The sequence below is a fragment of the Chanos chanos genome, chromosome 12 (assembly GCF_902362185.1).
Source record: "Chanos chanos chromosome 12, fChaCha1.1, whole genome shotgun sequence".
NCBI classification, from domain to species: domain Eukaryota; kingdom Metazoa; phylum Chordata; class Actinopteri; order Gonorynchiformes; family Chanidae; genus Chanos; species Chanos chanos.
Window position 1 is genome coordinate 22,049,451 of NC_044506.1, and position 60,000 is coordinate 22,109,450.

The 60,000-nt window shown below is 40.5% G+C and overlaps 5 protein-coding genes across 6 annotated transcripts in view; 4 read left to right on the forward strand and 1 right to left on the reverse strand.

Annotated features, from left to right (window-relative positions):
• Positions 1-93: 93 nt before the first annotated feature.
• On the reverse strand, positions 94-2,815 carry cbr1l (carbonyl reductase 1-like). Its single transcript, XM_030789124.1, has 4 exons — positions 2,403-2,815; positions 1,560-1,740; positions 969-1,092; positions 94-851 (listed from the first exon to the last, which is right to left on the reverse strand). The coding sequence occupies exons 1-4, from the start codon at positions 2,686-2,688 to the stop codon at positions 612-614; spliced, it is 831 nt and encodes a 276-aa protein (XP_030644984.1). The 5' UTR covers positions 2,689-2,815; the 3' UTR covers positions 94-611.
• A 7,932-nt stretch (positions 2,816-10,747) lies between these two features.
• On the forward strand, positions 10,748-12,848 carry LOC115824878 (uncharacterized). Its single transcript, XM_030788603.1, has 4 exons — positions 10,748-10,831; positions 11,037-11,176; positions 11,325-12,480; positions 12,682-12,848. The coding sequence occupies exons 1-4, from the start codon at positions 10,775-10,777 to the stop codon at positions 12,784-12,786; spliced, it is 1,458 nt and encodes a 485-aa protein (XP_030644463.1). The 5' UTR covers positions 10,748-10,774; the 3' UTR covers positions 12,787-12,848.
• An 11,979-nt stretch (positions 12,849-24,827) lies between these two features.
• LOC115824879 (uncharacterized) lies at positions 24,828-26,862 on the forward strand. The gene is made up of 4 exons (XM_030788604.1): positions 24,828-24,920; positions 25,126-25,265; positions 25,427-26,582; positions 26,758-26,862. The coding sequence occupies exons 1-4, from the start codon at positions 24,864-24,866 to the stop codon at positions 26,860-26,862; spliced, it is 1,458 nt and encodes a 485-aa protein (XP_030644464.1). The 5' UTR covers positions 24,828-24,863.
• Positions 26,863-46,726: 19,864 nt separating this feature from the next.
• Positions 46,727-48,794, forward strand: LOC115824880 (uncharacterized). The gene is made up of 4 exons (XM_030788605.1): positions 46,727-46,819; positions 47,028-47,167; positions 47,329-48,484; positions 48,690-48,794. Exons 1-4 carry the CDS (start codon positions 46,763-46,765, stop codon positions 48,792-48,794), a joined length of 1,458 nt encoding a protein of 485 aa, XP_030644465.1. The 5' UTR covers positions 46,727-46,762.
• A 7,144-nt stretch (positions 48,795-55,938) lies between these two features.
• The window catches only part of lipea (lipase, hormone-sensitive a), a 7,807-nt gene continuing 3,745 nt past the window's right edge, over positions 55,939-60,000 (forward strand). The window contains exons 1-6 of one of the 2 annotated variants that reach the window (XM_030788773.1): positions 55,939-56,114; positions 57,893-57,970; positions 58,098-58,341; positions 58,441-58,725; positions 59,326-59,416; positions 59,499-59,644. In XM_030788773.1, the coding sequence (XP_030644633.1) occupies positions 58,102-58,341; positions 58,441-58,725; positions 59,326-59,416; positions 59,499-59,644 (762 nt within the window). In that variant the 5' untranslated portion in view covers positions 55,939-56,114; positions 57,893-57,970; positions 58,098-58,101. The remainder of the gene's footprint in view (positions 56,115-57,892; positions 57,971-58,097; positions 58,342-58,440; positions 58,726-59,325; positions 59,417-59,498; positions 59,645-60,000) is intronic. The other variant, XM_030788774.1, reaches the window with a different exon arrangement.

The following is a 60,000-nucleotide window of genomic DNA, read 5'->3' on the forward strand; positions in this document are numbered from 1 at the left end:
GTTTTTAAATGTGTCTGCCAATCAGGAATACACATTGATCTAAAAAAGCAAACATATACAGTAAATGCAAGAAAACACTGATAAAACAAACAATTTCAGCTGCGAGTAATTTATTGGTCAGTATTTATGAAAGTACATATGTATATGAAAAAAGGAAACTTTCAGCACAGGTTATGTAAAATAAGGGCTATTATGTAAACAACATGAAAAGTGAAGCATTACAATGTATTTTTAAAAAAAAGAACAGTGATGGAATGAATTTGGAGTTTTACGGTGAATATGTTTGCCCCCTAAAACCAGTGGTTTCTCCCTGGTTTTAAATTACATGGCAAATACGTGGTACCCTAGCATAAATGTTCATTTCAGCCACTACAGCTAAAAGGTAAAATCAGACATAGTGAACTTGTCAGCCCACCGATAAGCAGCCCTGACGTAACACAGAGGAGATGATGCTACTCTCATACCTCATTTAGAACATTTAGTTTAATGTTCTGACAGAATCTCAGTGAATCTGCGGCTGTAACACGTGCAAAAATGGTCCTGGTTTTCAACATGGTGAGGGACCATTTACCGTACAAATCCTGTAAAGAAATACAAATGAAATAAAACATCTACCACACCTGAACAGTTTTGTCTGAGACAAACTGTCCATGTGGCTGCGTGCTGCCCTCGGGTAAGAGAGCCAAATATATGGGCGTCTCTGCTCCTTCCTCTGGACTTTTGGGAGCTTTTGGGCCGGCCATGTCTGTTCGGACCCAGCCCGGACAGCAGGCGTTCACCAGAATGCCATCGCCGGGTCTCGTCTCAGACAGCACGCGAGCCTGGATCCTGGACAGCGCCGTCACCCCGATCTGCAGACCACCATTCAGGAAGTTCAGCATCAGTACAAATGCATACTGTTGACATTCAGCTACACACAGGACAAAACACAGCACGACGGTCTATGATGTCACAGAACTGTGCCCTACCTTGGAGGTTCCGTACGCTGTGTTGGGCCAGCCCAGAGCCCGATGGTCTCCACGCTTTGCAGCGTCGACAAAATCCTTCATCAAAGAACACAGCTCCTCTTCTGACAAACTGGGATTACGAAACCTAACAGTGTGGAACACACAAGAAGTGTTAACTTTAGTCATATTTGGAAATTACAGGACCGTTTCCAAAAGCTGTATAGACGATGAATGCTGTCAAGTCTGATCCTGTGGCTGTTGGTCTGGACTGATGCCAAAGCAGATACTGCTGTATTACAGGAGAACAGGCCCAAGCCCATAGGGGAAGTGAGTTATCACACACAGTTTTTAACATCTGTAGAGTTTTTTTTTTTGTTGTTTGTTTGTTTGTTTTTCACAATAAGGTTTTGCACAGGTCTTAAAGGAAGTTAAAATGACCATTTGACAGCGAAGCGATGAGGTTACCCATCATTGCTTCTGCTAAACAAACTAAACATCAACATAAATGTCTAAACTAAACATCTGAAAACTCAGGCCCATCTGGTCATGGTGTGAATTCAAACAGCAGTAATTCGGGCCAGTCTAGTACAGAGGTGATGTTGCTAGTTGTACTTGGCCTGTAACTCCGGGCTGCACTGGTCCAGAGACCGCTTGCTGACAAAGCTGGAGACATTGACCACCCGGGCGTGTGGACGGAGCAGGGGGAACAGCGCATGGCTCACGTGCAGGGTCCCCAAAAAGTTGGTGCGCATGGTCACCTCTGCCTGCTCACTAAATGGTTCGGTTGCAGCAACTTTGCAACAGAAAAGTTATGTTACTTTGACCGTCATGAGAGCCTCATATAAAAAAAAAAAAAACAGGACATGCAGGCATTTTTAGTTAAAAAAGAACAAAAAAAAATCACGGACACAGTTAATCCCTCACTGACACATTTGTACATGTTTAAGTTTCCTCTTAAACACAGAGTTAAACCTGATTTCTGCAATGATACTTCAAAGTTTTCTTTAACAACCTTTGCACATAGCATTTTAAATTCTTTAAGAGTATTACACACTTCATAAAAACTGCACTAAAACAACACCTTTCGAAAGTAATGCCCATTGATTCTTTTATTAATACAGCTGTCATTGATTGGTAAGTTTGTGGGTGGGGGGGTCTTATCTGCAAATATTTGAAAAGTTTACAGGGTACAAATAGCCATTCCTATTCGGTACAAGCAAAAATGTGGGAGCTACTTGTCACTGTCAGTGTGCTGTGCACAGCTGCGTTTCTTTACTAACTGCGTATGAACAAGTTAATATAAGCTCATTCAGACGGGAAGCCTGCCAAACACCACAATTAACTGAGTTATAATGATGGTTTACTTTTGCTTGGTCCAAATTCCACTCAGAGCAATGCTGACGTATAAACAGTTCTTGATAATAACATGGTTTATGACAGTCAACGACAGCCTACCTTTAAAAGCAATTCCTGCATTGTTGATAAGAAGGTCAAGTCCACCGTAATTGCTCTCCAAAAACTTTTTAAGCTCATGGGCACTGCTTTCCTCCGTAATGTCAAGGCGATGGAAAAGCACGTTAGACCCTTTAGATTTCAACGGTTCCACTGCCTCTCTTCCTAGCTTCTCATTTCGTGCAGTAAGAATAATATCCCCAGCATAGCCAGCTTCACACAGACCCTTCACAATAGCGAAACCTATGCCTTTGTTAGCGCCTGTAACCACAGCTACTTTTTTAGCCATTGCCTCAAAATATCCAAAGATTTGCTTTTACAAGAACGTAACAAAAGTTCTTCGAACACAACCACTCTCGATGATCCCCGGAGTGTCAGCGATGTACACCGTCATTCAGAATTTTTGCAAAGTCATCATGATCAACGTATACCGTGTGCAGAGTTCAATTGAAGGCAGTGTTGTCAACTCTTTTCTCGGGGAAGGTCGCGATTCACCGCTGGAAAAGTCGCGAGATTATAGAATGGCATCCCCAGGTCACATGATCATGAATTCGTTTTTTTTTGTAAGGATGCATTTAATAGCCACAATAATAATAATAATAATAATAATAGTAATAATTTATAATAATAATAATAATAATAATAATAATAATAATATAGGAGTTGCGGTTATTCTTTTCATTATTTGAATTTTAACCGGTTTTGAAGGGAAGGGCGTGTCAAAATGTTGCAACTCTTGAAAGTACTACTTTTGCTGACTCAGTTTTTTCAAGTGTTTCTCTCACACAATGATTAACCAATGGCGCGGCAGATACTGGCAAGGGTCTAGGTGTGAAAACACGTAAGACAATAAGTTCTGAGCAGATGATATACACTTTCACCAATTCATCTGAAGTTAGTTGTGAGATCAGATGGACTTTAAATTCAAATGTTACTCTGTCACATATTAAGCTCCAACCTGAATTAACATACCTTTCTGAAGTTAAAAAAAAAAATCACTGTCTTCTTTTCGAAAATACAGACTCTCTCCCACACAATGCACTCTCACACACATTCCCCCTGAGAAAAATTATTGGCTGCATGTCATTAAAGAAGACTCTTTGCTATGCTTAAAGCGCTTCTCCACCGAGGTTCGGCAACTAAAAGAGTTCCAGGGCAGTTGAGAACGGGAGCTACACAGTTCCTGATCACGTTTTTGGTCGCTTTCCCACTGCACTGCATGAGCCGCAAGGATTATGCAAATTAGAAGTAGGCCTAATAGGAAAGTGCGAGTGTTGCCTGAGTCACTTCAGGTCTTTATTTTATTTTATTTTCTGTTTAATTTTTTTCACTGCACTTCTATGTGGTATAATGTATACCCAATTCATTAAGTGCAGCGAGATTTTCTAACGTATCTCCGTTTTACTTCGACGTCTCGATCTCTGAATCTGGTCCTCCAAATAGATGCGACATAAGGCTGCACGTCCTATTTTTCCATCTCTTTGGGTATGTTCTGCTTTCACATTTAGTTACAACTCGTTTCTAAAAAATGCATTTAGTACATTAAAGAAAAAGCGGTTGATCTCTTTCGTCATTCTGTGGTGCTTGCGATCCCAACCTTTTGGGGTGGTTCTAAAATGTTCATATACTAACTCATTTAGCAGTAAATACGATGTTTCCCATGTCTGAAGGACAGCCATTTCTTAACTGACACTGCCCGAATGAGAGTGATTTACTCATTACATGGTGCATTTATTGAGAAGAGAGAGCATATTTTAGGTATGTAGATGGGAAACGTTTTATCGCAGATTAAATCTCGTAATTTAACAGGAATTGTGTTACCACACTAATTTATGCAGTTCACACTGCGTGTTGCTGGTTTAATATATGACGTCGGCTAGTTTTCTGCCGGAGTTTTCTGCTTCTCCCTGTCAATTTGCTCGCAAGCTGCTTTGTGTGCCCCTTTGGCGCACATTGTTTATACGAATGGAGTTAGCATTTCGTCAACTGAACAACATGCAATAAGTGCAGGAACGCATGATACTAGATAATTCTCTCCCACACTAGCTGAGTAATTCTCAGCCTGGGCCAGATATGGCTAAGATGTTACATTCATATGCTGTTGTATTAAGATTACAGGGAGAGAGACCGGGAGATGGAGAGATCAGGCTAATGTGGAGGTGAGTGCGAAAGAAGGCCGTCCTTTGAGGTGCATGCCGTCATAGGAGTTAGGTGCATGTATAGTTCTTTCAAACGCTGTGATAATAAACGACAACCATAGCCTACAGTTCCCAAGTAGCATGTCGCCAGCCCTTAATCTAGTGTTTACTCCTGATAGAACAATGGTGATGCAACAGTAAAAACTATTTGTCATCATATGTATGTTAACATATGTTGTACTCTCAACTTTAATATGTGTGAACAGGTGACAGAGACCTGTGTGAACAGGTGACAGAGAGGGAAAGACAGGTGCGTGTCAGTACTTCGGAGATGTCAGCTGATGTGGTTATGAACAAGAAAATGGGACACACTCATTGTAAAGTCAGCACAATGACATCACAGTTGTCTTGTCCTCTTGTGTCTCTCAGCGGCTGCGATCATATGAACATCTCTCTGAAGACTGAAGGAACTGGAGATGATCCACCCCAAACATCGTGCGACTCGGATGCGCCTGACTGTCGCACGTGGTGTGTCTGGACGGATAGGAACTCCTGACGGTACATAAAGGATGGAAACATATGATGAAGCACATGCAAAGATGCAAAGACATTGTTACTGTCTGACTCAAGACCTGGACTGCACTGTTCTGAGGAGCAGATCAATGGAACTGTGAGAAGTGGTGGAAAAAGACACTGCTAAAGAAAATTTACAAACGCAGGGAGAGTGAGTCACATCAGAGGCCTATTCAAATAGTCAGCTGGAAACAGAAGTAACAGTCTTTAATGGAAAAATGGGAATAAACGCCATCTTAGTCCATAAAACAACAGAGACATTTGGACTGATGTTTAAAAAGTTGGCTCCTATGATGAAACTCCAAGAATTGAACAGCAGTGGAACATGTTTACCACTCAGACCACTCACGATGACCTTGTCCAGCTCCTGGTGCCCCTGAGACGTCCAGCTGGCCAAAGCAGCGTGAAGAACGCCCTGTTTGGTGAAAGGGAGGTGCGTGAGCTAGCCGAACTCAGGCAAGCACGGAAGATTTCAAATAACAAGGCACAAAAAGGGAGAAACTGTCTCATGGCAACCGATTCCTGCCTAGTGTCCTCTGCAGAGTATGACACAGATTTCTCCGCGGTAAATGACAGAAAAAAGCTCAAATGACTTTCCATAGGCTCCAGGTAAAGAGCTTGTCTTCTCTTCTTTTTGTTGACATCAGTGGATCACCCATAGAGCCTTTTGAGCCTGTTCAGTCTGTAATGGCAACCCTAAGAGACTCAACCCAAACCTTTATGTGCTGAGTTTCTTGAGGTAAGACATTTGATTTGCTTAAGCCGTTACTGAACCATCAGTATTCACTGCGTGGGCAGTTTTACGATAAGGCATAAGTAGGCAACTGCTTGGGGCCTCATCCGCCAAAGACCGTCGTTGTGAATTTATGTTTCCTTTTTTTTTTTAAATTTATAAAACATTTTTCCTCTCTTGTCTCTTACCTACAACCAATTCACGACTGTGCTGATATTCAATATAACAGCACTCCCTCTCGTGTGAATCACAGTGTGAAAACCGGTGTGATATTGTTTTTATACAATATTTTATCATACCCAACTGCAGGCTAGCTAGGGTTTTTTTTTAATCATACACGGAAATGTATCCACATTTGCGCTGTCAGTAAATGTGAATTAAGTTCTCACTGGTGTAATCAACGATTGCAACAGAACATCTGTAAAGTGATACATAATAGTAAAACGTCCCAGGGCTGTTATACTCAGTATTAGCACTCATGGAATGCCTCTTGTCCAATCAAATTACTTGGTCAGAACTAAGTGTTGTGCAATATTTATTATGACTCACATTTCACATTTAATGGACTATTCCACCTTGACCCTCCGCCTTTGGATGCTATGTTTGCGTGCTGTGAAGCGTTTTCAAAGTGGATTTGAGAAGAGGAAGAAGGAAGATGCCAGGTTTAAGGAAAGTCTGCCTAAACTGACAATTCTTTAATACAACAGCCAGAGACTCCACGGCATAGGAGGAACAAGTAGCTGACGTTACAACAGGTGTAACGTTGGTTGAAGAAGCTGGGGGACCTGATGTCGGCATTCTCAAATACTAAAGCCTGGAAGGTGAAAATTAACATCACACATTAAGCATACGATTATACACTAAACTTTCCCTCATATAAACAAGATAGTTTTAAATTTCAAATGTGTCTAATTATTCACCGAAGTATTTTCCAGTGGATGTGACCCCTCTCCTCCTTAAGTTATTTACCTTCCCCTCTCTCTTTGTCTCTGTCTCCCTCTTCCAATTTCTCTGTCCAGACTGTTCCAACACAGAGTGATGTCGGCATCCAGACCTCCATGGTTCTCCCGCCACCCCACTGACCTGCTGCCTGTGATCTGTGACCTGGGTGAGTACTTACAGTAACATCCCTTCACCCTGCCTTTAAATCCTCACCCCTCCTCCATTTTCCGTCTCTGAAGACCAATGTCACTGAACACTAATGAGTTACATAGTTTTAGCACATGAGATAAGGCAACAGTTAAGAGCAATGTGAGTGTAGGTTTGTTTATTGTAAGCAGAGGGAAAATTTTTAATGTATTAGGATGCCTTTTATCTTTCCCTTCTCTACAGATCTTCACTGGGTTGTCAGAGTAAGCCTAACACAGATCACCAATCAAGCAACAAAGCTGGTAAGAGCCTAAATCAGAAGGTCTCTCTCACACACACACGCACACACACACACACAGTTGTGTGCTTCAGACTTTCACCCCTAGGGAATAGTGGATGTTCAAATGCTTTATCAAAAAGCATATACTATACTTTTTTCTTGAAAGAATTAAAGATTAATTATAATCTTTTTCTTGACATATTGACTTCTTCTAACTGACTGAAGGTCATTTGAAGTTCTTCAGAATTGTGATTTTGGTCTGTCCTTTGGTTCTGTGGCTTTGTTAACTGAAAAGAGCTGCCTCCAAATAGTTTTTGTTATGATTGCATTAAGCAAAACGGAGAAGAGCCTCACACAGGTCTTTGCCTGGGGCCTCCAAATCACTAAAACTGCCCCTGATTCAGTGTTTGTCTGGCATAGGCCGTATGCTGCAGCTATTCATGAGAGTAACGCTGCCTGCGTCTTCAGCATGTAAACAGTCTTGGGTTGTAGTGTGGTTATAGTGAGGTAGTAGTTTTACTATTAGTATTTACTATGATCCCTTTACGGTCATCCCGGAGAAACAAAGTAGACCCCATTCCACAACCCTACCCCCCACCGTTAGAGCATAATTTATGTGAAGTATTTTCATGAGATCTGAATAAAAATGCAGCGCGACTACCATGGTAACGCCAACGCTGCACAGGCAGCTAGCATTCCGAAAGGAAATCATCTGAAAGATAGCAAACAGTATTAATCGTATCGTTTGAACATTTGACGGGTTTTTTTTTATCTATCTACCTGTCCCTGAAGAAAATTGTGACACTCGACGCATATTTCAAAACGTTAGATACATTGGGGAGATGGATGTTTCGCCAGCTAGCCAGTATCTACGGTGGTGAACGAGTCTATTCAGTCCGAAGCCTATCCAATTCACGTTTAACAGTGGTGACATGACATTCTAATCACAAAAATAACTATCCTTAGATACATTTTTTAAGATGATCTTGCAGAATGTGTCGGGTGAAAAAAAGCAGAACAAGGCTAACACCAGATTTTCAAACGCGAGATGCTGACATTGTCAGTTCACGGGTATGATGACAGCGTTAAACGAACGGGGAGAGAATCCTAACCACATTTTTCTTAGCGGACTTTGCCTTTCTTAACGGATACCGCTTTTCGCTGGTCGTTCAACACCTATCGTCTGCCGTTACCCTCCGTATAGCACCACTGCCGTAACAAATCTTCTGATACGCACCGAAACATACATACATTGTTAACTAAAGTGCCACGTACAAAACGTATATAACGGTAAATTAGTGTATACTGAAGGACTAATTATTGCATATTATTTACAGAACAAAAATCAAATATAGACTTCTATACTAATATTTCATGGCATTCTGGTTGTCCTCATTTTTACGGTTGAAAAGTGAAGCGTTCGGGTGGATTTGCAGCGCCGATGCTGACTTTGACACTGAACCAAGTTACTTAGTGTCATCGCAGAAAAACGTTTCCGTCAGCCGTGCAAAGAAGGGTTCTTTTCCTCTCCTATTTGGAACACTTGATGCTTTAAAACCAATAAATTTCAAGTAAAATTAATAAGATCATTAGAAATGAGAAATTAGAATGAGGAGAAATGGAAAGGTTGATAACAGGCATTCGTCGAATTTGTTAAACTCACCCGCCAATCATCATGACCACGCCCATTGTTTACCCTATGACGTCGGTCAGAGCCGCCTATAAAGACGGGCGCGCTGTGGCGAGTTCATTCAGTCTTTCGCTAGTCGAGGCAGAAGTTTATGAGAAGTTCATACGCAACTAATCTGTTGGAGATAAATCATGTCCGAGGAAATGCCAAAGGAGGAGCAGGTAAATACTACTGATCATTTAGGCCTGATTTTTAGTGATGTTTATCCATTTGCGTTCTATTAAGAGCAGTCTATGACCTGTATTATTGTAAATCCCTGGTTGTGACTGCGACTGATCCGTATTCTCTAATTTCTCAGATTTTGTCATTAGAGTTAACGATAGCAGTAGATTAGGTTATGTTAACCCAATTGTTGTTTCTGTGTTTAAATTTCTTCTAAACTGGCTGTTAAAATAGGGCGTACAATAGCTTGATTCTTTTGGGTATCATAACAGCTGATTTACTCACGTTTGTAAACCAGATTTGGTGAGGAAGATTTGAACATTGGTATACGTTATCCGTGTATAATAGCAGTATCGCATGAAATGTGGAACGAGTGTATCACGTAACCTGTCTTTAAGGGTAACACGGCAAACTCAATAACACGTACTCGGAGCGCATAGAAATGTGAGCTCTTCTGAATTATTGGCTGCGTATTTGTGGAATAGTTATTGATAATATAGTCAAGCACGATGGCCAGTCAGAATCTCTCATTTGCCTAATAGCAGAAACCAATCAGAATAAACCATTTGCTTACTGGGACTCTGCGCCGCGGGCTATTAAACGAATATGTGGCTTACAAGTGACACGTGTGCGGTAAAATAAATCTGTTTATCAGAAATGGAAGGTCTGTCACAGCATAGAATCATTTATGTGTTCATCTTGTATTCCTACTCTGATGTTCAGGTGAAAAACAGCGAAGTGTCTCTGAAGACTGCGGCTGTACAGCAGACTCTAACCGCTAAGCATGGGGGGCAGCGCCGTAGCAAGACTGCTGAGGATGCGTTTGCTGTTCCAGACATGAAGAATGTTGAGTTCTCTGACACCATCCTCAGTTTCCTGAAGAAGCTGACCAAGGGGTATGACCTGTTTTGAAGGAGCTCTTTTCCAAATCAAGGAAAGATCTCAAGTCATTCTGCTCTTACGAACTTTCTTAATTGCTGAAGAGGTCTCAATAGCCACCCTGTGTTTGAATCTGTATAGGAATTAACTTATGTACAATTAGAACTCATTTCGCTGTATGTGATAGTCTTTAATCTTATATGATCTAATGTCGTGTACATGTCTGTCAATATTTATGGTACTTTGTTAGTATTATTGTGTTCTATCTAAAGCCACATTTTAAGTACACAATTTTAATACCTCCAGGTATTAAACTGATTACATTATTTATTATTATTATTACTATTATATTATTGTTATTATAATTGGTACTGGTATCGTGATCATGACCAATATAATAATCAGTATAATGACCAGTATAGCTCGGACACCCCGGAGGAGCTTGCAGTAGAGCCGCTGCTCCTCCGCATTGAAAGGAGCCAGTTGCGGTGGTTCGGGCACCTAGTCAGGATGCCTCCTGGGCGCCTCCCTGTGGAGGTGTTCTGGGCACGATCAACTGGGAGGAGACCCCGGGGAAGACCCAGGACACGTTGGGAGAATTATATATCTCGGCTGGCCTGGGAACGCCTTGGGATCCCCCGGGAGGAGCTGGTGGATGTAGCCGGGGAAAGGGATGTCTGGGCTGCCCTCCTCAGCCTGCTGCCACCACAACCCGATCCCGGATAAGTGGCAGAAAATGAATGAATGAATGAATGACCAATATTATTATAACCAATATAATAATCAGTATAATATTCTGTAGTGATTGCGTGTATTACATATAATCATTAAATGATTTGTGTCTTTTGCAGAACACAGACTCTGATTGAGGAAGGACGATGTGATGTGGTAGGTCTTCACTTTTGGCCTTTTAGCCATATTCCATAAAATTCCAAAATTATTGTCATCGTATTTCATGATAAAACCATTTGTTTTCACGAGAATATTCAGTTAAAATGCCTTTTAAAAAAAATCAGCTTCAATGGCACGTCCCATTTCTGGTTCAGTATTTGACACCACATTCACTTCACATGTGTTCCCTTTTTCAATGCAGGTGACCAAGGAGAAAATCGACAAGGTCGTCCTGGACAATGTCAGGTTGATCAGTGAGGTCTCCCTGATGATAATCCTTCCTGCGCTCTCTCGTATTGCAGAAACAGAGCCAGAGTCGTATCTGCATCCATCCCCAGATTCGTAAGTCACTGAATGATCATCTGTACGTCTGTAAACTCGTCTTAAATAACGAAGGTTGCGTAATGTAATCCAGATGAAGATGTTCGTGTGATGAAACTGATCAAATGTACCGACAGACTCTCTCAATATATGGATGTTTTGTTTGTAGGTCTGCGTCTGAGTACCTGGTGGACTTGATTCAACCAAGACCCTGGAGGCCACTGGACTACTTCTTTGAAACGACAGATGAATTACTGCTAGAAAAAGTGGTGGGTGCCTTTGACCAGATACCCAGGGAGCTCTTCTCTGGCCATGACTGCTTGTACACTGACTCCCCTGAGCTCCCTTCAGCTTTGATCCAAGAAGTCCTGTATCAGGTCAACACAGCAATGCGAGCGGCCTGGGAGAAGAAGACGTCGAGAGACCATCCACTGAAGAATTTTTACATCATGGATGAGTTCTGTAATAAGGCAGGGGATCTGCTGGAGTTCACCATCTGTGACATAGTGAACTTTTTTCGTGTTGTACGGCCGTGGCGAGACGAGAGTTTCTACGATCTGGAGTTGATGACACAGCAGGTCACGACTGCCTTATCTCAAACTGTGAACAAGAGTTCGTACTTGGAGGAAAGAAATCTAGCCTTACTAGACAGGCTGTCTGCGGCAAGAGATCGGCTTCGGTACCTGAGCGACAAACACGAATTTGTCAAGAGTCTACCGTCAACAGAGTCCTCACTGAGTGCTGAGAGCACAGCATCAACGCCAGAGTCCTCAGTAAGCACAGAAGAGGACAATGAACATTTTTCAGATGGAGAAACACAGTCCTGTGTCTCCTCTGAGTTTAGAACCGTCGTGGACAGCCGTGGTTCGCCTCTGGAGGAAGCTCCAGATTCCAGATCTGACACTGCTGTTGAAGGAGCCAGGTTCACAACACTGCTGCTGGTCAGACTCCTGTCAAAGTACACCCAGCAGGACATGGCTCACAACACTCAGTCCTCCAACGAAGCAGTCTGCAAGATCATTGGAAACATCATGGCAATTTCTTCAACATCAGGAAGCGCCCAGGTTTTGCAGACTCAAGATATATTTGGGAAGGTTTACAAGGAGATCGTTGACGAGTTGGGCACAGAGACGATCCTAGAGGTGACCGCTGAGTCGCAAGATTTAGCATTTGACAGAGTGCTGGTCAGAGCTCTGTCAAAAGTGCTCACGGAGGCCGACATCAAGATGGAGGGGAGTCAGCGTCCTCCTCAGAGTGAGGAGGAGAAAAAGACAAAGGGAGGAAGATTCAAGCTCCGCATCCCTAAGCTGACGTTTAGAAAAAAGGTAAGGAGTTCTTCTTTTTGACTGAGTGATTTTTTTTCCTCCTCATTTGTCTATGTATTTATAGTTACATGAGTAAATCATAATTTTCATTTAGAAATAAGATGGTTATAGAATCTGCTCGACGTCACATTTCTTTATACAGTTACTTGGTAGGTAATTACGTGGTTAAAAAAGAAAAAACTTGTTCTTTCGCTTAAACAGAAATCAACAGACCCTGCAGCTTCATCCAGTGCCCCGGAAAAAAAGACCCAGAAACCTACCCTCATGAAGAGGATTCTCGGCGTCTTCAAGAGAAGCTACTTCTAATTCTGTTCAAGACTTTGCTCCTCCCAAACCATGAACAAGTCTTGATGATGAAACATAATAAATGGATGGTCCTTCAAGATCCGTTGCTGAGCATCTTTGTGTTTCTCATAATAATAGTTTTAAAAAAATCATTTTTTAATTTTCATTTTTGGTCTTTGTTTTTAACAAAGGATGCCAGGCATTGGTATCGTAAACATTTTTTAAGGCTATTTACAAATATACAAATAGGGCAGAAAAAGCCCAAGACTCCAAAGGGCTAAATTAAAATACTTAAAAGAATGAAAAATACAGAGTGACAAATATACAAATCCAAGAGGCTCTAATTTTCATATGCCTTTTCTGTCAATTACCTGTAACTGCAGAGGTGGGTCAAAGAGTCTTTTAATGTGTATACAATGTATTAATCTACTTTAATATTCAAATATAATCTCACCTAAACTGGACAATCTGTCAGGTTTACTCATTTCTTGCATTTCTTTAAGGATGAAAATATCCACACAGAATGACTGTTCTGCACCAACACTACTGTGTAACACAATGTTTATTGTTGATTTATAGTGAAACATTAGTTTACAAATTTCTGACAGCACCATTGTTTTGTAGGTTTTAACTCATGTAACACATGTTCAAATGGAATTTGTTTGCTATGTACCGAACTCTTACTCAAGATTTCTCCAACTACAGTAGTTTAAAATTAGCATAAGTTTGAAAGGTTTATTCATTGTTCAAGTATTGAATCAGTATTAAGCTCAAGTTCTGTAATTGAGTTTAAAGAGCTTAAAGATGCAAACTGGGGAAATTAATGAAACCATATTTGGAAAAAAAAAGGGTTGCACAGTTCGCTCGACAGAGCTCACATACTTAGCTCTACAATAGCTAACCAATAGCTAGCTAACTTAGCTCTACAAAGCTAACCAATGGCTAGCCAACATTGGGTGGACAGCCACTGCATCACAAGAGGAGGTGCACTTGATGTCAGCTTGCTGTCTAGCTTATTAACAATTTAGGATTCAGTAAAAGTGAATTAATCTGTAACTTTTGTCAGCAAACTTGTGAGGCAAAAGTGTAGAGTGAGGTGCGTACATATAGTTAGTAGCTAGCTAACTGCTCTAGGCTGTGTAGACCAGATGGTTGTTGGCTGGCAGATAGGGACTTGTGCGATCTTTGATAGAGTATACTCATTATTTCCTCTTGACTACCATCTAACTGAATATTTCATGTTAGGCGTATGTAGCTCATGTTACTGTTGGCATTAGTTAACTTAGCATTGTTAGCTAGAAACTTCAGCGTTGGCCACCGTGTCTCCACAAATACAGGCACTTAAATTAACAATTAATAAAGCAGTTTGGCAAGTTGGCTTGTGTCTGCCTTCCACATAAGGAAATAAAATTCAGTTGACCGTTTTGTCACCCTCAAACCTGTCTCTGTCAATCTAATGTCGATTCAACGTAAAAAAAAAAAAAAAAAATAAGGCATTGGTGCCCAATAATTACAGAATGAACCACAAATAAACGTTGGAAGTATGGTCACTACCAGAGTCCAAAGACTTTTCAGTACAAGTTTAATAGTGTTTATAAGCTCATCAAAAGGTGAACTGTCCACAGGTTAATTTTTCAGATGGTTTTGTCGAAACATTTCGTGAGAAGAAAGGACGAGGCAAACGGCATGTTTTCAAATGCAACATCTGAGTAACTCTAATGTTGGATTCTATGGTAACGCGCCGTCAAGATGGCTGACGTTCTCTGAGCTCGTCCTTTAACTTGTTTTCTTAATTTATTTACACTATTTTATGCAAGAACACTATCATTTTAAACCTTATGATCACATACGACAGGGAGACTTTGATCAGCATCAGATCTACAATGGATACGCATTTTATAGTCAAAACTTATTCAACAGACAACGGACTTCCATTTGTTAAGATTTAAATAACGACGTGCTGCACCTTGTAAACGGAGCCGGGGAAGCGGGGCAAAAGAGCTGGAGCACTGGTCACTCAGAGACAGCAGAAACAACGAGAAAACTGTCGCCCTCTTCGAAGTATCCTTCTAACGAATAATGTTCATCTTAATGAACATCATAATGTTAGGACTAATATGACTATGTACATAGCTAGAAGTGACATTTTTCTCATTAATGTATTTTCACGCCCACGTCGCTCAGTCTAGAGTCAAACAGACCGTAGCAATTTAGTTCCAATTCAACTGACTCCCTGCTCCGATATGATTACTGTAAGCCCGATTACGCTTAAGTTAGGTTTTATCAATATCAGATCGCTTTCACCTAAGGCGTCGCTTGTTAGCGAGTTGATCACTGGGGGTGTAGCTCTAATCTATAATACTAAATTTACTCCTAACACCCTTAGTTTACCTAATTTTGACCCCTTTGAATTGCCCTCCGTGAAGCAATATGGTACTGCCTCAACTTTTCTCATAGCAGTGCTCTATCGTCCCCGGGGCCCTATAGTCAATTTCTAGATAAGTTTTCTGAATTTACCTCAGTTATTCTTACAAGAGTGGATAAAATCCTGATACTGGGGGACTTTAATATCCACATCAATAACAATTCTGATTCACTTAATAAAGCTTTTACAGCTATCATAGACAGATTTGGCTTCACGCAATATGTCCACGAACCAACTCATTTCAGTGGCAACACTTTAGATCTTATTCTAGCTCGCGGACTAGATATCTCTCACGTTGTCGTCTCTCCTTACTCCGCAGTCCTCTCAGACCATTTTCTTATTACTTTCCAAGTAACCCTTCCGTTCACGCCAGTTGCCTCTACCGCGATTCGTAGCTGCCGTCGCGTTAATGCTTTCACCACTGCTGCGCTCGCTGATCTGCTTCCTGCTGCTCTCAACTCTTTCAATGATCAACAAAGATCTTTGAACGACTTGACGGACAGCATAAATTCTACCCTTCGTAATGTACTAGATATAGTAGCACCATCAACTATAAAAAATAGGCGTAAACACTTTTAACACCTTGGTTCAATAATGAAACCCGTGCGCTGAAGCAGGTGTGTAGGAAATTGGAACGAAACTGGCGGGCAACCAAACTAGAGGTTTTCTGGCTTGCACAACAGCCTGATAGTTTATAAACGCGCTGTCTACACAGCCAAATCCGCGTATTACTCGAAAATAATTAATATTAACAAAAATAACCCCAAGTTCCTTTTTGATACAATATCTAAACTTATCCAGAATCACTCCCCTCAATCTAGCCCTTTTACTGCAAACGATTTTGTTGAATTTTTCTCGCAAAAAATAGACTTAATTGGTCGTAATATTCAAATTAATTGATCAAATCAGACTGCCTGCATGCTCTCCATAGCTGCGCTTAAGATTAGTCAGGATGTGCAGCCTTTAACTCAGTTTAACCCTATCGCTCTAGACGCGTTGGTGCACTCTGCTAAACCAGCTTCTTGCCTCCTTGATCCCCTACCTGCTAAACTTTACATGGAGCTTTTCTCGGTTCGCGGCCCAACAATCCTAAACACTCTAAATATGTCACTTAAATCTGGTATTGTACCCACCTCTTTTAAAACAGGTGTGATCAGGCCTTTACTAAAAAAAACGAACTTTGACCCTGAAGCCTTAAATAATTATAGGCCAATCTCTAATCTCCCGTTTCTTTCAAAAATACTTGAAAAAAGTGTAGCTGTTCAGCTGATAGCCCATGTGTCCTCCAACAGTCTGTTTGAAATATTTCAGTCAGGCTTCAGGTCTTTTCACTCTACTGAAACTGTGCTTACTAGAGTAACTAATGATCTTTTATTAGCCATGGATGCTGGTGCTACTTCTGTTCTTATTCTGCTTGATCTGAGTGCAGCATTTGACACGGTCGATCACACTATATTGTTAAAGTGCCTGGAAAACCAAATTGGCATTCGTGGCCTGGTGCTCTTTAGGTTTAAATCTTATCTCTCTGAAAGAAAGCAGTGTGTCCACTATAATAATGAGACCTCTGAATACCGTAAGCTTAACTATGGTGTTCCTCAGGGATCAGTCCTTGGCCCTCTTCTATTCTCTGCTTACATGCTCCCTTTGGGTGACATTATTCGTAGTTAAAACATTAACTTCCATTGTTATGCTGACGATACTCAGATTGTCTTACCTATCCAGCATAATGACCGCTCTGAATTGGCTAACCGTGAGGCATGTCTTTGTGCTATTAAGGGTTGGATGTCTTCAAATTTCCTGATGCTTAACGCAGGCAAGACTGAAATGCTGGTCATTGGTCCCTCTACACATTAGCATCTTTTCAGTGATCTTACTCTAAATTTTGACAACTGCATCATCTCTCAAAACTCTTCAGCTAAAAACCTTGGTATGATTTTTGACTCTAGTCTCTCGCTAGTCACTCATATCAAGAACACAGTCAAAACTGCCTTTTATCACCTCCGTAACATTGCTAAAATTAGGCCCTTTCTAAGTATGGCTGATGCAGAAACCACTGTTCACGCATTCGTCACGTCTCGCCTCGATTACTGCAATGTTCTTTACTCTGGCCTGCCTGCCTCTAGTACCAATAGTCTTCAGCTGGTCCAGAATGCTGCTGCTAGAATTCTGACCAGAACGAAGAAGTTTGATCACATTAGCCCTGTCCTGGCTTCCCTTCATTGGCTCCCAATTCATGCAAGGGCAGATTTTAAGGTCCTCTTATTAACATATAAAATTTTACATGGGCTTGCGCCTTCCTACCTGTCTGACTTAATTACACCCTATAACCCACCTCACACCCTTCGCTCTCAAGATTCTGGATTATTAGTCATTCCAAGAGTTAAAAAGAAGTCCGCTGGCAACCGAGCCTTTTCCTACCGCTCTCCTTTTCTCTGGAATGGTTTACCTACAGAAGTTAGAGAGGTAAACTCTCTCAATACCTTTAAAACGAGACTAAAGACTTATCTATTTTCTCGAACTTATGCATGATATAATTTTGATTTGACTTTGTTATAGACATGTAAAGCCCTTTGAGACTATAAATAGTGATATTGGGCTCTAAATAAACTTACTAGTATTATTATTATTATTATTATTATTATTATTATTATTATCATTATTATTATTATTGACATTATCAGTTCAGCCATATGATGACAGAGTTATATGAATGGTGAGAGCATGATAACCACTGAATTTTGCTAGCAGGCAGTGTGGACTTCACTTTTCTAAACCTTTTCGCCTGTCGCCACCAGAGGTAGAGTAAGCAAAAACTGTACTCAAATAAAAGTGTTGTTACTTTATAAAAATAATGACTCAAATAGAAGTAAAGATACTCATCTAAATAATGACTTCAATGTGAATAAAAAAGAATCTCATAAGATGGCCACTCAAGTAGTGAGTAACTTCATGTGATGATTTATTACATCTATATTACATTTTTATTAGAATAATAGTTTTGCCCAAAATAAAAATTTAAAGATGCACTACTGAAATATCAGCAGTGCAATAGACATGCATTGCAAACTCATCTAAAGTTAGCAACACCTTGTTTTTCAGTGACTTTCTCTGTAACTTTACATTTATTTTAAAAAGGTATGAATGTGTGCAGGGTTGTAGCTAAGAATTCTGAGCCCCCATGCTCCATCACCATGGGGTGGGTTGTGGCTAACAGCCTTTTTTTAGTTTATTTCATAACATAAAGCAAGCAGTAAGGTCTCTCTGCTGTTATTTATTTGGGGACATTAGAATATGTAACAGAGAATGTTGCCACTGCTCCGTCACAAGAGTCAGGGAACAGAGGATGCAGGCAGGGAGCTTACGGAAAGTTTGGTGGAATGTCCGAAATCTCTTCTCCGTCGTTGAAACGAGCACTGTAGCAACAGTCTTCTCTGTTTCATGAAGCTCATTTAGCTGACGCTGGCTCGCTGCACGCCCTCTGTCATTAACAATGTGTGTAAGTACTGTATACCAGTGGAGAGGTGTGGTTTATTTAAAATAGTGACCCAAACATAGTCATATAAACGTGTATCAAAGCAGTCGATGTCATAGAAGCTGTATATATCTGAGTAAGGGTGAAAAGTACTGTGCATTAAAACTACTCCTGTAAGTACAATTTATTGGAAAAAGTTACTTAAGTACACGGAACGGAGTAAACATAACGTGTTACTACCCCCCTCTGGTCGTCACATACCTGTTGTCCGCTGTGGCCCTGGTGCCGCTAACCCCGCCCTGTATAGCATCACCACTGTAACAAATCCAATAAGACATACCAAAAAATACTCTGTTAACTAAGAAGCTACATGTAAAACTTCAATAGCAGTAAATTATAGCATACAAACAAATTAACTATTGGTTACGTTGAACAAATTGTTTCATGTAAAAGAAAGAAAACAAAAAATCAAGCAGACAGCCCTTCTCTTTTAAGTTGTTATTGTTATTTATTTTTATGAGTGGAAAGGTTCAAGGCATGGCAGTTTAGCTCTGACCACGTAGTTTAAATGGCAAGAGACATTAACGTCTACACAAATACATTTACCAAAAACAAGCGCTTAGGTTTTTTTTTTTTTGGTCATTAGTGTTGACAAAAGCATTAGCTCAGGTTATATTGTAGAGGGTTCAACACATACCATGCCTCTGTCTGGCAGGCGACCTAATAAAACAATACTAGATTTATGTAGAGTTGGTGTGTTTATGAAATATTCGGAGGCAGTGATACAATCAGCAGCAGTTTATTCAAGTAGAAACAAGGAGTAGCATGTGTGGCTCTCTCCCTCTCTCGATAGATATGTTCATTTGCATGTGGTTGTACTTAATATTTCTTGTGTTTGAATCAAAAATAAACTTTATATCTTTACACAACATAAAATTAAAAGAACTGTTTTGTTAAAGTTCACCAATGCATTGATTTCTTTTGAAACTTCTTACAATGAAATGAATTTTTATGAAGATTTTCTCTCTTTCATTTTTACCTCTCCTTTTATTTTTAGACTTAAAGTTGCTGAGATGCTGACATATTTTTAAAATGTCCTTAAATGAAGAGCTTATCTTCCCCCCTGTATTTTGTAGCTGTTTTCTGTCCAGGTTCAAGAATTTTCTCTGCCATTTGGACAGATAGCGCTCTCTCTCTCTCTCTCTATTTCTCACTCGTTTACACTTTACAAACATGATTTTTTTTCTCTTCTTTTTCCCAGGCTCCTCTCATATGTTCTCTGCATTCATTCTGTTTTTTTTTCACGGGAATTTTTTGAACAGTCAGGCCAGACTTTCAGGTACACCTCTGATTTTTCCCCCTGTGTCTTCTGTATTAATCTCCTTAAACTGACTGCAAACAGTCAGCAGTTTTTTTTTTATCTTTATGTTTTCTGCTTTGTTGTGTCTCTCACTCTCTCTCTCTCACTCTCTCTCTCTCGATAGATATGTTCATTTCCACATGATGGTTAAGCGACAATGCACAGTGACTCCAGCAAGACTAGCTAAGAGGGAGAGCTAGAAGGTAATACGGACATGAGGGCACTCTGCGACACAAGGCGGCCACCCACTCCACCGTCAACAAACCTGAGTGAACGTGTTAGTGGGGGGGCAACAGCATCCAAATATCCCAGTTCATCCAACACTCTATGCCTGAGAACCCTCCAGATCTGCTCCTTTACCTAGTAAAGAGCTGTTAGCAAAAGGCTTGGCTAAACAGATAAGTTTTCAGCCTTGACTTAAACATAGAGACTGTGTCTGAGTCTCAAACACTAATTGGGAGGCGGTTCCATAACTATGGGGCTCTGTAAGAGAAGGCTCTGCCACCTGCTGTAGCTGTCACGATTCGAGGTACCAACAAATGGCCTGCACCTTTCGAAGTTCTCACTGGTGTAATCAACGATTGCATCGGAACATCTGTAAAGTGATACATAATAGTAAAATGTCCCAGGGCTGTTATGCTCAATATTACTACTCATGGAATGCCTCCTGTCCAATAAAATTACTTGGTCAGCGCTAACTGTTGTATAGTATTTAATATGACTCACATTTCACATTTAATGGACTATTCCACCTTGTACACTAAGCTTTCCCTCATATGAACAAGATAGTTTTAAATTTGAAATGTGTCTAATTATTCACTGAAATATTTTCCAGTGGATGTGACCCCTCTCCTCCTTAAGTTATTTACATTCCCCTCTCTCTTTGTCTCTGTCTCCCTCTTCCAATTTCTCTGTCCAGACTGTTCCAACACAGAGTGATGTCGGCATCCAGACCTCCATGGTTCTCAGGCCACCCCACTGACCTGCCGCCTGTGATCTGTGACCTGGGTGAGTACTTACAGTAACATCCCTTCACCCTGCCTTTAAATCCTCACCCCTCCTCCATTTTCCGTCTCTGAAGACCGATGTCACTGAACACTAATGAGTTACATAGTTTTAGCACATGAGATAAGGCAACAGCTAAGAGCAATGTGTGTAGGTTTGTTTATTATAAGTATCGGAAAAATTTTTAATATATTAGGGTGCCTTTTGTCTTTCCCTTCTCTATAGATCTTTACTGGGTTGTTAGAGTAAGCCTGACACAGATCACCAATCAAGCAACAATGAAAAGAGCCTAAATCAGAAGGTCTCTCTCTCTCACACACACACAGTTGTGGACTTTGGACTGTTACCCCTCGAGAATAGAGGATTTTCAAATGCTTTTTCAAAAAGCATATACTATACTTTTGTCTTGAAAGAATTAAAGATTAATTATAATCTTTTTCTTGACATATTGTCTTCTTCTAACTGACTGAAGGTCATTTGAAGTTCTTCAGAATTGTGATTTTGGTCTGTCCTTTGGTTCTGTGGCTTTGTTAACTGAAAAGAGCTGCCTCCAAATAGTTTTTGTTATGATTGCATTAAGTAAAACGGAGAAGGGCCTCACACAGGTCTTTGCCTGGGGCCTCCAAATCACTAAAACGACCCCTGATTCAGTGTTTGCCTGGCTTAGGCCTGTATGCTGCAGCTATTCATGAGAGTAACGCTGCCTGCGTCTTCAGCATGTAAACAGTCTTGGGTTGTAGTGTGGTTATAGTGAGGTAGTAGTTTTACTATTAGTATTTCCTATGATCCCTTTACGGTCATCCCGGAGAAACAAAGTAGACCACATTCCACAACCCTACCCCCCACCGTTAGAGCATAATTTATGTGAAGTATTTTCATGAGATCTGAATAAAAATGCAGCGCGACTACCATGGTAACGCCAACGCCAACGCAGCTAACATTCCGAAAGGAAATCATCTGAAAGATAGCAAACAGTATTAATCGTATCGTTTGAACATTTGACTGGGTTTTTTTCATCTATCTACCTGTCCCTGAAGGAAATTGTGACACTCGACACATATTTCAAAACGTTAGATACATTGGGGAGATGGATGTTTCGCCAGCTAGCCAGTATCTACGGTGGTGAACGAGTCTATTCAGTCCGAAGCCTATCCAATTCACGTTTAACAGTGGTGACATGACACTCTAATCACAAAAATAACTATCCTTAGATACATTTTTTAAGATGATCTTGCAGAATGTGTCGGATGACAAAAAGCAGAACAAGGCTAACACCAGATTTTCAAACGCAAGATACGAATAACTGCTGTTGACATTGTCAGTTCACCGATATGATGACAGCGTTAAACGAATGTGGGTGAAGGCTAACCACATTTTTTTTAGCGGACTTGGTCTTTCAAAACGGGTACTGCTGGTCGTTCAACACCTATCGACTGCCGTTACCCTCCGTATAGCACCACTGCCGTAACAAATCCTCTGAAACGCACCCAGACATACATGCCATGTTAACTAAAATGCCACGTACAAAACAAAACAGTAAATTATTGCATACTGAAGGACTAATTATTGCACACTAAAAACTAAATATTTTACAGAATATTATTTACAGAACAAAAATCGAATATAGACAATCCTTCAATACTAATATTTTATGGCTTTGTCGCTGTCCTTATTTTTACGGTTGAAAAGTGAAGAGTTCGGGTGGATTTTCAGAGCCGATACTGCCTTTGTCACCGAACCAAGTAACTTAGAGACACTGCAGAAAGACGTTTCCCTCCGCCGTGTAAGGAAAGGGAAGTTTATTTTGCTCTCCTATTTGGAACACGATACTTTAAAACCAATAAATTTCAAGTAAAATTAATAAGATAATTTGAAATGAGAAATTAGAATGAGGAGAAATGAAAAGGTTGATAACAGGCATTCGTCGAATTTGTTAAACTCACCCGCCAATCATCATGACCACGCCCATTGTTTACCCTATGACGTCGGTCAGAGCCGCCTATAAAGCCGGGCGCGCTGTGGCGAGTTCATTCAGTCTTTCGCTAGTCGAGGCAGAAGTTTATGAGAAGTTCATACGCAACTGATCTGTTGGAGATAAATCATGTCCGAGGAAATGCCAAAGGAGGAGCAGGTAAATACTACTGATCATTTAGGCCTGATTTTTAGTGATGTTTATCCATTTGCGTTCTATTAAGAGTAGTCTATGACCTGTATTATTGTAAATCCCTGGTTGTGACTGCGACTGATCCGTATTCCCTAATTTCTCAGATTTTGTCATTAGAGTTAACGATAGCAGTAGATTAGGTTATGTTAACCCAATTGTTGTTTCTGTGTTTAAATTTCTTCTACACTGGCTGTTAAAATAGGGCGTACAATAGCGTGATTCTTTTGGGTATCATAACAGCTGATTTACTCACGTTTGTAAACCAGATTTGGTGAGGAAGATTTGAACACTGGTATACGTTATCCGTGTATAATAGCAGTATCGCCTGAAATGTGGAACGAGTGTATCACGTAACCTGTCTTTAAGGGTAACACGGCAAACTCAATAACACGTACTCGGAGCGCATAGAAATGTGAGCTCTTCTGAATTATTGGCTGCGTATTTGTGGAATAGTTATTGATAATATAGTCAAACACGATGGCCAGTCAGAATCCGTCATTTGCCTAATAGCAGCAACCAATCAGAATAAACCATTTGCTTACTGGGACTCTGCGCCGCGGGCTATTAAACGAATATGTGGTTTACGAGTGACACGTGTGCGGTAAAATAAATCTGTTTATCAGAAATGGAAGGTCTTTGTCACAGCATAGAATCATTTATGTGTTCATCTTGTATTCCTACTCTGATGTCCAGGTGAAAAAGAGCGAAGTGTCTCTGAAGACTGCGGCTGTACAGCAGACTCTAACCGCTAAGCATGGGGGGCAGCGCCGTAGCAAGACTGCTGAGGATGCGTTTGCTGTTCCAGACATGAAGAATGTTGAGTTCTCTGACACCATCCTCAGTTTCCTGAAGAAGCTGACCAAGGGGTATGACCTGTTTTGAAGGAGCTCTTTTCCAAATCAAGGAAAGATCTCAAGTCATTCTGCTCTTACGAACTTTCTTAATTGCTGAAGAGGTCTCAATAGCCACCCTGCGTTTGAATCTGTATAGGAATTAACTTATGTACAATTAGAACTCATTTAGCTATATGTGATAGTCTTTAATCTTATATGATCTAATGTCGTGTACATGTCTGTCAATATTTATGGTACTTTGTTAGTATTATTGTGTTCTATCTAAAGCCACATTTTAAGTACACAATTTTAATACCTCCAGGTATTAAACTGATTACATTATTTATTATTATTATTACTATTATATTATTGTTATTATAATTGGTACTGGTATCGTGATCATGACCAATATAATAATCAGTATAATGACCAGTATAGCTCGGACACCCCGGAGGAGCTTGCAGTAGAGCCGCTGCTCCTCCGCATTGAAAGGAGCCAGTTGAGGTGGTTCGGGCACCTAGTCAGGATGCCTCCTGGGCGCCTCCCTGTGGAGGTGTTCTGGGCACGATCAACTGGGAGGAGACCCCGGGGAAGACCCAGGACACGTTGGGAGAATTATATATCTCGGCTGGTCTGGGAACGCCTTGGGATCCCCCGGGAGGAGCTGGTGGATGTAGCCGGGGAAAGGGATGTCTGGGCTACCCTCCCCAGCCTGCTGCCACCGCGACCCGGCCCCGGATAAGTGGCAGAAAATGAATGAGTGACCAATATTATTATAACCAATATAATAATCAGTATAATATTCTGTAGTGATTGTGTGTATTACATATAATCATTAAATGATTTGTGTCTTTTGCAGAACACAGACTCTGATTGAGGAAGGACGATGTGATGTGGTAGGTCTTCACTTTTGGCCTTTTAGCCATATTCCATAAAATTCCAAAATTATTGTCATCATATTTCATGATAAACCATTTGTTTTCATGAGAATATTCAGTTAAAATGCCTTTGTAAAAAAAATCAGCTTCAGTGGCACGTCCCATTTCTGGTTCAGTATTTGACACCACATTCACTTCACATGTGTTCCCTTTTTCAATGCAGGTGACCAAGGAGAAAATCGACAAGGTCGTCCTGGACAATGTCAGGTTGATCAGTGAGGTCTCCCTGATGATAATCCTTCCTGCGCTCTCTCGTATTGCAGAAACAGAGCCAGAGTCGTATCTGCATCCATCCCCAGATTCGTAAGTCACTGAATGATCATCTGTACGTCTGTAAACTCGTCACTTAACGTTATCTTAAATAACGAAGGTTGCGTAATGTAATCCAGATGAAGATGTTCGTGTGATGAAACTGATCAAATGTACCGACAGACTCTCTCAATATATGGTTGTTTTGTTTGTAGGTCTGCGTCTGAGTACCTGGTGGACTTGATTCAACCAAGACCCTGGAGGCCACTGGACTACTTCTTTGAAACGACAGATGAATTACTGCTAGAAAAAGTGGTGGGTGCCTTTGACCAGATACCCAGGGAGCTCTTCTCTGGCCATGACTGCTTGTACACTGACTCCCCTGAGCTCCCTTCAGCTTTGATCCAAGAAGTCCTGTATCAGGTCAACACAGCAATGCGAGCGGCCTGGGAGAAGAAGACGTCGAGAGACCATCCACTGAAGAATTTTTACATCATGGATGAGTTCTGTAATAAGGCAGGGGATCTGCTGGAGTTCACCATCTGTGACATAGTGAACTTTTTTCGCGTTGTACGGCCGTGGCGAGACGAGAGTTTCTACGATCTGGAGTTGATGACACAGCAGGTCACGACTGCCTTATCTCAAACTGTGAACAAGAGTTCGTACTTGGAGGAAAGAAATCTAGCCTTACTAGACAGGCTGTCTGCGGCAAGAGATCGGCTTCGGTACCTGAGCGACAAATACGAATTTGTCAAGACTCTACCGTCAACAGAGTCCTCACTGAGTGCAGAGAGCACAGCATCAACGCCAGAGTCCTCAGTAAGCACAGAAGAGGACAATGAACATTTTTCAGATGGAGAAACACAGTCCTGTGTCTCCTCTGAGTTTAGAACCGTCGTGGACAGCTGTGGTTCGCCTCTGGAGGAAGCTCCAGATTCCAGATCTGACACTGCTGTTGAAGGAGCCAGGTTCACAACACTGCTGCTGGTCAGACTCCTGTCAAAGTACACCCAGCAGGACATGGCTCACAACACTCAGTCCTCCAACGAAGCAGTCTGCAAGATCATTGGAAACATCATGGCAATTTCTTCAACATCAGGAAGCGCCCAGGTTTTGCAGACTCAAGATATATTTGGGAAGGTTTACAAGGAGATCGTTGACGAGTTGGGCACAGAGACGATCCTAGAGGTGACCGCTGAGTCGCAAGATTTAGCATTTGACAGAGTGCTGGTCAGAGCTCTGTCAAAAGTGCTCACGGAGGCCGACATCAAGATGGAGGGGAGTCAGCGTCCTCCTCAGAGTGAGGAGGAGAAAAAGACAAAGGGAGGAAGATTCAAGCTCCGCATCCCTAAGCTGACGTTTAGAAAAAAGGTAAGGAGTTCTTCTTTTTGACTGAGTGATTTTTTTTTCTCCTCATTTGTCTATGTATTTACAGTTACGTGAGTAAATCATAATTTTCATTTAGAAATAAGATGGTTATAGAATCTGCTCCATGTCACGGGTAATTACATGGTTAAAAAAAAAACTTGCTCTTTCTCTTAAACAGAAATCAACAGACCCTGCAGCTTCATCCAGTGCCCCGGAAAAAAAGACCCAGAAACCTACCCTCATGAAGAGGATTCTCGGCGTCTTCAAGAGAAGCTACTTCTAATTCTGTTCAAGACTTTGATCCTCCCAAATCATGAACGAATCTTAATGATGAAACATAATAAATGGATGGTCCTTCAAACTATATTTCTGAGCATCTTTGTGTTTCTCATAATAATAATCTTTTAAAAAAAGGCATTGGTATAGTAAACATTTAAGGCTATTTACAACTATACAAATATGGCAGAAATAGCCCAAGACTCCAAAGGGCTTAATTAAAATACTTAAAAGAATGACAAATACAAGAGTGACAAATATACAAATCCAAGAGGCTCTAATTTTCATATGCCTTTTCTGTCAATTACCTGTAACTGCAGAGGTGGGTCAAAGAGTCTTTTAATGTGTATACAATGTATTAACAATCTGTCAGGTTTACTCATTTCTTGCATGAAAATATCCACACAGAATGACTGTTCTGCACACCAACACTACTGTGTAACACAATGTTTATTGTTGATTTATAGTGAAACATTAGTTTACACATTTCTGACAGCACCACTGTTTTGTAGGTTTTAACTCATGTAATACATGGTGAAATGGAATTTGTTTGCTATGTACCGAACTCTTACTCAAGATATCTGAAACAGTAGTTTAAAATTAGCATAGGTTTGAAAGGTTTATTTATTGTTCAAATATTGAATCAGTATTAAGCTCAAGCTCTGTACTTGAGTTTAAAGATGCAAACTGGGGAAATAAATGAAACCTTATTTGAAAAAAAAAAGGATTGCAGTTTGCTCGACAGAGCTCACATACTTAGCTCTACAATAGCTAACCGTATAGTGTAAGTTAGCTAGCCAACATTGGGCGGACAGCCACTGCACCACAAGAAGAGGTGCACTTGATGTCAGCCTGCTGTCTAGCTTATTAACAATTTAGGATTCAGTAAAAGTTAATTAATCTGTAACTAACTTTGGTCAGCAAACTTGTGAGGCAAAAGTGTAGAGTGAGGTGCGTACATATAGTTAGTAGCTAGCTAACTGCTCTAGGCTGTGTAGACCAGATGGTTGTTGGCTGGCAGATAGGGACTTGTGCGATCTTTGATAGAGTGTACTCATTATTTCCTCTTGACTACCATCTAACTGAATATTTCATGTTAGGCGTATGTAGCTCATGTTACTGTTGGCATTAGTTAACTTAGCATTGTTAGCTAGAAACTTCAGCGTTGGCCACCGTGTCTCCACAAATACAGGCACTTAAATTAACAATTAATTCGGTTCAGTTTGGCAAGTTGGCTTGTGTCTGCTTTCCACATAAGGAAATAAAATTCAGTTGACCTTTTGGTCACTCCCAAACCTGTCTCTGTCAATCTAATGTCGATTCAACGTAAAAAATAAAAAAAAATAAGGCATTGGTGCCCAATAATTACAGAATGAACCACAAATAAACGTTGGAAGTATGGTCAACAGTCCAAAGACTTTTCAGTACAAGTTTAATAGTGTTTATAGGCTCATGAAAAAGTGAACTGTCCACAGGTTAATTTTTCAGATGGTTTTGTCGAAACATTTCGTGAGAAGAAAGGACGATGCAAACGGTATGTTTTCAAATGCAACATCTGAATAACTCTAATGTTGGATTCTATGGTAACGCGCCGTCAAGATGGCTGACGTTCTCTGAGCTCGTCCTTTAACTTGTTCTCTTAATTTATTTACACTATTTTATGCAAGAACACTATAATTTTAAACGTCATGATCACCTACGATAGGGTGACTTTGATCAGCATCAGATCTACAATGGATACGCATTTTATAGTCAAAACTTATTCAACAGACAGCGGACTTCCATTTGTTAAGATTTAAATGGTTTAGCCTACCTGCTACACCTTGTAAACGGAGCCGGAGAAAGAAGCGGGGCAAAAGAGCTGGAGCATTGGTCAGGCAGAGACAACAGAAACAACGAGAAAACCGTCGCCCTCTTCGAAGTATCCTTCTAACAAATAATGTTCATCGTAATGATACAGTATCTGAACTTACCCAGAATCACTCCCCTCAATCTAGCCCTTTTACTGGAAACGATTTTGTTGAATTTTTCTCGCAAAAAATAGACTTAATTGGTCGTAATATTCAAATTAATTGATCAAATCAGACTACCTGCATGCTCTCCGTTGCTGCACCTAAGATTAGTAAGTAAGGATCCTTACACCCTTTAAATCTTAATCACTTAAATATGTTACTTAAATGTGGTGTTGTACCCTCCTCTTTTAAAATAGCCGTGATCAGGCCTTTAAAAAACCGAACCGTGACCCTGAAGGCTTAAGGCTTAAGCCTTAAATAATTATAGGCCAGTCTCTCTCGTTTCTTTCAAAAATACTTGAAAAAAGTGTAGCTGCTCAGCTGATAGCCCATATGTCCTCTAACAGTCTGTTTGAAATATTTCAGTCAGGCTTTAGGTTTTTTGACTCTACTGAAACCGTGCTTACTAGAGTAACTAATGGTCTTTTATTAGCCATGGATGCTGGTGCTACTTCTTTTCCTATTCCGCTTGATCTGAGTGCAGCATTTGACACGGTCGATCGCACTATATTGGTAAAGCGCCTGGAAAACCAAATTGGCATTAGTGGCCTGGCGCTCTCTTGTTTTAAATCTTATCTCTCTGAGAGAAAGCAGTGTGTCCACTATAATAATGTGACCTGTCATGTTATGCTTAATCATTCCGAGTTTTAGCACCTCCTACCACTCATGTCTTAGTGCAGCGAGGAAGGATGCCTTAAGTGAGGTTACTTTAAGAGACGGCCTCTTTCTAATTGGTGTAACTCATGCACGTGCCTTGTGACATCACACTTTGTTCTGCCATTTTGTCTCAAGCATTTAGTGTAGAGGTCATTTTATGGTTCTGCCAAATAATCTTTCTTTCTGTTCGTGTAAAGCCTTGGAGAAGCTTCGTTTGTAAGTGACATTGTTTATCTACACTGTTAAGTTGTGTGTGTGCACATTTAGTGATTGCATACACTTTGTAATGCTGTGTAACATAAGCAGCTCACCACTGTGTTTGCCATACTGTTACTGTACGTTCACACTGAGCGCGGCGAGAGCGTCAAAGTGACCGGAAGTCATTCATTTTCAGTGAGAGCCAGCGTCTTTAAGCGGCGAAGAGCGTCGCGGCGAGGGTGGTTTGGGCGTCAAAATACAGTTGAAGTTCGGTTAACTTTATGGTAATGAGATATGACGCGGTTGGGCGGCAACCAATAGAAACTTGGAAGTGCTCCGCTCTAGAGAATTGTAGAGAACACGACAGTATAAACTATTGTTCCCACAAAACTTTTGGTCCTAAGCAAAATGGAGGAGAAACTGATTATATCGGTGGTGGGTTTCCCCATGTTGTACTGTAATGTAGGTTATGCACAAACGTTAGGGTTAATTAAAGACCAAGGCTAGTAAACGTGTCCTATAAACTCCATGCTGGAATTTGACCTAGCCTATCATTAACACAAAAGACACACAACAACAAAAAGCTTTTAAGTAGTGTTGTTCATTAGTTAATTTTGTTACGAAATATGTAATTAGCATTGTTTATTTATTTCTGTCATCGGTCGATTTCGCACCTTCACATTTAAAATATCTCATAAGGTTAACTTATAGCCTACTGGTGGTCAGTCAGCACAAAGATACCGCTCGACCTGTTTGTTTGCTTTATAGCCCCTTTAAAAACATTTGCATAACCAAGCTTTCCGAAGGAACTTGTACCCGCCTATTTCATCAACGGCAGAGCGTCCACAGTGTTCAACAGCGTCGTTGGCAGGGAGGTTTGGGCGACTCTTGGCGCTCTAGCCGCTCTCAGTGTGAACGTACAGTTACACTAGCTCAGTCGTTAGCGCTCTTGTATTCAGCAGTTCAAATTATAGCCTAAGCTATACAGCGTTAATCTGTAACATTTTCTTTACATTATTTGCCTCATTTGCATTTTACATTCTATCTGTAGCAGATCTCTTAATTGTTTTATACTGTATGTCCCAGCTCGAGATTACATGCTTTCTTTATTGTTATTTCAGTTTCACGAAATCAGTGTTAGGGTTAGGGTTAGGGTTAGCACAGTATTACCGAAGACATACAAGTAAAGGTGAATGAACTTTACTTCTGCGCCTGGGTCTTCATTCAAGCCTCTCTACGCTGAGTGTTTACCTATCTGTCAATTCGTGCATAGTAGACACGCACGCAGGGGGCCAGAATATGACCTCTGAATACCGTAAGTTTAACTATGGTGTTCCTCAGGGATCAGTCCTTGGCCCTCTTCTATTTTCTATTTACATGATCCCGTTGGGTGACATTAGCATAACATTGCTAAAATTAGGCCCTTTCTAAGTATGGCTGATGCAGAAACTATTTTTCACGCATTCGTCACGTCTCACCTCGATCACTGCAGTGTTCTTTAGTCTGGCTTGCCTGCCTCTAGTACCAATAGTTTTCATCTGGTCCAGAATGCTGCTGCTAGAATTCTGACCAGGACGAAGAAGTTTGATCACATTAGCCCTGTCCTGGCTTCCCTTCATTGGCTCCCAATTCATGCAAGGGCAGATTTTAAGGTCCTCTTATTAACATATAAAATTTTACATGGGCTTGCGTCTTCCTACCTGTCTGACTTAACACCCTATAACCACCTCGCACCCTGTGCTCTCAAGATTCTGGACTATTAGTCATTCCAAGAGTTAAAAAGAAGTCCGCTGGCAACCAAACCTTTTCCTACCACTCTCCCTTCCTCTGGAATGGTTTACCTACAGAAGTTAGAGGCAAACTCTCTCAATACCTTTAAAACGAGACTAAAGACTTATCTATTTCCTTGAACATAATATAATTTTGATTTGACTTTGTTATAGACATGTAAAGCCCTTTGAGACTATAAATAGTGATATTGGGCTCTAAATAAACTTAATATTATAATTATTATTATTGACATTATCAGTTCAGCCATATGATGACATATATATGAAGAGTTATATGAATGACCAGAGAATGATAACCACAGAATTTTGCTAGCAGGCAGTGTGGACTTCACTTTTCCAAATGATAAATCTTTTCGTTTGTCGCCACCAGAGGTGGGTAGAGTAAGCAATAACTGTACTGAAGTAAAAGTATTGTTACTTTATAATAATAATGACTCAAATAGAAGTAAAAGTACTCATCTAAATAATGACTTCAATATGAGTTAAAAAGAATCTCATAAAATGACCACTCAAGTAGTGAGTAACTTCATATGATGATTTATTACATCTATAATATATTACATTTGTATTAGAATAACAGTTTTGCCCAAAATAAAAATTTAAAGATGCACTACTGAAATATCAGCAGTGCAATACACATGCATTACAAACTCATCTAAAGTTAGCAACACCTTGTTTTTCAGTGACTTTCTCTGTAACTTTACATTTATTTTAAAAAGGTATGAATGTGTGCAGGGTTGTAGCTAAGAATTCTGAGCCCCCATGCTCCATCACCAAGGGGTGGGTTGTGACTAACAGCCTTTTCTGAGTTTATTTCATAAAATAAAGCAAGCAGTAAGGTCTCTCTGCTGTTATTTATTTGGGGACATTAGAATATGTAACAGAGAATGTTGCCACTGCTCCGTCGCAAGAGACAGAGAGCAGAGGATGCAGGCAGGGAGCTTACGGAAAGTTTGGTGGAATGTCCGAAATCTCTTCTCCATCGTTGAAACGAGCACTGTAGCAACAGTCTTCTCTGTTTCATGAAGCTCATTTAGCTGACGCTAGCTCCCTCCACGCCCTCTGTCTAGCTCATAATGCTACTGTGTTAACAGTGTGTGTAAGTACTGTATACCAGTGGAGAGGTGTGGTTTATTTAAAATAGTGACCCAAACATAGTCATATAAACGTGTATCAAATCAGTCGATGTTATAGAAGCTGTATATATCTGAGTAAGGGTGAAAAGTACTGTGCATTAAAACTACTCCTGTAAGTACAATTTATTGGAAAAAGTTACTTAAGTACACGTAACGGAGTAAACGTAACGTGTTACTACCCACCTCTGGTCGTCACATACCTGTTGTCCGCTGTGGCCCTGGTGCCGCTAACCCCGCCCTGTATAGCATCACCACTGTAACAAATCCAATAAGACATACCAAAAAATACTCTGTTAACTAAGAAGCTACATGTAAAACTTCAATAGCAGTAAATTATAGCATACAAACAAATTAACTATTGGTTACGTTGAACAAATTGTTTCATGTAAAAGAAAGAAAACAAAAAATCAAGCAGACAGCCCTTCTCTTTTAAGTTGTTATTGTTATTTATTTTTATGAGTGGAAAGGTTCAAGGCATGGCAGTTTAGCTCTGACCACGTAGTTTAAATGGCAACAGACATTAATGTTTACACAAATACATTTACCAAAAACAAGCGCTTAGGTTTTTTTTTTTTTCTTTTGGTCATTAGTGTTGATAAAAGCATTAGCTCAGGTTATATTGTAGAGGGTTCAACACATACCATGCCTCTGTCAGGTAGGCGACCTAATAAAACAATACTAGATTTATGTAGAGTTGGTGCATTTATGAAATATTCGGAGGCAGTGATACAATCAGCAGCAGTTTATTCAAGTAGAAACAAGGAGTAGCATGTGTGGCTCTTTCCCTCTCTCGATAGATATGTTCATTTGCATGTGGTTGTACTTAATATTTGTTGTGTTTGAAATGAAAAATAAACTTTATATCATTACACAATGTATATTAAAAGAACTGTTTTGTTAAAGTTCACCAATGCATTGATTTCTTTTGAAACTTCTTACGATGAAATTAATTTTTATGAAGATTTTCTCTCTTTCATTTTTACCTCTCCTTTTATTTTTAGACTTAAAGTTGCTGAGATGCTGACATATTTTTAAAATGTCCTTAAATGAAGAGCTTATATTCCCTTATATTGTTTTCTGTCCAGGTTCAAGAATTTTCTCTGCCTTTGGACAGATAGCTCTCTCTCTATATATATATTTCTCACTCGTTCACACTTTACAAACATGATTTTTTTTTCTCTTCTTTTTCCTAGGCTCCCAGTTCATCCAACACTCTATGCCTGAGAACCCTCCAGATCTGCTCCTTTACCTAGTAAAGAGCTGTTAGCAAAAGGCTTGGCTAAACAGATAAGTTTTCAGCCTTGACTTAAACATAGAGACTGTGTCTGAGTCTCAAACACTAATTGGGAGGCGGTTCCATAACTATGGGGCTCTGTAAGAGAAGGCTCTGGCACCTGCTGCAGCTGTCACGATTTGAGGTACCAACAAATGGCCTGCACCTTTCGAAGTTCTCACTGGTGTAATCAGTGATTGCATCGGAACATCTGTAAAGTGATACATAATAGTAAAGCGTCCTAGGGCTGTTATACTTAATATTAGCACTCATTGAATGCCTCTTGTCCAATCAAATTACTTGGTCAGCACTAACTGTTGTATAGTATTTAATATTACTCATATTTCACATTTAATGGACTATTCCGACTTGTACACTAAACTTTCCCTCATATAAACAAGATTTTTAATTATTCATTGAAGTATTTTCCAGTGGATGTGACCCCTCTCCTCCTTAAGTTATTTACCTTCCCCTCTCTCTTTGTCTCTGTCTCCCTCTTCCAATTTCTCTGTCCAGACTGTTCCAACACAGAGTGATGTCCGCATCCAGACCTCCATGGTTTTCCAGCCACCCCACTGACATGCTGCCTGTGATCTGTGACCTGGGTGAGTACTTACAGTAACATCCCTTCACCCTGCCTTTAAATCTTCACCCCTCCTCCATTTTCCGTCTCTGAAGACCAATGTCACTGAACACTAATAATAATAATATTAATTTAGAGCCCAATATCATTATTTGTAGTCTCAAAGGGCTTTACATGTCTATAACAAAGTCAAATCAAAATTATATCATGCATACGTTCGAGAAAATAGATAAGTCTTTAGTTTTGTTTTAAAGGTATTGAGAGAGTTTGCTTCCCTAACTTCTGTAGGTAAACCATTCCAGAGAAAAGGAGAGCGGTAGGAAAAGGCTCGGTTGCCAGCGGACTTCTTTTTAACTCTTGGAATGACTAATAATCCAGAATCTTGAGAGCGCAGGGTGCGAGGAGGGTTATAGGGTGTTGAGTCAGACAGGTAGGAAGGCGCAAGCCCATGTAAAATTTTATATGTTAATAAGAGGACCTTAAAATCTGCCCTTGCATGAATTGGGAGCCAATGAAGGGAAGCCAGGACAGGGCTAATTTGATTAAACTTCTTCGTTCTGGTCAGAATTCTAGCTGCAGCATTCTGGACCAGCTGAAGACTATTGGTACTAGAGGCAGGCAGGCCAGAGTAAAGAACATTGCAGTAATCGAGGCGAGACGTGACGAATGCGTGAACAGTGGTTTCTGCATCAGCCATACTTAGAAAGGGCCTAATTTTAGCAATGTTACAGAGGAGATAAAAGGCAGTTTTGGTTGTGTTCTTGATATGAGTGACTAGCGAGAGACTAGAGTCAAACATCATACCAAGGTTTTTAGCTGAAGAGTTTTGAGAGATGATGCAGTTGTCAAAATTTAGGGTAAGATCACTAAAAAGATGCTTATGCTTAGGGGGACCAATGACCAGCATTTCAGTCTTGCCTGCGTTAAGCATCAGGAAATCTGAAGACATCCAACCCTTAATAGCACAAAGACATGCCTCAAGGTTAGCCAATTCACAGAGGTCATTGTGCTGGATAGGTAAGAAAATCTGAGTATCGTCAGCATAACAATGGTTACAAACAACAGGCGACCCAGCTCCTGGTCCAAGCGCTTGTCATCTCCCGCCTGGACTACTGCAACGCTCTACTGGCTGGCTTACCGACCTGTGCCATCAGGCCGCTCCAGCTCATGAAGAACGCCGCTGCACGCCTAGTATTCAACCTCCCTAAGCACTCTCATGTCACTCCACTGCTTACTGCGCTCCACTGGCTTCCGGTAGCTGCCCGTATCCAATTCAAGACACTGGTACTGTCCTACCAGACCACAAGAGGCTCCGCCCCATCATATCTTCAGTCCCTAATAACTCCGTACACCCCTTCTAGAACCCTCCGCTCTACGACCTCTTGTCAGCTGACGGTCCCCTCACTTCGGGAACCCGGCAGCCACTCCTCCAGACCACGCCTCTTCTCCGCCATTGTCCCGTGGTGGTGGAACGACCTCCCTCATACAGTTAGGACTGCAGAATCCCTTACCATCTTCCGCAAGACACTGAAAACCCACCTCTTCAGAACCCACCTATCCCCCAATGCCTAACCTCCTTTCCCCAAAAAAAAAAAAAAACAAAAAGAAAAAACCTTGTCTTGTTTCTATGCTTGTCAAAGAATTCCAGGGGCGCAATTCGAAGGAGTAAATTGACGCTCAGTCTTATTGCGATGTCTGCTGATGAGGTATTAGGAATCCGACCGATGCACTGATTGTAAGTCGCTTTGGCTAAAAGCGTCTGCCAAGTGCTAAATTGTAAATTGTAAGTTAAAACTGTAACTACGAATAATGTCACCAAAAGGGAGCATGTAAATAGAGAATAGAAGAGGGCCAAGGACTGATCCCTGAGGAACACCATAGTTAAGCTTAAGGTATTCAGAGGTCACATTATTATAGTGGACACACTGCTTTTTCTCAGAGAGATAAGATTTAAACTAAGAGAGCGCCAGGCCACGAATGCCAATTTGGTTTTCCAGGCGCTTTAACAATATAGTGTGATCGACCGTGTCAAATGCTGCACTCAGATCAAGCAGAATAAGAACAGAAGTAGCACCAGCATCCATGTCTAATAAAAGATCATTAGTTGCTCTAATAAGCACGGTTTCAGTAGAGTGAAAAGACCTGAAGCCTGACTGAAATATTTCAAACAGACTGTTAGAAGACATATGGGCTATCAGCTGAGCAGCTACAATTTTTCAAGTATTTTTGAAAGAAACGGGAGATTAGAGATTGGCTTATAATTATTTAAGGCTTCAGGGTCAAGGTTCGTTTTTTTAAGTAAACGCTTGATCACGGCTGTTTTAAAAGAGGAGGCTACAACACCAGATTTAAGTGACATATTTAAAGTGTTTAAGATTGTTGGGCCGCGAACCGAGAAAAGCTCCATGTGGCCCATATAGACCTTTTGTTATCCCCCCCCCCCCAAAATCTTTATTGATTCAGTTTTGAATAATAATACTAATTATGTTAAACTTTCATTAATAATTATGTTTGATGTATATTTTAGGCACAATTTATATATGAAATATCAACTGAATGACTCTCACCCCACACATTATTGACTGTCTTCAGCTCCTGATTCACACATTCAACTTGAATTAACATGAAATAAGTAAGTCTAATTTTCAGTTTTATGTGCTTACCCTATTAACAGTTATAAAATCAAGTGTATAGAATATCTATTTTCTGTATAATATGCAATTTTAGTAATAAAAAAAAATATTTTGTGCCTGTCCCAATGTTCTGATCAACTCTGTTATCTCTGTTATAAAACTGCATAAAAATCTGGAAAAGGTTCTAATTAAAAGCATGTGACCTGCACCCAGTGATGTCACTTCCTCTGGCAGGAAACATCTGGAAGGCAGTGAGGTATGTCATGCTTCTTCTCTCATTATTTTGGACAAAATGTTGAGTATACGCCAACAGTATATTAATAATTTGTCAAATCTATTATTGTGATATTGCAGTGAATCTCATTCAGTTTTAAAAAAACAATATGATGAAAATCCATGAAATTCTGTTTTTAGACATGCTATGTGGTATATGGTTTGAGGTTAGCACATGGAGTTAGGGCACAAAATGGTGGAAAATGTCAACTCCGTTACAGTCAACTCTGTTAATGGTTTAAACAGTACAACAATAACAGAGTTGACGATGAGTAACAGAGTCAATTGTTCCCAATTGCATTTAAGAATTTTGCATTATTTTTCATTTATTATTGATTCTGAGTCATTTTAATGTAAAGGGTACATTTGTGGTATGCCATTCCAGGTTAAAGAAATTGAATAATTTCTGCTCTAGAAAGATGAAGCTGTCAGCAGCAGAGAGGCAACGGCAATACAGGGCCCGGCGAGATGCCGACCCTGTAAAGAGGGCAGAAAATTTGCAAAAAGACAGAAATAGGTGGCACAAAAGGAAAAATGCAGGGCAGACAAGCAGAGTGGCCAGTCTGAGTGAGAGGGAGCAAAGGCACAAACGTAGGTATTGGAGAGAGGCGCAGCAGAGGTGCAGGGCAAGAAGGCAGCAACTTGTAGAGATGACACCACCACAAAGTCCTGAACCAGACCCTGAACTACAGATGTCCAGGTTAGATTTGTGCATGGTTAGAAGAGTGCGTAGGTCCATGAGTCTATAATTTTTTCATATAGGGTAACTATACAGTAAGTCATAGGTAGCTTAAGAAAAGTGTAGTTCTTTGTTAGGATTGTCAACATGACAGCATGTAACTGAACTGTTTCTTCCAAGTTGTTGTGTCTTAAAGGTACACTCCATACACATTTTAATTAAAGGTTCACTATGTAACTTTTTTAATGACAAATTTGCTTATATAGTCCTATATTCATGAACCGTAGGTCTTTTAAAGAGGCAATGTGCTCTTTTTATTCTCACCACACTATAACACATGCCTGTTTTGCTCTGATGTTTACAAATAGAAATGTAATGTAATGTAAAGTACATCTAAAGCTCACATTAGCTCCTGCAAACTGCTATTCCTTGTATCAAGAGCTCTGTCTCTTTGTTTGTTTGTAGGCCTGTAAGTGCACCTTTAATAATAAATGCCCATTTTTGTGAAATAAAACTTACTGTTAAGGGTTAAGGAGTGTGCCTTTATGTAAGCTGAAAAATATTTAAATTGTTAAATTCAGTTTGAATTTAAATTTGTTTTTATTGTTTCAGACAAAGGAGATCAGGACGAAGGAAAATAAAACGGGAGAACTCCAAATTATACAGAGAAATTGAAAAATTAAAAATTTTGCTGAAAAAGAAAACAACCGCTGTCCGAAATACCAGAAACGCCTTCAGAGACTGACGAGTGTGTCTGAATCCCCTCGATCAAAAACACAGAAACAGATAGGAAGATATAAAGTCCCTGCAGAGGTTCAAAGAACTCTCCTTTTTCATAATGTGCTAATAAAAAGTATCAGACAAAAGTACCAAGAAACTAAAGAAGAGCGAGTGCGTCAGATGATATCACGAATTGTGTCAGGAAAGATCATAAAAAATTACAAACTACAGAAAACAACACATACCTCACTTGGTTTTTCAAGAAAGCGGTTTGGCAAGGGCAACCAAAATGAACTGTCTTTTCGAAGAAGAAAATATCGATCAACGCAAAGCAAGTTCCAAAAGAAGGTACAGGAATTCTTTTTGAGAGATGATGTCAGCCGCTCGACTGCAGGAAAAAAACAAACCATCACAAGGGGAAAATCAAAAATGCAGAAAAGGTTTCTAAATGATACATTAAAAAATCTTCATCGCAAATTCCATCTTGAGAATCCATCAAGTCAGCTCTCATATGCACTTTTCTGTTACATGCGTCCTTTCTGGGTTGTCCATCCATCCATATCTGACAGAGAGACCCGTCTCTGTAAAGTTCATGAAAACTTATCCTTCCTTGTGCAGAAGCTTCATACACTCCAACTTCTTGGGACAACTGACTTGGAAATCATCGCAAACTCAATATGCTGTGACCCTGCAAGCAAAGAATGCATGTATGGAGAATGCGCCGAATGCAGAAGCAACGCCTATCGGCTCAACCATGACTATGATGCTGAGGCTCTGATGAGATTTGTGCAGTGGACAACTGAATTGGGAGAAAGGAGGAAGAAAAACAAAGAAAGTGAGAAAGAACCACAACCAGTCCGAATGACTGTGAAAAATGAGTTGGAGTGTTCTCTAGGAGATATGACTGATATGTTCCAGAACCAGCTGAGAGTTTTCACAAGGCATCAATTCAACATTAAAACGCAATACACCCATTACCGTGAGCTCAAGAAAAGCATGAAGTCTCATGAGTGTTTGATTCACATTGATTTTTCTGAAAATTATGCATGCAAATTGTCAGCAAAGATTCAGGCAGTTCACTTCGCATCCTCTCAGCAGCAGGCAACTCTGCATACGGGAATCCTTCACGTGGGCGGAGTAGACAAACATTAGTGCTTCACGACCATCTCAGCATCAAAAGAGAAAAGTCCAGCTGCTATATGGACGCACCTGTCCCCCGTGCTAGATCATGTGAAAATCCACCATCCATCAGTAACTTTGGTTCATTTTTTAAGTGATGGACCATGCACCCAATACCGCCAGAAGGGCAACTTCTATAAGTTTAGCACAGAGTTATTCAACAAGGGCTTCAAGAAAGGCACATGGAGCTTCTTTGAAGCAAGCCATGGGAAAGGTGCTCCAGATGGAGTGGGTGGGGTTTTAAAAAGAACAGCAGACAGATTGGTAAGTGAAGGCAAAGACATTCCAAATGCCAAGCAATTGTACGACAGTCTAATGGCTGCCCACACATCTGTACAGCTGTTCTACATTGACGAGGAAGCTGTGGACAAAGCTGTACAGGAGATGCCAAAACGACTCCCAGTGGTTCCTTCTACAATGCGTCTTCATCAGATGATCACTCTCGCACCAGGAAAGATCATCTACAGAGATGTAAGCTGTCTCTGCTCAACTAAGCAGATTCTTGAGTGTACATGTCACAACACACAAAGGTTTGAATTTGATGTTCAGCCCAACTTTTCTGTTACCACTGAAGAGCAACAAGCGCAGGCAACAAATAAAATCAATTGGGAGAGCAAAGATGTCATTGGACAGTGGTGTGTCATCAAATATGATGACGACATTTATCCTGGGACCATTGTTGAGGTCAGTGAGACACATGCAAAAGTCACATGCATGCACAAAGTGGGTCGAAATCGCTTTTTCTGGCCAATGCGTGAAGATACTTTGTGGTATCTCTTCGACGATGTCCTCAGAATCATTCCACAACCAACCTCAGTGACGGGACGTCATGTAGCAATAAACAAAGATATATGGGAAGAAATTGCCAATAACTGATTTGCATGCCCAGGGCATGAGGGAGCTTGTATGGTGAAGCATGGGGGCGACAATTCCTGAAGAGGCTGTATAGTGAGCATGGATGTGTTGGCTCTCTAGGCTCTCTATGATGCCAATCAGAATAAAATATTTTGAAAGCTATTTTATTTCCCAGCTCAGTAATGCATGAGACACATGCAGTTATTATACAAGTTCATGAGAGATCTGTCATTCCAATTTATTTGTTAGGATTAAATAATTGTTTTTACATTTAAAAATGGTTTTAACAGTTTTTGAGTTAGACAGAAAATGTTGTTGTTGTTGGTCTTTTAACTACGGGTGGTCAACTCTGTTACTCATATCAACTCTGTTACCATCACTGTCAACTCTGTTTGTTTAAGGTTTTGCTTTAAAAATGATCATTACACATTTTATTGTTAACAAATTGATCAGAAGCTGCGTCACAACTAACATTTTTACTACATGAAATTTCAAAGCATTTCATTCATTTTTAAAGCTATTTTTAGAGAAAATGCACACCATCTTGGCAATTTTTCAGTTAAATGTGTTGATATTTTTACTCAAAAACAAAAAGTCTCTATTTTATTAGACTTAAAGTTGAATTAATGGATGTGGAGACAAAAGTTCTCTTAGGGAAGACAGAGCTTTAAATTGTATTACATTTGTTGACCATATAAATTTGACCCAATTTGTCTACAACAGAGTTGACCGGTTTTTCTGTTTGTACATTGTTTTTCAGAATAAATATTTTAAATCTTACAGGTTTAAGTTCAGCAAATACTGAAAATGTCAAATTTAAAGAGTGTTCAATGAGAATAAAAAAAGTTTAATGGAAAAAAATATTCCTCTTTTTTGTTTTCTTTCTATACCTGAAATGTACCCGCAATTCTGGAATGGGCCCTGTAAAGTTAGGAGGTGGGGGATCAAGGAGGCAAGACGCTTGTTTAGCAGAGTGCACCAATTTGGACAGCGCGTCTAGAGAGATAGGGTTAAACTGAGTTAAAGGCTGCACATCCTGACTAATCTTAGGCGCAGTAACAGAGAGCGTGCAGGCAGTCTGATTTGATCAATTAATTTGAATATTACGACCAATTAAGTCTATTTTTTGCGAGAAAAATTCAACAAAATCGTTTGCGGTAAAAGGGCTAGATTGAGGGGAGTGATTCTGGGTAAGTTTAGATACTGTATCAGAAAGGAACCTGGGGTTATTTTTGTTAACATTAATTATTTTCGAGTAATACGCGGATTTGGCTGTGTAGACAGCGCGTTTATAAACTGTCGTGCCATGCAAGCTGTCGTGCCATGCAAGCCAGAAAACCGCTAGTTTGGTTGCCCGCCAGCTTCGTTCCAATTTCCTACGCACCCGCTTCAGCGCGCGGGTTTCATTATCAATCCAAGGTGTGAAGTGTTTACGCCTATTTTTTATAGTTAATGGTGCTACCATATGTAGTACATTACGAAGGGTAAAATTTATGCTGTCCGTCAAGTCGTTCAAAGATCTTTGCTGATCATTGAAAGAGTTGAGAGCAGTAGGAAGCAGATCAGCGAGCGCAGCAGTGGTGGAAGAATTAACGCGACGGCAGCTACGAACCGCGGTAGAGACAATTGGCATGAACGGAAGAGTTACTTGGAAAGTAATAAGAAAATGGTCTGAGAGGACAGCGGAGTAAGGAGAGACGACAACGTGAGAGATATCTAGTCCACGAGCTAGAATAAGATCTAAAGTGTTGCCACTGAAATGAGTTGGTTCATGGACATATTGGTTGAAGCCAAATCTGTCTATGATAGCTGTAAAAGCTTTATTAAGTGAATCAGAATTGTTATTGATGTGGATATTAAAGTCCCCCAGTATCAGGATTTTATCCACTCTAGTAAGAACAACAGAGGTAAATTCAGAAAACTCATCTAGAAATTGACTATAGGGCCCCGGGGGACGATAGAGCACTGCTATGAGAAAAGTTGAGGCAGTACCATATTGCTTCACAGAGAGCAACTCAAAGGAGTCAAAATTAGGTAAACTAAGGGTGTTAGGAGTAAATTTAGTATTATAGATTAGAGCTGCACCCCCACCTGTCTTTGCTGCCCTAGCAGCACAGGAAAAGGAATAGTTAGGGGGTGAAGCGTGATTTAAAGGGAGAAAAACATTTGACTTTAACCAAGTTTCACACAAACCCATCATGTCCAGGCCAAGGTCACTGATCAGGTCACTAACAAGCAACGCCTTAAGTGAAAACGATCTGATATTGATAAAACCTAACTTCAGCGTAATCGGGCTTACAGTAATCATATTGGGGCAGGGAGTCAGTTGAATTGGAACTAAATTGCTACGAAATATGGTCTGTTTGACTCTAGATCGAAATGAGCTACGTGGCTGTGAAAATGCACCAATGGGAAAAATGTCTCTACTAGCTATATACATAGTCATATTAGTCTTAACATTATGATGTCCATTACGATGAACATTATTTGTTAGAAGGATACTTTGAAGAGGGCGACGGTTTTCTCGTTGTTTCTGTTGTCTCTGCCTGACCAGTGCTCCAGCTCTTTTGCCCCGCTTCCTTCTCCGGCTCTGTTTACAAGGTGTAGCAGGTAGGCTAAACAATTTAAATCTAATCAAATGGAAGTCCGCTTAGTCCGCTGAACAATTTTTGTTTATAAAATGCGTATTGATTGTAGATCTGATGTTGATCAAAGTCTCCCTATTGTAGGTGATCATAACTTTCAAAATTATAGTGTTCTTGCATAAAATAGTGTGAATAAATTAACAAAAAAGTTCAATTTAAGATAGAGCTCAGAGAATGACAGCCATCTTGACGGCGCGTTACCTTGGAGTAATGAGTTAAATGGTTTTGGTACTTGAGATATGGCAACAGCTAAGAGCAATGTGAGTGTAGGTTTTTTTATTATATGTAGAGGGAAAATTTTTAATGTATTAGGATGCCTTTTGTCTTTCCCATCTCTACAGATCTTTACTGGGTTATCAGAGTAAGCCTAACACAGATCACCAATCAAGCAACAAAGCTGGTAAGAGCCTAAATCAGAAGGTCTCTCTCACACACACACGCACACACATACACAGTTGTGTGTTTCGGACTTTCACCCCTAGAGAATAGTGGATGTTCAAATGCTTTATCAAAAAGCATATACTATACATTTTTCTTGAAAGAATTAAAGATTAATTATAATCTTTTTCTTGCCATATTGTCTTCTTCTAACTGACTGAAGGTCATTTGAAGTTCTTCAGAATTCTCATTTTGGTCTGTTCTTTGGTTCTGTGGCTTTGTTAACTGAAAAGAGCTGCCTCCAAATAGTTTTTGTTATGATTGCATTAAGCAAAATGGACAAGGGCCTCACTCTGGTCTTTGCCTGGGGCCTCCAAATCACTAAAACGACCCCTGATTCAGTGTTTTCCCGGCATAGGCCTGTATGCTGCAGCTATTCATGAGAGTAACGCTGCCTGCGTCTTGAACATGTAAACAGTCTTGGGTTGTAGTGTGGTTATAGTGAGGTAGTAGTTTACTATTAGTATTTACTATGATCCCTTTATAGCCATCCCGGAGAAACAAAGTAGTCCCCATTCCACAACTCTACCCCCTACCGTTAGAGTATAATTTATGTGAAGTATTTTCATTAGATCTCAATAAAAAAATGCAGCGCGACTACCATGGTAACGCCAACGCTGCACAGGTAGCTAGCATTCCGAAAGGAAATAATCGGAAAGGTAGCAAACAATATTAATCGTATCTTCTAAACATTTCATGTTTTTTATCTATTCACCTGTCCCTGAGGAAGACTGTGACACTCGACGCATATACTGGGGAGATGGATGTTTCGCCAGCTATCCAGTATCTACGGTGATGAACGAGTCTATTCAGTCCGAAGCCTATCCAATTCGCGTTTAACAGTGGTGACATGACATTCTAATCACAAAAATAACTATCCTTAGATACATTTTTTAAGATGATCTTGCAGAATGTGTCGGGTGAAAAAAAGCAGAATTTGTTAAACTCACCCGCCAATCATCATGACCACGCCCATTGTTTACCCTATGACGTCGGTCAGAGCCGCCTATAAAACCGGGCGCGCTGTGGCGAGTTCATTCAGTCTTTCGCTAGTCGAGGCAGAAGTTTATGAGAAGTTCATACGCAACTGATTTGTTGGAGATAAATCATGTCCGAGGAAATGCCAAAGGAGGAGCAGGTAAATACTACTGATCATTTAGGCCTGATTTTTAGTGATGTTTATCCATTTGCGTTCTATTTAGAGTAGTCTATGACCTGTATTATTGTAAATCCCTGGTTGTGACTGCGACTGATCCGTATTCTCTAATTTCTCAGATTTTGTCATTAGAGTTAACGATAGCAGTAGATTAGGTTATGTTAACCAATTGTTGTTTCTGTGTTTAAATTTCTTCTAAATTGGCTGTTAAAATAGGACGTACAATAGTTTGATTCTCTTGGGTATCATAACAGCTGATTTACTTACATTTGTAAACCAGATTTGGTGAGGAAGATTTGAACACTGGTGTAAATTAGCCGCGTACAATAGCAGTATCGCCTGAAATGTGGAACGAGTGTATCACGTAACCTGTCTTTAAGGGTAACACGTCAAACTCAATAACACGTACTTGGAGCGCATACAGATATGAGCTCTTCTGTATTATTGGCTGCGTACTTGTTGAATAGTTATTGATAATATAGTCAAACACGGTGGCCAGTCAGAATCTCTCATTTGCCTAATAGCAGCATCCAATCAGAATAAACCATTTGCTTACTAGGACTCTGCGCTACGGGCTATTAAGCGAATATGTGGCTTACCAGTGACACATGCAGAGTAAAATAAATCTGTTTATCAGAAATGGAAGGTCTTTGTCACAGCATAGAATCATTTATGTGTTCATCTTGTATTCCTACTCTGATGTCCAGGTGAAAAACAGCGAAGTGTCTCTGAAGACTGCGGCTGTAGAGCAGACTCACACCGCTAAGCATGGGGGGCAGCGTCGTAGCAAGACTGCTGAGGATGCGTTTGCTGTTCCAGACATGAAGAATGTTGAGTTTTCTGACACCATCCTCAGTTTCCTGAAGAAGCTGACCAAGGGGTATGACCTGTTTTGAAGGAGCTCTTTTCCAAATCAAGGAAAGATCTCAAGTCATTCTGCTCTTACGAACTTTCTTAATTGCTGAAGAGGCGTCAATAGCCACCCTGCGTTTGAATCTGTATAGGAATTAACTTATGTACAATTAGAACTCATTTCACTGTATGTGATAGTCTTTAATCTTATATGATCTAATGTCGTGTACATGTCTGTCAATATTTATGGTAGTTTGTTAGTATTATTGTGTTCTATCTAAAGCCACATTTTAAGTACACGATTTTAATTACACTGATTACATTATTTATTATTATTATTACTATTATATTATTGTTATTATAATTGGTACTGGTATCGTGATCATGACCAATATAATAATCAGTATAATGACCAGTATAGCTCGGACACCCGGGAGGAGCTTGCAGTAGAGCCGCTGCTCCTCTGCATTGAAAGGAGCCAGTTGAGGTGGTTCGGGCACCTAGTCAGGATGCCTCCTGGGCACCTCCCTGTGGAGGCGTTCTGGGCACGATCAACTGGGAGGAGACCCCGGGGAAGACCCAGGACACGTTGGGAGAATTATATCTCGGCTGGCCTGGGAACGCCTTGGGATCCCCCAGGAGGAGCTGGTGGATGTAGCCAGGGAAAGGGATGTCTGGGCTGCCCTCCTCAGCCTGCTGCCACCACGACCCGATCCCGGATAAGTGGCAGAAAATGAATGAATGAATGAATGACCAATATTATTATAATCAATATAATAATTAGTATAACATTCTGTAGTGATTGTGTGTATTACATATAATCATTAAATGATTTGTGTCTTTTGCAGAACACAGACTCTGATTGAGGAAGGACGATGTGATGTGGTAAGTCTTCACTTTTTGCTTTTTAGCTATGTTCCATAAAATTTCAAAATTATTGTCATCGTATTTCATGATAAAACCATTTGCATTCACGAGAATATTCAGTCAAGACGCTTTTGTAAAAAAAAAATCAGCTTCAATGGCACGTCCCATTTCTGGTTCAGTATTTGACTCCACATTCACTTCACATGTGTTCCCTTTTTCAATGCAGGTGACCAAGGAGAAAATCGACAAGGTCGTCCTGGACAATGTCAGGTTGATCAGTGAGGTCTCCCTGATGATAATCCTTCCTGCGCTCTCTCGTATTGCAGAAACAGAGCCAGAGTCGTATCTGCATCCATCCCCAGATTCGTAAGTCACTGAATGATCATCTGTACGTCTGTAAACTCGTCACTTAACGTTATCTTAAATAACGAAGGTTGCGTAATGTAATCCAGATGAAGGTGTTCCTGTGATGAAACTGATCAAATGTACCGACAGACTCTCTCAATATATGGATGTTTTGTTTGTAGGTCTGCGTCTGAGTACCTGGTGGACTTGATTCAACCAAGACCCTGGAGGCCACTGGACTACTTCTTTGAAACGACAGATGAATTACTGCTAGAAAAAGTGGTGGATGCCTTTGACCAGATACCCAGGGAGCTCTTCTCTGGCCATGACTGCTTGTACACTGACTCCCCTGAGCTCCCTTCAGCTTTGATCCAAGAAGTCCTGTATCAGGTCAACACAGCAATGCGAGCGGCCTGGGAGAAGAAGACGTCGAGAGACCATCCACTGAAGAATTTTTACATCATGGATGAGTTCTGTAATAAGGCAGGGGATCTGCTGGAGTTCACCATCTGTGACATAGTGAACTTTTTTCGTGTTGTACGGCCGTGGCGAGACGAGAGTTTCTACGATCTGGAGTTGATGACACAGCAGGTCACGACTGCCTTATCTCAAACTGTGAACAAGAGTTCGTACTTGGAGGAAAGAAATCTAGCCTTACTAGACAGGCTGTCTGCGGCAAGAGATCGGCTTCGGTACCTGAGCGACAAACACGAATTTGTCAAGAGTCTACCGTCAACAGAGTCCTCACTGAGTGCTGAGAGCACAGCATCAACGCCAGAGTCCTCAGTAAGCACAGAAGAGGACAATGAACATTTTTCAGATGGAGAAACACAGTCCTGTGTCTCCTCTGAGTTTAGAACCGTCGTGGACAGCCGTGGTTCGCCTCTGGAGGAAGCTCCAGATTCCACATCTGACACTGCTGTTGAAGGAGCCAGGTTCACAACACTGCTGCTGGTCAGACTCCTGTCAAAGTACACCCAGCAGGACATGGCTCACAACACTCAGTCCTCCAACGAAGCAGTCTGCAAGATCATTGGAAACATCATGGCAATTTCCTCAACGTCAGGAAGTGCCCAGGTTTTGCAGACTCAAGATATATTTGGGAAGGTTTACAAGGAGATCGTTGACGAGTTGGGCACAGAGACGATCCTAGAGGTGACCGCTGAGTCGCAAGATTTAGCATTTGACAGAGTGCTGGTCAGAGCTCTGTCAAAAGTGCTCATGGAGGCCGACATCAAGATGGAGGGGAGTCAGCGTCCTCCTCAGAATGAGGAGAAGAAAAAGACAAACGGAGGAAGATTCAAGCTCCGCATCCCTAAGCTGACGTTTAGAAAAAAGGTAAGGAGTTCTTCTTTTTAACTGAGTGATTTATTTTTTCTCCTCATTTGTCTGTGTATTTATAGTTACATGAGTAAATCATAATTTTCATTTAGATATAAGATAGTTATAAAATCTGCTCAATGTCACATTTCTTTATACAGTTACTTGGTAGGTAATTACGTGGTTTAAAAAAAAAAAAAAACTTGTTCTTTCTCTTAAACAGAAATCAACAGACCCTGCAGCTTCATCCAGTGCCCCGGAAAAAAAGACCCAGAAACCTACCCTCATGAAGAGGATTCTCGGCGTCTTCAAGAGAAGCTACTTCTAATTCTGTTCAAGACTTTGCTCCTCCCAAACCATGAACGAGTCTTGATGATGAAACATAATAAATGGATGGTCCTTCAAAATACATTTCTGAGCATCTTTGTGTTTCTCATAATAATAATTAAAGAAAAAAAAAAAAAAAATATATATATATATATTTATAAATATAATTTTTTATATATAATTATATATATATATATGTATATATTTGTTTACTATATATAATTTTAATATATATGTAATTTTTTAAATTTAATTTGTTTAACAAAGGGATACCAGGCATTGGTATAGTAAACATTTTTTAAGGCTATTTACAACTAGACAAATATGGTAGAAATAGCACAAGACTCCAAAGGGCTAAATTAAAATACTTAAAAGAATGAAAAATACAGAGTGACAAATATACAAATCCAAGAGGCTCTAATTTTCATATGCCTTTTCTGTCAATTACCTGTAACTTCAGACGTGGGTCAAAGAGTCTTTTAATGTGTATACAACGTATTAATCTACTTTAATATTCAAATCTAATCTCACCTAAACTGGACAATCTGTCAGGTTTACTCATTTCTTGCATTTCATTAAGGATGAAAATATCTACACAGAATGACTGTTCTGCACACCAACACTACTGTGTAACACAATGTTTATTGTTGATTTATAGGGGAACATTAGTTTACAAATTTCTGTCAGCACCATTGTTTTGTAGGTTTTAACTCGTGTAATACGTATTACATGTACATGTTCAAATGGAATTTGTTTGCTATGTACCGAACTCTTACTCAAGATATCTCAAACTACAGTAGCTTAAAATTAGCATAAGTTTGAAGGGTTTATTCATTGTTCAAGAATTGAATCAGTATTAAGCTCAAGTTCTGTACTTGAGGTTAAAGATTTTAAAGATGCAAACTGGGGAAATAAATGAAACCTTATATGAAAAATAAGGACTGCGCAGTTCACTCGACAGAGCTAACATACCTAACCGTATAGTTTAAGTTAGCTAGCCAACATTGGGTGGACAGCCACTGCATCACAAAAAGAGGTGTATTTGATGTCAAGCTTATTAACAGAATTCATCTGTATATGACTTTGGTCAGCAAACGTGTGAGGCAAAAGTGTAGAGTGAGGTGGGTATATATAGTTAGTAGCTAGCTAACTGCTCTAGGCTGTGTAGAGGTGGCAAATGCTGAAGTTACTAGCTAACAATGCTAAGTTAAGTAATGCCACCAGTAACATGAGCTACATAAGCCTAACATGAAATATTAAATTAGATGGTAGTCAAGAGGAAATAATGAGTATACTCTATCAAAGATCGCACAAGTCCCTATCTGCCAGCCAACAACCATCTGGTCTACACAGCCTAGAGCAGTTAGCTAGCTACTAACTATATGTACGCACCTCACTCTACACTTTTGCCTCACAAGTTTGCCGACCAAAGTCAGTTACAGATTAATTCACTTTTACTGTCAGGTTTGGGTTCAAAGACTTTTCAGTTCAAATTTAATAGTGTTTATTGGCTCATCAAAAAGTGAACTGTCCCCAGGTTAATTTTTCAGATGATTTTACCGAAATATTTCGAGGGAATTCCCTCGAGAAAGGACGACGCGAACAGCATGTTTTCAAATGCAACATCTGAATAAGTCTAACGCTGACATTATCAGTTGAGCCATGTGATGACAAAGCTATATGAATGATGAGAGCATGATAACCACTGAATTTTGCTAGCAGGCAGTGTGGACTTCGCTTTTCTAAACGATAAACCTTTTCGCCTGTCGCCACCAGAGGAAAAAACTGACCTCAAATACAAGTAAAGGTACTCATCTAAATAATGACTTCAATATGAGTGAAAAAGAATCTCATGAAATGACCACTCAAGTAGTGAGTATCTTCATATGATGATTTATTACATCTATATTACATTTGTATTAGAATAACAGTTTTGCCCAAAATAAAAATTTAAAGATGCACTACTGAAATATCAGCAGTGTAATAGACATGCATTAGAAACTCATCTAAAGTTAGCAACACCTTGTTTTTCAGTGACTTTCTCTGTAACTTTACATTTATTTTAAAAAGGTATGAATGTGTGCAGGGTTGTAGCTAAGAATTCTGAGCCCCCATGTGCCATTACCAAGGGGTGGGCTGTGACTAACAACCTTTTCTGAGTTTATTTCATAACATAAAGCAAGCAGTAAGGTCTCTCTGCTGTTATTTATTTGGGGACATTAGAATATGTGACGGAGAATGTTGCCACTGCTCCGTCACAAGAGTCAGGGAACAGAGGATGCAGGCAGGGAGCTTACTGAAAGTTTGGTGGAATGTCCGAAATCTCTTCTCCATCGTTGAAACGAGCACTGTAGCAACAGTCTTCTCTGTTTCGTGAAGCTCAGTTTGCTGACGCTGGCTCGCTCCACGCCTTCTGTCTAGCTCATGTAGCTACTGTGTTAACAGTGTGTGTAAGTACTGTATACCAGTGGAGGGGTGTGGTTTATTTAAAACAGTGACCCAAACATAGTCATATAAACGTGTATCAAAGCAGTTGATACCAGGGAAAAACAATACCAGGGAAAAACAAAAACACTCCTTTGAAAAGAGGAACTCCAGTGTCAGGAGGAGAACCAACTCTCCACACCTTAGTGTCGGGCTCTGTGAGAAGTTTCTTACAGAGCGCTGATCAGCCCTCAATTATTTATGATTCTGAATGCTTTGATGACCCATTGAGAGGGAGTTTAGACATGGACGTGTTAGGATATGGATCAAATGATTCGCCAAAGCCGATTCAGCTAAGCACAGCTAACTCAATGGGCAAGGTACTGTCCATCACAAATATAAAAATGATTTATGTCCTGTGCCATGGATGATCTGAATCCTTTTCCTCTCCACCAATAGGAGCTGGAGTCTCTACCATTATCATTCGGTGCAAACTGCCCCCAGTGTATTTACTTAAGGGTAGGGATGGGAATCGAGAACTGGTTCCAGTTGAGAACCGGTTCCAAATTGTCTGGTCCATTGGAATTGTATGTTTCTGAGGTTCTCAGTTTCTTTTATCAGAGATGGCATATTTTTCAGACAGTGCACTTCCATTGCAGCGAATTTCGCTTTGCTCTCATTCAGGTTGTATGGGGTCAAAACTAGCTCTGATTGGGCGAAATCGGAGCAAAGCAAGTGAAACTGAGATGACGAATCTCAACTTTATGCAGATGAGAACCCTGTGAGAACCAGTCAGTTCAGTGCGTCATGTGTTTGGTATGTGACATTCTCTAGAGAGTAACAAAAAAACTCTGACCAAGGTGGTGGAGGCTAAAGGCTACATGTAGCATGAAAACATGTATATGATTAAGAGATGTATGGGCAACCATTTGTGTCTACATCAAGACGGGTTGTTGTTTACAAGTTGCCTGAACTTAGTCAGGGCCAGCGCGGTAGAACTGGTCGGCGCAAACAGACTACTGTGGACCTTCATTTGAGCAGGATAGCCAAACTTGCTTGCTTTTTTTGCGACCACACCCCCAGAACGAAAAGTGTTAGGGGGGAATGGGTGAACAGCGCTTTCCCCTCCCTCAACATCCACGGCTGAAGTGCCCATGAGCAGGGCACTTATCTCGCAACTGCTCCCTGGGCGGGGCGCAGGTGTGTGTGTGTTCACTGCCAGTTGTATTGGATGGGTTAGCTCAGCATGTCTAGCTCATCCTCAAAATCACCCATTTGTCCTGGTGGAGGGTAAATGACAACCACAGAGACTTTGACTGGAGCAGTCACTGTAACAGCATGGTACTCGAACGAGGTGTATTTGGGTGGAGGCAGCAATGGAGTGAATTTCAGTTTGTTGGAAATCAGAATGCCAGTCCCACCTCCTCGCCCGGACTGGTGGGAGGTATGGGAAAAGGTGTAGTTAGTGGACAGGGCAGTCGGGGTAGCAGTGTTTTCTGGTTAGATCCACGTCTCAGTGAGAGCTAGTAGCTGAAACGACAGCAGGTTAGCATGTGCATTAATAAAAATCAGCTTTGTTAACTGCCGACAACCCAACAGAGAAGGACAATCGCGACAATGATGCAAAATTAATGTGCTTGAGGTGCTGGGTATACCACACAGGAAGATTTGAGGATGAAAGTGGCACTCACACCATACAACTCTAGTCTCCGCACAGCCTGTGAGCTTATGTAGAATTTTACAAATATTTTATCAAATAAACCAAACAACACATTTAAGAGTAACGTTGCTGAGTAGGCTACATAATCCATTTGCAGACGGGCTTCCACATTCGCGGGTTTAACTTTTGCGGATTTGATTATTTGCGATTTTGCCATCAATAGTTACACTGGAATTTTGGGGGGGAATTTTGTGGCTTCCTGCGGATAATCGCAGATTAACAGTGTACACTAGAAAATGCAAATGTTGTACACCCCCTATAATTGCACTTTTTGTGTCCCCTCCAGGATGCTGTAGCCTTTATATTTTTGCGTTATTATTCATGCTGTTGCAATGAGACATTAAGCCGATACACATTTAGGAGGAGAAGCCTTAAGGAGTGACGTAGCGAGGTTCTTGTTGGTATAGTAGGGAGTTCGTGTAGAAGAAATAAAACTTGAGCGAGATGAAATGTCGGAGTGATGTGTGTTTGATACTGTTCAGGGATAAACGAAGAAGACGTATAAAACCACTAGTTTCGGACATCGTTTTATTCAAGTGTGCAGCATAAAGGAAACTAAAAAAAAAGTTTAGCAAGCCGTAAATGCATAAACCATATGTATTATTCATCTATTTTATCATTAACCACCATAAATAGGGGTGCGTGGAGATTTTCGTGGGAGTCCTGCGCCCCTAACCCCAGCGAATTTGAGGGCTGACTGTAATTGCTTCCTCGAAGTAATTTTTGGTTTCACCTGTAGAGGGCGACGTTAAGCTGTAAACTGGAGGTTGAATTAATTGATCTGTCTTTCTCATAAAGACATTGGCTTTATTTTCATTGTCTGGGATGGTGACGCTTATAACCTCCGTACGGAGCATTAGAGACATGTTGAATCGCAGATTTATAATGAAATCGGTAAATGACGGTCTGAAATCGGTAAATGACGGTCACCCTTTCCTGTGGTCTTTGCTGATTTAAAGTTTGAAGATAATGCATTTTCAACCCTTTTCTTTCTTTTTTCTCAGGAAAACGCTAGCAAAAATGTTAACATGGACGTTATCTATGTGTCAAAAATTGCTGCTGAGGATGAGTATCAAATTTCCACCAGAATTTCAGTATCCCATTCCTTGAGAGAATGAGAGGGATGCAACAACGGTATCAGTTCTAGTTCTTATAGGCCTATAAACCGTAGGCCAAGTTGCTCTTGAATGATTTTCGAGGAAAAATGGCAAAGACGTCTTCGAGGTGGCAGTAGAGTATTTGATAGAACATCTTAGTTTTAAATCATGTCACGCTTAATCACTGTTACTGTTTAAGCGCAATATGCGTAGAAAATGTGTAGGCTATTGTCAGTAAAATATTTAATATTTTTTATGACAATAACCAGCTAGCGAAGCTAACATTCTAAAACAATTCTACAGAACAAGAAGAGTTCAGTGATCCTTAATTGTGTGCAGGTCTCTCTCAACCACGGATATTTCTGATGAAAATATGTTACTGACATAGTTACATTCTTGCTGACATTTATTTAGTTTCTATATCTAGCGGTTGGAAGCATGTTAAGAAGTTCAGGTGGGCCCATTCCTGTTAAATGCGTTTAAAAATATGAAATATGGAAACTATTTGTTACGATGAACGCAAGTATATTTTTGGAGGTTCGTCTCAGAAGAATAATTCAAAGTACGACAGTAGCAGAGAAAGACGGGGTAGGCCTGGCTTAAATTTCACTCAAGGTTAAGCACTGGGTTTTATGATTAACAGCGACTGATGAGGTTCTAAAGGCAAAAGCAAGCATCACTTATGATAATGTCGAGTCCACAGTAGTTCTTCTCCAAAAGCTATTTTATCTCATGGGGGCTTCTTTCCTCAGTGCCCTTTATTTCGACTTATCTGTGGGCTCTTTCCGCAGTCAGTCATGTCCAAAGCCATAAGAATCTTATCTGATCTTACCAGAGGCAATCTAATCTTACTTACTTCTTAAATAAGAACAACATTACCCAGCACAATGGGCTTCACTTAGGCCTTAATAAGAACACATACCCATCTTTTCTCTAAAATTCAACAAAATTCGCCGTATATCGCCATCTTCCCAAAATGCTGCGAGCGAGAGGATTTCAGACAATTATCGGAGTTCTGGAACATGTCCCGTACTGAACACACACTCTCATAGATCTTTGATTTACACAAGTTATCAAGGCAAACTAGAATTTATGGAAACTTTGGGCAGAGACGGCTTTAGAGAGTATGTTCCTGAACTCTGCGATAAGACATAATCTGCAGTGGGAGACACCCAGGTGTACCTTGGTCAAACTACTTCAACTGAATTTCAACTGAATGCAACTGAACTTTTCGAAATAATGCTATCGCTCCGTCAGATAGTTACAACAGGTTACATGCACTTTAGAAGAAAAAAAGTAGAATCAATATTGTTCTGTATTAATTCTGATACACGTATGGATGATCAGTTGTCTATACACAGCTTAACGTTATCACATATTATGCTGCTACGTGTCCAACTCGTAGCAGCAATTAGATCTGATTGTAGCCCACCAAAGTATGAGTTACTAAAACTTCGTTTTTTCGATATCTGATTGGTTAGACACAATTGTCGCCGCCTGCAGATGTGGGCTCTGTGTCGCTATGCTTCTTTTGCAGTTTGAGTTTAAGAGTGAATAAAAATAAAGTAAACAGTAGTTCACAGTTCTCGTATTAACCAACTCCAAGATGTACTTCCCCAGTGTTTTCTTATATATCCGTGAATTGATTATTTTGAGTTGATGTTGTTTGAACTAAATTATTCATGAAGACAGTAAACGAACACGAACCGTGCACACGTTGCATTCGACAACAGTGTATTACAAATACCTGTTATTGACCAACACAGTTTAAATACCACATGTTCTCTAAAACAGTACTGTTCCTGACGTTTCGTTGTCTTGTCAACGGCTTTGAAACTACGCTCACATGACTCGTATACCCAGGATGCTGCGGGGGAAAACAGACATTCAGCCACGGAAGAGGATGAGACCGAACCAGTTTTCAAAAATAATGGTACAGCTGCACTCTTTCGATTTTGCAGTGAGACCGCTTTAGAGCTTTACCACAGTGCACTACATGAAGACTATGCCTTCGTGACCGGGCTGTCACAGTTCGTTCGCGTAAATATCTGTGAAGTTAGAGATCTCCAAGTTGTGACAGGTGAGTCTGGTTTGCTTTCAGTACTGCGGCTGGTCGAGTACTTTATAAATTCTGTGTCATAATTAGTCCGTCTCTGACATCTAATTGTTGCTTTCCGGTGACGAACTGGGGGGCACTGTGACTGCGGTCAACTGTGATTTCAGTTTAACGCAGTTTTCAAAGTTAGTAGCCAAGGGTTTGAAAGGCGATGGTATGCAATCTACGGTTATGTCTCTGCGAGCGGGTTGTTACGCCACGTCACCGCCCTCACCTGGCGAGAGGTTCAAAGTGCCGTAGATAGGTAGATAAGCCTAAGGAGTGTAATATTTGTCTTTTCCTGGTCGAAAATATTCCTCACTGAAAACATAAGTATAAAACTACCAAAAACGAACGCGTCCCTGATGGCTATTAGTTTGAAGAACTATTTGCTTCGTATTATTTTCTAACACGCTGATTTTGGACCTTGTGAGTAGATCATACACTTATTTTTAAAATCTTGAAATTTGCAGTAAATTTTACGTCTCTCGTGTTAAAATTGCAGGGCTATTTTATTTGAATCAATTTCTTGCAAACAACTTTTTTTTTTTTTTTCATTTTTAAGGAAGACAGAAGATCAAAAGAGAAGGAATTTGAAATGTGTAGCCAATTGTGTGTGACCTCACCATATCAGTGGTGTGCATTCATGAACTGAACTCTTCGTTGGAAGACTGGAGACCAGTTCGGTTTCATGGGCCTGTTCTAACAACCTCTACAACATTTCCGATTAAATGAGCTCGCTGGATTCTTTCTGTCTCCACTATATTTTCATGCTCCAGACGGCTTCTTGGAGGGAAAAAACGATATACCGTAGCCCATTTGAACATTTCACAGAGCTTTATCTGGAACTTCCCTGTTACAGTAATTAAGTGAACACGTTTTCTCAGTAGCACATTTCCTTAAAGCATTGAAGCGAGAGAAATGGAAATGTCTTGGTCTATCTTCGGAGTAGTTTTACAAATGCAGAGAACTAGTAAAATCAGTGGCTTTGTGTAACACAAGATAAGGCCTATCTCTAAAACTTAGACTGTGACTCTTTCAACACAGTAATCAGCAAAGATAAAGTTAATTTTATTGCCAAACCAAAAGCTCTGAGTTGCCAGTATTTGTTTAGGGTCATCTTATTGAGAAACAGAAACACAAAAATAACACACCCACCAAACTCACAGGTACAGTCTTGTAAAAAGTGATAAGACTGTAGGTCTTTGGGTTATACCATAACTTACTGAGCTGCCTTGGAAAAACAGTGTTGGCTATTTCTCCCACTATGTATTTGATGTTAGGTTTACCATTCTTAGGTAAAGAAAGCTATTAAGAAACATGAGCAGAGTTTACTCTCTGTTATTATCTGAGCTGCATGTGGTTGTACTTAATATTTCTTCTGTTTGAAATGAAAAATAAACTTTATATTATAACACAACGTATATTAAAAAAACTGTTTTGTTACAGTTCACCAATGCATTGATTTCTTTTGAAACTTTTCTTACAATGAAATTCATTTTTATGAAGATTTTCTCTCTTTCATTTTTACCTCTCCTTTTATTTTTAGACTTATAGTTGCTGAGATGTTGATATATTTTTAAAATGTTCTTAAATGAAGAGCTTATCTTCCCCCCTGGATTTTATAGTTGTTTTCTGTCCAGGTTCAAGAATTTTCTCTGCCATTTGGACAGATAGCGCTCTCTCTCTCTCTCTCTCTCTCTCTCCATTTCTCACTCATTCACACTTTACAAACATGATTTTTTTTCTCTTCTTTTTCCTAGGCTCCTCTCATATATTCTCTGCATTCATTCTGTTTTATTTTGATGAGAATTTTTTGAACAGTCAGGCCAGACTTTCAGGTACACCTCTGATTTTTTCCCCTGTGTCTTCTGTATTAATCTCCTTAAACTGACTGCAAACAGTCAGCAGTTTTTTTATCTTTATGTTTTCTGCTTTGTTGTGTCTCTCACTCTCACTCTCTCTCAGAGCGATGGATCAGAAGCTTGTGTTCTCAGCCCTGGAAACAGTGTGTCAGGAGGCCATCTCTGCTCTGAGCACGTCGGCTGGCAAACCACGCGCTGACTCCATGACTCGTCTGCTGGAGCTCATGAGGCAGACCCAGGAACACGGCCGCGCTCTCCAGCCGGTCGCGTCCGGCTTCGCGGCGGTCTACCATCATTACGACTTCGACCCTCAGACACCCGGGAATGGATACAGGACTTTAGTCAAGGTACTGCTGCAAACTGATTGGAATAAATAAATAAAAACACGCTCTAGTCCGTCCATCCTTCCCTCCTCCATAAACTCCAGCCGTCTCTGTCTTCTGCAGGTGCTGCGTTCCTGCATTTTCCACATCATTCAGAAAGGTCGCTACATCGCCGCTAACTGTCATTCGCCTTTCTTTCGGGTGGAGCACAATACAGGCGAAGTGGAGGCGTACTGCAGTGCCCTGTGCCAGCTCCGTGCCCTCCTCTACTTGGCACAGCGGTTGCTTAGCGACAACGAGCATGGGCAGCTTTACTCACAGGAGGAAGGAGGCCTGAGTGAAAAGTTTGTGCAGGAGTACATCTCCATGCACAAGGCCTGCTTCTATGGTCGCTGTCTCGGCTTCCAGGTGTGTGTGTGTCTGTGTGTGTGTTTGTGTGTGTGTTTTTTCATAGTCAGTGCACTGAGCATAAAGTGTAGGTGAGTGTGTATCCTGCCTTGTCCCCCTCATACACAGTGCCGCTTACGGGACCTCCTGTTTTGTTTTTCAAATGAGAAAAAACACGTGTGTTTATAGGTTTGCTTCAGTGATGCAGGCCCTGAACAGCGGGGTGTGATAGCTATGCTGCTATTTTTTCTCCTCCTCCACAAACTGTTTCCTGGCAGGAGGAAAAAGGACGTCTTCTTTTTTAGACACATTTGGTGCCTGGTTTGGCAGTAAAACCAGCTGCTTCTTTCCCTCGGCGAGTGAAGTTTAACACGTCCAGTTTAGAGTGTCATCAATGCACGATGGGTGTTGGTTCAGTCTTGCAAGTGACACAAGAGAACGTTTGATGTGCAGGAACTGAATGGCCGCTTTGTTTCAGCGCGTAGTGTTAACAGCTGAACTCTGAGACACGCGGTGGATGTTTTTTTTATTCGTAGAACTGAGACAGACACTGTTTCACTGCTTTTATTTCTTTTTTCTCTTCCTTTTTTTTTTTTTATTTTTTTTTTTGTCCCTGCGCAGTTCTCCCCGTCCCTGCGTCCGTTTCTCCAGACGGTGGTGATAAGTATGGTGTCCTGTGGGGAGAACTACAGAACACAGCAGTCTGGGTTTGGTGAGTACACTGAGTCCATCCACTGCCATGTAGAAATCAAAGCCACGCATGCCCTGGCGTCATGTACTGGGTCTGTCTGCAGGTATGGCGGCTCTCTCTTTCTTCACCTCCGGGAAGTACGTTATGGACCCAGAGCTGAGGGGGGCGGAGTTTGAGCGGATAACGCAGAACCTAGACATGTCCTTCTGGAAGTCTTTCTGGAACCTGACTGAGACTGAACTCCTGTCAGTGAGTAATAGCGACACCTGTCTGTGTGTGTATATCTCTGTGTGTGTATATCTGTATGTGTGTGTGTGTGTGTGTGTGTCCAGCAAATGTTTACACACTCACCCCCCCCCCCCCCTTCTCTTCATCCTCACTTTCTCCCCTCTTCTCTCTTTTCCCCTCTCATACATTTCCAGAGTCAAAGCATAAGCTGATGATTTACATTTAAAGAGAATTACAAATGTTCTCTCTCTCTCTCTCTCTCCCTCTCTCTCCCTCTCTCGCTCGCTCTTTCTTGCTCTCTTTCTCTCTCTTACTCTTTCTCATTCTCTCTGCCTCTCTCTCTCTCTCTCTCTCTCTCGCTCTCACTCTCTCTGTGT

Excerpts from the sequence above, each read along its gene's own strand:
- cbr1l (XM_030789124.1), bottom strand. The coding sequence starts at position 2,688 with ATGGCTAAAAAAGTAGCTGTGGTTACAGGCGCTAACAAAGGCATAGGT. Across the intron at positions 1,741-2,402 it reads TGCAGGAATTGCTTTTAAAG|TTGCTGCAACCGAACCATTT; the intron begins GTAGGCTGTCGT and ends TCTGTTGCAAAG. Across the intron at positions 1,093-1,559 it reads AGCCCGGAGTTACAGGCCAA|GTTTCGTAATCCCAGTTTGT; the intron begins GTACAACTAGCA and ends CCACACTGTTAG.
- LOC115824879 (XM_030788604.1), top strand. The coding sequence starts at position 24,864 with ATGATTTGTGTCTTTTGCAGAACACAGACTCTGATTGAGGAAGGACGA. Across the intron at positions 24,921-25,125 it reads AGGAAGGACGATGTGATGTG|GTGACCAAGGAGAAAATCGA; the intron begins GTAGGTCTTCAC and ends TTTTCAATGCAG. Across the intron at positions 26,583-26,757 it reads AGCTGACGTTTAGAAAAAAG|AAATCAACAGACCCTGCAGC; the intron begins GTAAGGAGTTCT and ends TCTCTTAAACAG.
- LOC115824878 (XM_030788603.1), top strand. The coding sequence starts at position 10,775 with ATGATTTGTGTCTTTTGCAGAACACAGACTCTGATTGAGGAAGGACGA. Across the intron at positions 10,832-11,036 it reads AGGAAGGACGATGTGATGTG|GTGACCAAGGAGAAAATCGA; the intron begins GTAGGTCTTCAC and ends TTTTCAATGCAG. Across the intron at positions 11,177-11,324 it reads CTGCATCCATCCCCAGATTC|GTCTGCGTCTGAGTACCTGG; the intron begins GTAAGTCACTGA and ends TTTTGTTTGTAG.
- LOC115824880 (XM_030788605.1), top strand. The coding sequence starts at position 46,763 with ATGATTTGTGTCTTTTGCAGAACACAGACTCTGATTGAGGAAGGACGA. Across the intron at positions 47,168-47,328 it reads CTGCATCCATCCCCAGATTC|GTCTGCGTCTGAGTACCTGG; the intron begins GTAAGTCACTGA and ends TTTTGTTTGTAG. Across the intron at positions 48,485-48,689 it reads AGCTGACGTTTAGAAAAAAG|AAATCAACAGACCCTGCAGC; the intron begins GTAAGGAGTTCT and ends TCTCTTAAACAG.